The 72,089-nt window shown below is 35.3% G+C and overlaps 4 protein-coding genes across 11 annotated transcripts in view; 2 read left to right on the forward strand and 2 right to left on the reverse strand.

The window, feature by feature from the left end:
• Positions 1-313: 313 nt before the first annotated feature.
• On the reverse strand, positions 314-17,159 carry LOC107224109. Its single transcript, XM_046731346.1, has 3 exons — positions 16,742-17,159; positions 6,361-6,448; positions 314-1,339 (listed from the first exon to the last, which is right to left on the reverse strand). Exons 1-3 carry the CDS (start codon positions 16,835-16,837, stop codon positions 717-719), a joined length of 807 nt encoding a protein of 268 aa, XP_046587302.1. The 5' UTR covers positions 16,838-17,159; the 3' UTR covers positions 314-716.
• Positions 17,160-24,242: 7,083 nt separating this feature from the next.
• On the forward strand, positions 24,243-27,385 carry LOC107224103 (prothoracicotropic hormone-like). Its single transcript, XM_015664032.2, has 3 exons — positions 24,243-24,322; positions 24,441-24,716; positions 25,146-27,385. Exons 1-3 carry the CDS (start codon positions 24,302-24,304, stop codon positions 25,311-25,313), a joined length of 465 nt encoding a protein of 154 aa, XP_015519518.1. The 5' UTR covers positions 24,243-24,301; the 3' UTR covers positions 25,314-27,385.
• A 12,182-nt stretch (positions 27,386-39,567) lies between these two features.
• Positions 39,568-72,089, forward strand: part of LOC107226619 (DNA ligase 3) — a 79,509-nt gene continuing 46,987 nt past the window's right edge. For all 3 annotated transcript variants that reach the window (XM_046732476.1, XM_046732477.1, XM_046732475.1), the window contains exons 1-2: positions 39,568-39,718; positions 71,846-72,089. The exon at positions 71,846-72,089 is cut by the window's right edge and continues 114 nt beyond it. In XM_046732476.1, the coding sequence (XP_046588432.1) occupies positions 71,885-72,089 (205 nt within the window). In that variant the 5' untranslated portion in view covers positions 39,568-39,718; positions 71,846-71,884. The remainder of the gene's footprint in view (positions 39,719-71,845) is intronic.
• LOC107224107 overlaps positions 41,027-72,089 on the reverse strand; it is a 36,332-nt gene continuing 5,269 nt past the window's right edge. The window contains exons 2-6 of one of the 6 annotated variants that reach the window (XM_046732487.1): positions 69,305-69,403; positions 52,920-53,086; positions 50,184-50,424; positions 45,787-45,838; positions 41,027-44,126 (exon numbers count right to left, since the gene is read on the reverse strand). In XM_046732487.1, the coding sequence (XP_046588443.1) occupies positions 44,027-44,126; positions 45,787-45,838; positions 50,184-50,424; positions 52,920-53,086; positions 69,305-69,395 (651 nt within the window). In that variant the 5' untranslated portion in view covers positions 69,396-69,403 and the 3' untranslated portion in view covers positions 41,027-44,026. Of the gene's footprint in view, positions 44,127-45,786; positions 45,839-50,183; positions 50,425-52,919; positions 53,087-55,628; positions 55,789-55,850; positions 56,017-63,669; positions 64,189-69,304; positions 69,407-72,089 lie in introns of those variants that run through there. The other 5 variants (XM_046732486.1, XM_046732489.1, XM_046732491.1 and 2 more) reach the window with 5 other exon arrangements.

A 72,089-nucleotide genomic window follows, 5' to 3' on the forward strand; every position in this document is an offset into this window, starting at 1 on the left:
TCGTTTCCAAGGATCATCGTTGCAGGTATCGAAAAGGACTTTTACGGCGTTTAATTATGTAAATGCAGATACAAGGGAGTCCCGAATCGAGGATCGCGAATAACATTCTCTTTGTATTCATGGGAGCCTTTTTCCTCCAATTCACGGAATCCCTCGTCACGTCTTCGACTCACCTTAGGGAATCGAACCTCTTGTTCTCACCGAACGTTGCACCGGATAGAGAGTCCAGGCCTCGTCGAGTTTGGCGAAGAAGATGTCCGCCGCCGATTCCGTCCAGGTTACGAGGTCCCGTTCCTGATCCTGCGGCAAAAGGTCAAGTTAAACGGGAAAGTTTCAGTCCGGTAAATAATTATCCAAGGTATAAACGTGTCTCGTGGTCGTCTTGAAACATCCCGTCAATCCTGGTTCCTCGTTCCAACGTCGATACAAACCATACCCCGTACGAATGTATGCAGTTTTATGAACCCCATTGAGCAACTGGAAGAGTATCAGTGAGAAAGAATTGTTTCGGGAGTCTGGAAGAATGGATTGGATTCTCTGGGTATTTTCGTCTTTCAATCTTTACCAATTTTCATTGCTATCTTGTTGTATTTTATGATTCTTTATACGCTTAAATTTAACATATATACGTTCTTACCGATACCTGCTACACAGTCGTCTATACGTTTAACCGATTTCAAAACTAATAAGCATTATAGTTAATACGTCCAACCGATCTATTTTCGAACTAGATTGCCACCCCCGATGCTGTCCAAGTTTCTCAAAAGATTAGCTCCTCCGATGCTGTCCAAGTTCCTCAAAAGATTAGCTCCTCCGATGCTGTCCAAGTTCCTCAAAAGATTAGCTCCTCCAATGCTGTCCAAGTTCCTCAAAAGATTGGCTCCTCCAATGCTGTCCAAGTTCCTCAAAAGATTGGCTCCTCCAATGCTGTCCAAGTTCCTCAAAAGATTAGCTCCTCCAATACTGTCCAAGTTCCTCAAAAGGTTGGCTCCTCCAATGCTGTCCAAGTTTCTCAAAAGATTAGCTCCTCCAATGCTGTCCAAGTTCCTCAAAAGATTGGCTCCTCCAATGCTGTCCAAGTTCCTCAAAAGATTAGCTCCTCCAATGCTGTCCAAGTTTCGCAAAAGATTGGCTCCTCCAATACTGTCCAAGTTCCTCAAAAGATTGGCTCCTCCAATGCTGTCCAAGTTCCTCAAAAGGTTGGCTCCTCCAATGCTGTCCAAGTTTCTCAAAAGATTCGCACCTCCGATACTGTCCAAATTGCGAAGCTGCTGATAAAGGCTTTTTGATTTCTGTTGGTTGCCATTTTCTTGAGGATTTTCATGTTTTTCGTTCCATTCTGAAAGAATGAAAATGCGTTGTTTTACACGCTTTAGTAGGACGCTGTATTCGAAGCACCGATGAACAATCGTACTGCAATATTGTACATAAATTCTCGGTTTATCGGTGTTTCGAAACTGTTGGTAGTTATATCGATAAAAAAGTTTTACCATGCAAGTGCGATCACGAAAGCAGCGTTAGGCGTAGCTACATATTATATGCAGTATAAAATTTGAAATTGCAAAAGCTAGGATTGGCGATGCGAAAAGTCTAAATTAAAATCGCGGACGTTTCAAGCGTTGAGATTATTTCTGATATTGGTTTGGATTTGTGATGGAAAAAAAAAAAAAAAAAATTTGAAATTAGAAAAAAAAAAATCTCCGAGCGAATTTGACGAAAAATTGGCAAATTTTTCCTGCTTACCTGCAGATGCGGATGAATGATAAAAATGTTGTGTATATCTTCGTTCATTTAAGCATAGGTATAATAGGTATATGGAACGTGTTACGACGCCACAACCGCTCGAACTATGTAATACAGAATCAGTATTTACAAAGGTTGATGTATACACAAAAAAGCGGTTAACAGTACACACAGGCAACGTACGCGTTTTATGTACAGACCTCCGACGATCATGACGGATTTATCGGAATCCTACGGCCCATTATATTTGAAGAACTGCAAATCTGTATCGTACGTGGAAATAAATTTAACCCGGGGATAACGAATAATCCCGTTACGTTACGTTACGTATTATGTCCTGACGTAAATTTTACGTCCATAAACCGTAAAGTGTTACGGTATTAACAAGAATGATAACGATAACACCGAGTATAGGTAGTATAAGAAAAATTCTGCGATGATTCGGCGATGCGGTTAACAAGAGAAGTAAAAAATGTATAAGTAAAAAATAAGAAAGAAAGGAGAAAACGGATAAATTTTATACGGCCAATAATCGCGCTTCAACGACCTTACAGATTTTAACTAGTTTCACCGGATCTTTAACCTCTCTTGACTTTACAATCTTGTTGTAAAAATCGTTTAATCTTGTTTCTGCACACTCGTCTCGGATTTTCTCATACTCGTAATAATTAATATCTTATTTACGCCTTGTGTATTTTATACGTTGTAGACATATTTCGAGATTGGATATATGAATATAAAATAAATGTATGACTATTAAAGTTTACGCAGAGACGTATAATAATTTAAGCTCGACATGATTGTACGGTTCCATATCTAGATCGAAAAATTCTTTCACCGTCAAACTTTTCACGAACGATGAATTTAACAGAAATCCCGATGCCTATCCGCAGGGTTCAATTATCTCTATAAATTTGTAAAAGGCTTTTGCGGTAACTTTACGCTTGCATTTAATGTTGAAGTTAGCACGGATCGACCTTGCCTCATTATTCCAAAGGCGCTAATGCGTCGTTGATAATTTATCCGCTTCCTCACTTTTCCATTCCATCAATGTTTCATCCGAGTTTTATCAATTCTCTCTCATCGAGGCAGAGATTCATTCTTCGTATATATTTCAGAATACGGTCGTCATTGCATATCTTAAATTGCTTTTAATGCTACACTTACTTTCTGCAAGTTTAATTCTAGCGCCAACTTTATTCGGAGTAGATTGAATTTCGCTACGTAATGATAAAAAGCTTCCGTTCTGACGATTCGTTATTTTAATTATCATTTATATTTCACGATAATTTTCTAATCTGTTTTACTCCTCCTTCGTTTTATGCTTTACCGCCAGTTGTGTGCAGGAGGGACGAAAGAGAAACGTGTCGACCGGTTTCAAGGTACCTGCAAAAGCCAAGGTTCGAGCCAACGGGACTTGAACAAATATAGAAGTCAATTTTGAGAAGGTATTTTGAAAGGGACGGGGGGGGGGGGGGGGGGGTTCATTTGCATTTCAAATGTGTTATTATAGACGTCTGATATGAGAGGGGTAGGTAATCATCTCTGCGGATAGTCGGGGCTTCTAAGCGAGTATGACTTTAACACTTTGTGTGTGTGGACACAGCAAGAAAACTTAATTATCCTCATCAATAACCCTCGTTAATTAATATGTATGTACATAGTACTGCAGACGACGCGCGATAAGGGAAGTAAATAAAAATATATATAATTTTTTACGCGATAGGCTTGTCGATGGATTATTATTACGTCATAGTTCTTGCGAGACCGAAACGACGTATTCAATTTGTTTCGTCGTGAACGGTAATTCGTATGTTTTACAATATAATTTTATATGACAAGTCAATGATTTCTGGAGATGAAATATTCATTTTGCATTTTTTTTTTTCGAAATTCAGGTCACATGTGCTTGAGAATTTTAACCTTTTTAGTCACACATTATTGTACCGAGTCAACTTTTATAACGAGATAGTAGATTTTCAAAAGTTTAACATGGCGAATCTAATACGGTGATCGAAAATTTTAAATTTGATCAAATACGGTCAAAAAACTCAATGCCGGGGTTTTTAGGGTCGCTGATGATAGATTCGCTGTGCCGAATATTTAAAATCTAATTTCGCATTCGTAATCAGCGACCCCAAAAATCTCTGGACAGAATTTTTTCTACGGATTTGATCGAATTTGAAATTTTCGTTTCGAATTTGAAAAAGAATACTTACCACTATGACTCGAAGGGTTAAGATAGCTCGTAATAAAATTTTCGATACTTTTGGTACAAATGATTGATAGCTTTTGAAAAATATCCACTAATAACCAGAAAATAATTGATACATACATGAAACAACAGTTTATCCATTCTTTGCACGCAACGATTTCCTTGAAACGCTGCTGACATATTTTTATCTTACACGCTGTTCGACCACTCGGCGACTTTTATCACTGCCGTGTTCCATCGACGAGTAGTTTCGTCGCTAACGGGTCAGCCGCTAGTGAAAGCCGCAAGTAGCGAACATCCACTCGTGATTTCGCCGGCCGTTGGGCTAACGAATGTCACTTGGTGTATGGAATTAATTAATTGCGATAATTGAACACCTCCAGAGGAGAAGCTCCGCTTAACAATATCCCGGATATTCGGTCAGGCAGCCGCGTAAATATATAACCCAGTTTGCGAAAGAAAATTAATAATATATGTGAAGAAATTTTTGCCCCGATTCAAATTGTTCGAGATTTTCGATTTACGAGCAAAACAAAAAAAAAAAGAAAAAATAAAAAACAATAATCAAACGAAACGGAACGTATCCTTCGAAACTTTCGATACTTTTTTTTTTTTCGTCGATATATATTTTCGACGTTTCGCATCTAAGGTTTTGAAATGTTTTTTACTTTCTTTCTTCTTCTTCTTCTTTTTTTTTTTCCTCTCTACGGCGAATCGCAGTTCTCCTGGGAGAAAATGACGCGGACGAGTAGAAACAAGGTGACTAGTGAAATTTACCTGCTGATATTCAATTCACTTCAGGTTTATAAATATTCGGTTCACAATCCGGATTTCGAAACGAAAGAATCCCGTTGGGATTTTATCTCTGCACGTTAATTTTAATTATTCACCTGTTATGTCGAGTATTTTTTTTTTTTTTTTTTTATCGACGAAACCTAGATTATTTATTTTATTTATTTAATCATTGCACTTCACTTCCTGCAAATGCATTGAAATATCGTTATATATACATATACATACACACACACGCACACGCATATGCATATACAAATTTTGTTAGTATGCGTGTGTGGAAGTTTGTTACATATTTATAGGTGGTGAGGGAAACGAGCTTACTTTGGGGAAAAAAGTGTGTAGGTGCTACGAAAAAGAAAACGAGAGGGAGAAAGAGAGAGAGAGAGAATTGACGTGAGAACGGATGGGGAAAAACTCGCAGTTGTACTTTTTCTTTTAGTAGTCAGGTAAATATTAATATTAATATTGCGGCGGTCTCGAACGGCAAACTTGAGACGAAATCTGCCGGCTGTATAATACAGTATACCTGTAATCAGTTGACTATAATAATTTAACGAATGAATTGCTTTTTAATAATAAATGTCTGAATAAATTTATCGTTAATATTATTCGTAAAATCTACGCCTGTATAAATTGCGAATCGAAAAAATGCCCAACACATATATGTTTGACGTTCAGAACGTTTATCACAATGGAAAATAATCAACGTACGTTTATTCGATCACATTTACGATCAAGTTATTAACTTCGGTAATTGGCACATCGTTTTATACGTATTTAGGTTTCAATCTCGGACCAGCTATTCCGTCACTCTTGTCGATAAATTAAGCCACTCTTGTTTCGCGGTGAAACAGATTTAGTTTTTTTTTTTTCGTTTTTCTTTTTTTGTACCTTTTTTTCAGTTAAAAGTCCTCCAATATTCGTCAGCAATTTTACAATCTATCGTATACAACGATTTTGTGTCAAAACTTTTCTTCGTTACCGTTTGGTAGGAAAAACTTTCTCACTCGTATGTAATAATCATATTTTCAACAATAATTGCAATATTTGTGTTAGAACTTTAATACGGATTTAATTTTTTATCCTCAAATTCTCTGCCGTTCGTTTTAATTAATTCAACGTTACTGTGTCGAATGGAAATTCGCTTATATTCGACAAACTGCCGCACGCGTAGGTTCGATGCTAATAATTTTATTTGTATTTAATCATCGATGATAATAATTATATCACCCTCAAACACAATTACGGCAATTTCACACTGCACACGTCGTTTTCAAATCAATCATCGAAGAAAATTGCTGATGTTTAATATCAGACAGTAAAAATTTTCGAACAAATCTTGATCAGCTGTGTGCAGTGAAATAATTATACATTTATATGTATATATATTTATATATGTATATAAAACACAAATAAATAAGTAAACATGAGGGAAAAAAAACTAAACTTTCTTTTATATGTATGCATACAAAAATAAAGAAAAATATGTTTCATCGCATATTTACACAGCATTGATTGTGAAACTGTTTATGTGTGAGGACAGGCTTTTTTTTGTACATATGTACAGTTTTATTAAACGTTTGTCACATTTCATCCAAGAAACTTACCGAGGGCCTCGTAATGCCTTGCAAGAGCTTCCGCCAGTTCCGGTTGAGCGTAAATGCGAGGGTCGGCTTCTATGACATCGTTCTGGAGCTGAAAACGACGATTTAGCCAATTTGATAAAGATTCGAAAATCGAACGAACATCGATTTCGTTATATCACCTGTCGTTCGTTAATTAGATTTCAAACGTGCTTGCAATTTTTCACACACAAAATCTAATTTCAACATCGAACGATCTCTATTATTACAAAAATTGAAAAAAAAAAAGAAAAAAAAATGAAACGAAAATCAAGCCGCGGTAAAGAGGACGAAGTATCAAAGAACACTGTCTCAAAATTTCAAGCTGATCGGTTGAGCCGTGTTTTCAGAAATAATTGACATTATTGTCAATAACAATGCTTCATGATTGACTTTGAAATAATTCAAGTTACGATCAATCTGTGAAATTTCGAATAAAAGAAACTCAAATCGAATTGAATAATCGTTTTGTCGGGGTATAAATTTGATAAATTAACCCTTCGATTATCAGTGTATCCCCTTTAAATCGCTTCTGGTTTTTGCTAATGTTTAAAGGTATAAGTAATAAAGGAAAAGCGGAGGATCGCAAGCTGTATAGAATTACGAGCCGCTGTTCAAACTTCCTGATACGTGCAGAGGGTTGGTCGCTTTATTTGCTCGCTGATTTCGGCGAACCTCTGACTTTATCTATGAGAAAAATCGCCTCGGGGTTGCATCGTTCTAAAAATGTATCGCGTTATGAGTTCCAGACGTTACCTCTGCGGCTCATGTCTTAACCGAGTTTTCATCCTTGAAGCGTCTACGAAACGAAGATGTTATATTTATTAATTTACGTCGTTCCCTCGGGATGTTTGTGATTGGGGCGCGTTCGGCGATTGTGTTTTTATACATATCAGGTTAGTTCTTATTTTTGTTGCGTCGGAATTTAATTTTGCGATCGTCGTCAGCCTCTCGAAAGGAGTCAACGTGTATGGAAAAAAAAATTTTGTCTAATCCCCGAATTTTTTCGATAATCTTAACACGGAAAAATGCATGCATTTGAAATGTTTTTGAAGAAAATTGGCGATTACTTTAAAACTGGACGTTGTAAAAAAAAAATTCATCCGGGTGTTGAGTAGGAAATTTAATGCTCTGTGAAAAATATAATATTTATCACGTTATCAGCGAAAGAATTGAGAAAATTCTTTGCTGGATGGAAATAATGGTAAATTGCGTTCAGAAATCATTGCAATCAATAAATATTAATAAATAAATTCAAGGCTGAAATTATAACGGGCGTCTTATTTCTTATTCCTACAATTATTAAATACGTGACATTGAAACACTCTAATAAACAGTCGATTAATTTTTTATCACTTCATTGTAAATTTTATAAATTCACCTCAATTGGCAAAGTTTTTCATATTCTGGCGAGATTCACCCGAATATTATCGCCGTTTAAATTACCGCAAGGAAAACAGAGAAATTTAATTTTTCACCAGCGGGGGTGAAATTATAATTATAATAATAAGACGAACGAATACATTTTCCCATTATTATTCTCGCATCGATCGATTGTTTGTTATTCGTTTTTAATTCAACTCCTAAACGCGAAATGAAAGTTGACACGAAGTAAGAAGCAATAAAAAAAAAAAAATTATTTATCCGCACCAAAGAGAATTGCGTTTTTTGACTTGTTTAATTATTTGCTGACGCGAATAATAAATTCTTTGAAGTCGTCCAACGTATTGCAGTAGCTGGGATATAAACTTGTCCGATAGTCGCCGGATATCCGGTCCGGAAATTAACCCTTTTACAGGATAGACGCTAATGATTAAAGAGTCGTCGATACCCGGTGTGCGGAATAAATTTCGGGTAGTAAATTTTCACGTTACACTGCAGAAATTATTGTTATTGTTATTAAGTGGCTGAGCCGAATGCTTGTAAAAAAAATTTACCGACAATTACTAATGAGATAAACGAAATTTTATTCTTCTATTAACCTAATGCACAGTTCCAGAGTCTTTGGAACTTTGGAGTTGGCTTAGCTTTTATCCCTTCGGCATTATTGGGAGAAAGGAGATTAGGAAGTCGAAGGTACGGAGGGAAAAGGTAAAAATAAAGAAATAAATAAATGTAAACAAATCCCAGACACGAGAGTGTTTTCCCGCTATTCAAATTCGTGGCTTGGAAGAGTTTTTTTTTTTTTTTTCCAAGCCTTTTACGACTCATCCCTTATTTGTCACACGGATTTAACAAGACTTTCTCGCTATACTTTTATTTTCCTCACTCGTTGCTCGTTTTTACCGCCTTCTTTATTTTACTTTTACCCCAAGCTTTTCAGACACCGCATTATTAACGTCTGTAGTCACAAGAATTATCGATCTAACACGTGTATTATATTTACAAAAAGAAACGTTTTACGGACAGGTTGTATCGATTGAATAAAATTTAAAAACTAATTCGATAATTTTCGTTTCAATTCAAGTCGTCGATCGGCGTGAATTTTTTTTCACTTTCTGTTTCGTTTTTTTTTTTTTTTTTCTCCCCCCACGCTTGTGCCGAAACGCAATTTTTATTCTGAAAATCGATCGAGTATTTTTATTTCACAAAATGATTAAACGATACAAACGTGAAAGTTTTTCGTCCCTCAAATATGCTGCGCTCAAAATACGGATGTTGAACGAGAAAACTGGTTTAAATTTTGGTAAAAAAAAAAAAAAAAGAACGGAGTGGGGAATAAATATCGTACGACATTTACGAAGGACCGATTTTGCGCGTTAGATAGATTTAAAATCGTACCTGCGAAAATTTTCAAATACAGATCATAGAGGGGGAATTGCTCGGTAGGGTGCGAAAATATTCGCGATCTTCTTCTGCGAGTGACGCGCGAGTTTTTTTTTTTTTTTTGATCCTTCTCGATATAAACTTTTCCTACATTTCTATGCAGGCAATGCCTATATTTTACACGTGCGTGTTACGTATATACGTAAATATATAGGTGTGTGTGTGTGTGTGTGTGTGCGTGTGTATATATATATATATATATCACATATAGAATATGTGCGTCACATACGACGGTTGATTGAACCATTGTGCTGCAGTCGAAGGAGCGTAATATTTCCAGAAGTTTATCTCGATCTCAAATTCGTCGAAACACGCTCGGCGAGTTTCCTTGATTTCGTTAGCGGGATTTTTCGATTGAACGAAAACGGAGCTTTTGAAAAAGAAAAGTTGTCCGTTCGAATTGCAGATTTTTTTTCGAAAAAATTTTCGTCGAACGAAACATTAAGCAGCCGTGGAAGATATGCGCGTCGGATTTTTTTTTTTTTTTTTTCTCTTCATCGCTTGTAATATTCGGTTAAAAAAACGATTTATCGATCAATTTTCGTGCATAATGAGGGGGGGGGGGGGGGGGGGATATGCACGATCTTAAACCGTATAGGTATGCAAATTTAACCCAAGAAAAAAAAAAAAAAAAAAATGATTCCGATGGCGAAAAAGAAAAAAGAAAAAAAAAAAAAACACGTTTACAGGTAAATCGTCGTCAGAGAAATTATATTTACCGTATCTGCGTCGTGTTGAATAATTTTATAAAAAAAAAAAAGAAAAAAAAAAGGCGAAATTCTCTTCAGTCTTATGAAGCTATTTACTCGAAATTATGGTAGAAGTATCTACATGCGATGAGGTGAATTTCTTTTACAATCAAATAAATCGTATTTATTTCGCTGCGAAATGTCGATATATCTATATTTGTTTGTTTATTTTGTTTTTTTTTTTTTTTTTTCTTGTGCTAAACTTGCTCAGTCAAGAAATCATTATCCGAACAACAAAATTGTCGGGTTTTGGTTAATTGGGACGAAAATTTACAGCCTGAAGTTTAATTTTTGAATTCGTTTGTTGATATATAACGAAATTGACAATAACAATAATAACAACAATAACAATAATAATAATAAGAATAAAGAAAAAAAAAAAATAATCGTTGGTCGCTTTCCGTCTTCGAGTTTTGGAAAAAAATTAATAACATATTTAATAAACCGTGGCCATCTGTTCATTTCCGCGATAGATATTACCTCACTCCTCCCCTCCCCCCCGTTACTCTCTGCCCTTTCATTTTTTCTTACCCCTTTGTTCTCTCCGCTTTCCCGACTATCCGCGAAATTTCGCCGATTTCAAGTATCATTCCGCAGACAAACAGGGCGCCGCCGAGATAAACCGACATCTAGGCGCCACACGTTTCCCTTTTTTTTTTTTTTTCCCCCTTTTTAATACCACGACTGTTTCTGGACCATTTCCAACCCTCTACGAGCCGGTCGCGGCGGTATTTTTTTTTTTGGCACAGGGGGAAATTCCTTCGATGAATTGTTTGAAAAAAACATTCCACTTTCCTTTTTTCGCTCGTGTTCTTTATTTTTCTTTCCTTTTATTTCTCTCTACTTTTTTTTCCCTTCCCTTCTCTCTTTTTCCACCGCGGTGACGAGTGAATTTTTCGGACACGGGGAGGTTAAAAAAGATGTCTGCTTTGTCTCGCGTTTCCTTCGGCCAACCGGAGAATTAATGAACGTTCATCATTGACGCAACTTTTTGTACGCTGAGAAAGGTTTTCATTATTTACGCGATCCATGGACCCTGTGTTTTTTCTTTTTTTTCTTTTTTTTTTTCTCTCTTCCTTTCGCTTTTCCGCAACCTATACCCCGTATGTGTATATATATGTATATGTACATATAACGTAGGCACCTCGCGTATCGAAACCACGCCTACATTTAATTCTCACCGATTATCAACACCGGTAGGTACATTTTACTCGAGTATCATCGCCCCAATTTGAATAATGGATTTCGTGTTGCCGGTCGGATTATTACAGACAGCATCCCGACGTGGAGTCGCTTCTCTTTACATCGGGGCATTCCGTGTGAAATCGAGCAGGTTTTTCATCCGAAAACTTTTAAAACTTGGTCGGAATATTTCGTCGCCACTCAATAGCTGGTCAACTTGTTTTCAAATCCTTTACGACTTGACACGCAACCAGTTTTCCGGTACGAATATCCCGACGAATGTACTTTCATAGTCATAACTTTTTCTAAATTTGATTTAAAAGAAAAAAGAATTTAATATTTTTTTCAGAAACATTTCAAGATTAACACGGAGTCGTTTAATTTTCAGTTCCTTCATCACTTGGATACTTCGGCTTTACAAAAGTCTGTGTTTGAAAATTTTCAAACATGTTAGAAATTGTGTTGAAATATTTTCGATTCTGTGTAACAAGCAAGTTGTAATGTTGATTGTAAGATTCGATTTCACCCGATGCTAGATCATTTTCACGCGTTATCGATTCTAAATTATTTCAAAACCGTTGAAATTTTTTTTTTTTCTTCAAATGTCGGCAAAGATTGGTATAAAAAGAATGGAAAAAACAAAAAAAAAAAATAACGATTCCACCCAATGCACCGAAAAATTGACACCGCACGAGATAACGAAACACCTAGGATATTTGTAATTTAAAAACTATTGTGTCAAACGACAAGGAGATTGGGATTTCCGGAAAGTTTGAATCGATCACACGACAAACTTTCGTAGGAATAGAAAAGTCGGACGTCGACAAGTTGTCACGGAATGCTCCCTGGATATGATTTCGTTACGATATCGCGACGCCGCGACGCGTCCTCGTCTCTAACGGGAAAACAGGATTAGAAGTTTGGAATTTAATTCACCGTGCAGGCAACGCCTGCTTATTAATTCACACGCGACATCCGTCAGCCGCACTTTCCAACGTTATACGTCCTGCCTTCTCCTCTCGACGGTTATATCGTGTGTGGATTTTCGTTTCCCCGCATACGTATATTTATGTATACGCACACACACACACACACATGTACGGCTACACTCGAGTTTTCCCCCCAAACGATTAAACTCAATGCCATTCATCTCTATAACTATCGTTAACTGTTCGAAACTTTGTTCGAGCTGAAAATTTCACCGCGTCATTAACGACCGTTACCGACGTTGCGCATTTTTTTCAAAAGTTTTATTACTTCGTCCACCGATGGGATTTTTTTCAATTTTTAATTTTTTTTTTTCTATTTTTCCTCTCACGCATTACCCGATATTACAAACGGGCTATTTTACGGACCTGGCATCGAAATTTATATGAAAATTACCCACTTGAAACTTCAAACGCGTTTTCTACACTCTCTCAACGAAAGAGTTTTCAAACCGTGCCTCTCAAATTTGGACACAAAGTTCTTCACGCCATTCCGCTTCGTGTTATGGAAGAAGCTTTTCTATTTTTTTTTTTTCTTTTTGAAATCTTTGTATCCTTTATTTATTTATTTTTTTTTTCTCAAACAGTCGTCGTGTCGATTGTCAATTATGTGTTGAGAGAAATGAAAAAAAAAAAATCACACCTCCGCAGCAAGATATCAGCTTTCTTCCCGATTAATAATAATCTTTTTCACAAATTTCTTTTCAAATAGTATTCACGGTCAGAACCATCCGCGCCGCGAGCGCTCCTTTTTTTCGAAGAAATTTTCGAAGGTGAAAAAAAAAAAAAAAAATTAACAAAAAAAAAAAAAAAATGAGACCGATCGGCGTCGTTTGAAGAACGATGAAACAACGTCGAAAATCAGCTTTTTTACGAGCCCTCGTTACACGAGGATGATCGGTTAATTCACGAAAGTCGGTTAAAGCGCACTTAAGCCCGTCAAGTCGAGCCCTGGGTGCAACAAGTTGTGCCTTAAGGACTCGGCGAGGGGTTTTCCTGCCCCGAGTTTTGCCCCGCGGGATAGCGACGCCGCGTCCCGCGGGGAGGAACACGGAAAAGTCAGAGTGGATGGTGGGCTTTGAGGGGGGGGGGGGGCGAGGGATTGCTGGATTTCCGAGAGTCTCGCGAAACGAACGACGAGAAAAATAGGATGTCGCTGAATTTCATCGCGCCAACTATCGCGTAAAATTGACAAATCGAATGGTACGTAATCGTCGCTGAAATTCACCGTCGACGGATACGATCATTGATCTAAATCCCCCTCCCCCCACGCGTGGCTTAATAGACGGAGAGTTTATGAAAGGGGTTGGAATTATTTTTTTAGGAACCGGTTAGATCCTCTCGAGAGAAGCCAATCCAACGAACGCGTCGACGAGATGATAAAGAGAAATTGCTGGATCCTGTTGTTTGGTTAGACCTTTTCTTCTTCTTCTTCTTCTTCTTCTTATTCGTCACATTATACAGATGAAGAAACAAGGGTTGGGGGGGGGGGTAACAAACGGTCATTTTCAAATTACAGTCTGGCGGCAAAAATTAAAGGTTTAACAAAAATCCATCGTGTCCGATTCTTTTGAACTGATGTAATTGATTTTTCTTTTTTTTTCTCATAAGAATGGTGCGTTTTACTGAATTACGAACGAAAAATAAATTTGAAATTCCGTCGCAGGAACTCTGTTGATTTTGTTGTTTTTTTTTTTTTTTTTTTTCATTTTTTGCGAGGAAACGAATTGTAAAATATATCAAGCTTTTTTTATATTCCCCCCCCCCCCCCCCCCACCCTCTTCAAATTCAAGCGGAGAAATCTTGGTGGCGATAAATTTCGTTTTTTTTTTTTTTTTTTTATTCTCATTCTTCTGACTCGGCGCTTTTTGACTTGACTATACTTTGCACTTTTCATTGAAGGTGATTCGGGTTTATAAGGCAGGGAATTTTGTACTTGAGAATTCCATCTCCAAATTAAATACCTCGCTGCAGGGATATCAAGTTCCGGAACACAGATCGACGTTGTAACCCAGAATTAGTTTACGCAGATAAATGAGAATACTTGGCATGAAGGGGAGGGGGGGGGGGGGGGGGGGAAATGAAAACTATAGTAGTTCACAAGTCTAGGAGTGTGATTAACGAGAAAAAAAAAGAGCGGAGCCTGTAATTTAGTAAACTTTTAATTGTTTAATCTATTACACGAGTGTTTTTTTTTTTTTTTTCGTCACTTGGTGTAAATTTATCGAGCAACGTGCGACAAATTGGAAAAAGAAACTTATTGTTAGTCGATTGAGCCTTGCGGGATGAAGTAGTAGAAAAGTATAAAAAGAGGATTAAAAAATGAAGAAACATACGGAGAATAATAATAATAATAATAATAATAATAATAACAACAATAATAATAATGCAATCTTTGCGTAAAGTCAATTTCTCGAAGGATATTTTCATTAATAATCTGCAAAATTTGGATTTTTTTACGAATTCGGTAAAAAAAAAAAAAAAAAATTGTTAATCAGTTTTCAAGAAATTACGGAAAATTTGTAAATACTTATGACAATTTTATTTTTAATTATTTTTTCACTGTCGTTGCGCAGCTTGTGTGCACTTTGAAAGATTTGATCAATAGTTTGTGAAAACTTGTCGCAATTGGCGAGCACAAAGTTTCACAATAATAATTACCAGAATTTACATCAGTTTTCTTGATGTTAACAAACTTTTAACAAAAGTCTGTTAAAACTGTTATAAACATTAATTACTTGATCGAAGCTCTGCAGAAGATATGAAAAACATTGTAATAAATCTCTCGTGAAAATTCATGGAAATATTCGAATAGTCGATGATGTGGGTAAATTTTTACGAAACGAATAACGCAGTTCGGTTTTGTGCAATTCTTCTTGCGACGTCTTATCGGATTATTTTTGAAATGTAAGTGTAATAAATATTTGCGAACAAAACGAACCTGTGAATTCGTTACACGCAACGTTTAGTGACGATTGCTCGATCCGTACGCTCGTTTCTTGGTATAAAAAATCAATAACGATCATTATGCGAATAGAATAAACCGTCAGGCTTCGCCGAGGGTCGAGTCTCGTTAATTATTAATTTCCCTCGATCGTTCTAAGGGAAATTTTTACTCCGCGGTTTTCAAAGGAGAAAAGTTTTATCACACGGATATTTTATAATTTGTTATATTCAACATTCTCTTCGGTATCATTCAAGGTTTAACAATTTTCTATAACAATATTAAAGGAACACCTAATCTCGGATTTTATTTTACAACAAGAGATTATTAACAATTAATCGTCAGGTGCTTATCAGCTGGATTACGAAATATGCTTTTGTGCATAGCTGTGAATTACCTGTCTTAAATTTTTTAATCTCTACCGTTCAAATATCATTACGCAAGTTTCTTCAAAATCTCGTCAAAGTCGAATATCAGCTTTGTAATGTTCTTTTAAAGTTAGGCCGAGTCAAACACCGACAAGTTAATGAAAGGGGCTGGAATTAAAAACCTGTTCAAACAATATCTCGCGTGTGTAATTTAAGCCTGTTTGCAAAAGAATCAAGGTCGAAATAACAACGTTACAACAATTTCGATTATTCGCAGTATAAGATTGTTTAGAATGAATTCGATTGTCGGCGGCACGCAGAATCGAGCCAAAGCCGTACGAACATATTTTTGTAATATACATATTCGAAGATCGAAAGTACAGTTGAGGGTGAATATTTAACTACCTGTACGATAATGCCTCTGGGTAAAGTTTACAGGAATTTACGAGAGCCGCGGGGTTTTGTGAAAAATAACACGGGTCAAAGAAAAATTGTTATTTTTGCTTTGCGAGTTTTTATTTGAATAAATAAATTTTGATTACATGCATCGAATAATTAATGATCAAAATCTTCACTTCGTCATTGGTCATAAACATCAACCGAAAACTTCAAGACTCGTTTATCAACGTAAAAAAGACAAAAGCAAACTTTACACGCGAATAAATCAACATTTCGCTTATAATTCGATGTATAGAATCGAAATTTATTTATTTAAATATAAACTCGAGCAGAAAAAATGAAAAAAAAAAAAAAAAAAATTCAACGTTGACCTGTGAGATTGATTATTATTTTTGAATAATAGTGCGAAACTAAAGCTCGTTCGATTGTTATTCACAAGAATCGTTTGAGATGAATATGTAATTGTTTCTTAAAATCCGAAACATCGTTCCGTTTCGTACAAAAGCAAACTTTATCCCGATAAAAATATTACATCTGAAACGCAGTTAAAAAAAAATCGCGTTTACCGGTATAATTAATCAAACATTTCCGTATTGAAAATAAAGACCCTTCTCACCCCTCTTCGAAATTGGACGCGCATAAAACGCTGGCTGATTGATCGGTATAATTTTATCGGCATTATATTATTCCCCCCTCCCTGAGAGCCATTAATTTCCAATTTTGGATCAATGGCGGTAATTGATAACTGTTTATTGCTAAATTACGTTGAGGCAAATAAAGGGGATGCAGCGTGTGCGTGTGTCTGCGCGTTTTGTGCGTGAATTTTCGTTTACGGTAAAATTATTGTTGCAGCGGTGTATTTTTTTTTTTCGTTTTTTTTTTTTTTTTTATACATCTTGTTCTCATTCTTACCTGAGTTGGCGCCGCGACGACGAACGAAGCGACGGTTGCCGAGACGATTGCGATGCCGATGAAAACTTCGGCGATGTTGAAAAACCGTCGCGACATTTTCTTGTTTTTTTTTTTTTTTTTTTTTCTCTCTCTCTTGCCTTCCTTTTCGGGGACGATTAATCAGAGACGGATGTCTCGTGTTTGTACTCTTCGACGGACGTTAAAAATTCCTTTTACCCCAGACGTTGCGCCGATGGTGACGAATATATATATAGAGAGAGAGAGAGAGAGAGAGAGAAGCGGATCGAGCGTGATGTTTCGCGTTGTTTTTTCTTTCTTTTCTTTTTTTATGTTTTTTGTTGTTTTTTTTTTGTTTGTTTCTTCTCTCTTCCCTTCCTGTCACTTGCTCGCGAACGTGTCCCCTGCGTTGTGTCGGAGAGACGCGTGTCGTACCCGAATATATATAGAGTGACGGTGAAGAGAGAACCCCATGCGGCGGCGGTGGGTGATGGAAGAGGGTGTCGATTGCGCGCGCATCGTATCCCCCCCCCCTTTTTATTATCCGCCGTACATGTATGTACGTGTGTGTAAGCGATATCGTTTCGACTAGCCGTAGGACGGACACGCACTCGAAACTACCGCCGATCCTTTTAACTCTCAAGTATCGGTGTAAAAGGAGTAATAAAATATATATATTGCCGTTTAGGTAACCTGGACACCGGTTTCCTTTTTTTTTTTTCTTTCTTTCTTTCTTTCTTTTTTTCTTTGGTTTTTTTTTTGTTCCTCTCTTTGACGCACGGTTTTCACACCGTCGAGGTGAAAAATTAGAATCACCGACTGGCTCGACGGAACGGAGATTTCGCATTTTTTTTAAACAAGCGACGGTCTTGTTAAATTTAATGAACAAAATCTGGACAGACCGTGTTACATGGAAGATTATGAATGTAGAAAGAAGCGACGGTCACTAAGCTTGAAATAATCGATGCATCGTTTAATCGAGTTCAATAAAATGATCGAATACGACTCGATTTAGCTGGGAAAAATTAACCGATTAATCCATTATTTCGTAGTTTTTTTTTTTCTTTTTTTTTTTTTTGTCGAGGCGGCTGTTTTGAGTTCACTAGCTTTTATCCGCTTCACCGTCGAATATTACAGTTCGTTGTACACGTACTTTGACCGTGTAGGATTTGTATCTACGTTTTTTATCACCTCATTTTTCCAACCGCTAGTTAATACTGTTTACCTTTCAGAAAAAGAAGAAAAAAAAAAAAAAAAAACTAATCTCCATAACTTGGGTATACGAATGACGGTGATTTTTCTACGAAAATATGAAAAGTGATGCAGATTTTTTATTTTTTTTTTTTCTCTCTCTTAATTTTATCGCGCGTTGAAATTCGAAAGGATTGTTCAACGATACTTTATTATCATTGTACATGCATTTTCGAACGAACGTCGCGATTTTATTTCTGAAACACGAATAGATTAGGTCGACGGTTTTGTGTATTTATAGTTTTTCCAAAGCTGATCGATTTTATACGTTGGACAAAGTGCGGATATTCTAGCAAACTGCGAAAGAAGAGAAAAAGAAGAAAAAAAAAAAAAAAAAATTGAAAGACGAATTTCAATTCGAATCAAGTTCTCGACGTCTTTCAAATCAATGAACAAATATAAATGAATGTAAAAGTGATTTGTTCTGTTTGAAAAACGGTATAAAAAATGATGATTTTATGATACAAGAATTTTGAATTCTTGTACAAAAATTTATACTCAGATTCAGGCCAAAGATATGAAAAAAATGTGAATCGAGGTTTTTTTACCTTATACCGCGCTTTCTTTCCTTTCACACTGAAGTTTCCACGAAGTTGTATAAGATCGGTATCTTTTTTTAATTAATTAAAATCACGCCCGTCAAGTTTTACATCGAGTACTCAAGACTCTGATTTAATTCTACAAGCGACGAGGTGTTATTTCTTACGGATGAAAAACATCTCTCGCAGTTGCATACGATGCGAAAGAAAGTGCATAAATCTCATCTGAAATAATACACTGGAATATCATCATTCGATTCAAGTTCGACGATTCCCAGAGAAATATGCAAGAAAATGAAAAGAAATAAAAATTAAGCAAAAAACTTCGTATTCCTCTCCGTATATATATACATATATATATATGTATTGAATAAAAAAGAAAAATTCTCTTCACACGTGCCACTGATTAGCGAAGTAATAATATATTTCAACGCACGAATAATTTCAGATCCCACCTTGTGTTTGTAATCGGGGTTACAATGTTTCGTGTAACCGAGATTTCGTTCATTTGATATTACGGTTTGTACGGTACGTAATATTTTACACGTATAAGTATGTTTTCCTAATGTAGAAATTACCGGCTTATAATAAAGACGACGTTGAACGATTACACGTTACCACGTTTACTTATCGTTGTTAAGGACGAGGGTGTAAAGTTGAAAGGAAACAAGGTACGAAGATCATTTCTTCCCTTCTTCCTTCGCCCGATTCACACGATCAAAGCTGAATCACGAACTCGAGCAGCAAATTATTTTACGGTATTCATCGATACGGCGTATTCACGGATACTGGAAAAAATCTCACCTGTAAAGCGAATAATTTGCCCGAGTTTCGCGATTGCGATTTCTCGTCAGATTTTTATTTATTTTTTTTTTTATGAATTTAAAAAAAATTTATTCGATTTTTTTTTTTTTCTCTATTGCTTCTTTTACTCGCGTACGGTGGAAAGTGTTCTTTGTATTCAAACGCAAATCACGGTATTTTGTTGTATATTTTTTTAATTTATTCACCTATTCACCGATAAAGATTTACACAATAACGATTATTGAGCAATAATTTTTACTCCAAAGCCCTGCGTAGTTATACGTAGTTACCTCTGTTCGTAGGATTGAAGATGAAATTTCATACTAATACACCGAGACAAATTTCATTTGTTACAGTAACTAGAAAAATTGAGTAAAACAGGTATCGTTGAAAAAAACTGTTACTAGGTATTGATACAGAAATAAATAAAAGAAAGAATTTTCTTATTCGTGCCTCTTAACGATAAATTGCGAATTATTATTATTATTATTATTATTATTATTGTTATTATTATTTATTATTTATTCGAAACTAGCGCCTAAGAATACGCGAATAATTTCAATTATTAAAAAATAACGACAACAATGTCGGTAGTAATAACAATAAATGATAATTTTTTTTTTCTCTTCGGAGGCAGGAAACGACGTGTAGCAAAATTGTCGCCACGTGGATGTTATATCTTTGTAAATTATTTGCAAATTAGACCGAGAGAAGCGAAGTACCTTATACTGCAGAGAAATTACCTTGGGAACGAGACGCGCACGTGTCGTGACGGGGGATACACACCTTGGCTGCGGTGGATTCTAAAAATGTACGACAACGTCGAGAACCTGGGGTGGGAATGTAAAGAAAATAAATAAAAACGACAACAACAACGACAACAACAACAACAACAACAACAACAATAATGATAATCATCTTTCATATCGGTGTACGCGTAGATGATAAAATCGAGAACGTGCGGTAAAAAGGTGCGTATATGTATAACGGGAGTGTATATATGTAATAAGTATATAATAAATGTATGTATATGTATATATGTGTGTGTGTGTGTGCGTTTATACGCGCGTGCATAAATAGTACACAATGGGTAATTCAAGCTCCGGCATGTAGGTCGAGCGAATGAAGAGCCGTGCAGAAGCGTAGCGTTCATACGTAACGTACGTGCACGCATACATACATGCATATGTATCCTATAATGTACGTAGATGAGGGAGGGGATCAAACCCGGAGCTGATAGGTGACGGACTGCGAAAAAAGATCCGACGCATCTCGGGTGTGCGAATCGATTTTTTTGAAATTTTATTGAAATTATTTCATTTTACAACGTACAGCGCGAATTAATTGATGGATTGTTCGTTAAATCTTGCAAAGAAGAGAAAATATTCGATGTTATTTCGAGTAATTGGCGGTGAGAAATATTGAAACAATATTTAAGAATTTTGTATTTTTATAGTTGGATACTCGTGATCGTATGTATTTAGTATTGCAGGTGATGCGTTCGGAAGTTTTTTTTTATTGATTGAATCAATGAAATAAAATGTAATATAAATTTTGTATGTATGTATTATCGTGTAATATAATTGGGGGGGGGGGGGGGGGGGGATAAATTGTGGTGATAAACTTTTTGGAACATACGTCGTAGACGAAGGGATCAAAGATTCAATCAAATTTATCGAATATGACGAAAGAAATGTGCGTTGTTGGATTGAAAGTAAAAGGGGCAAAGACAAATTGTTGTTTTGATGAGTCAAAGGAACGGTTTTTTATGTAACGCTGTGTTTGATTTGTCGAGAGGAGAAATCCTTTCTCGAATCTACGAGTTTGCGATGTAATCTAATTCACTTGCCTTTTAAATATACATACGTAAAATTATTGTTGGTACGTACGCGAGGGTGGATCTTAATGGGGTTGTTTTTGAATTTTTAGGCTCTCAGGGGCTTGAACGCTTTCAAATCGATTAAAAAAAAATTTACCTGAAAATTCAAGCTCTCCGTATCAACTCTTAAAACAGTTCGATTCGCGATCGGAGTATCTTGTGGAGATAACACGGGAACAAACCTGTTCGCTCTTTGAAATTTTGTAAGTCGTTGACGAACGTACCGACAATAATGGAAAATACGTTGTAATATATTTTACGATACAGTCGTTCATTTCGTATCTATACTTGGCGGGATGATAATTTTATAAAAATTAAACTTTGAACGTTGTTTAACACACGAACGATTTCGTTTGCGAATTTTATGCGTCCGAGCTTTTTTGCTCTAGCGTTCGATTCGCTACAAAAATATCGACTCGCCATTATTGTCGGTATATTCGTCAACGACTTGTAAAATTTCAAATAGGGCAAAGTCTTTTCCTAAGATACTTCGATCACTAGGCATTGTAGGTATAAAAAATGTCCTCCGCCAATGCACGAATGGTCTTAATTTTTTAATATCGGCGTATCGAGTGGGTGTTCAGCTTTGCGTTAAATCCTCGACGTATCGGCCGAAGATTTATACCCTTTGAATCCTGTCTTTTTATCTACGGAAACGCGGTGATTAATACGCGATGTGTCACGCATGACGGATTTAATAAGCCGGTCAGCTATTTTTTGTTTTTCCCCCGAAAATTAAGGTTCAACTATACTTTGGGTGGGGAGATAGAAAGGAAAAACAAAATTATCGTTGCTTGTTGTTTCCGACAGATTTTACCTTTCATCACTTCTGGTGATATGAGAGAAGTATCGGTTTTGGTCGAAAATAAATTTGTCTAATTTAAACGAATCTCTACGCTTTCAAACCTCTTGAATCCGACAAACAGGTTTTTGAATAAAATTTCGGTTCGAATATCTGTTCGACAAAATCTCGCGATGATCTCGGAATACGGCCCGATAAAAATATTTTAAACTAACAGGATTTTACAAAGAAACGACGAGCATGAAAAATTGCCATGCCACGTTCAATTTGAACTTTCGATTCTACCGGAAGTAAATCTATTTTCAATGTTCTACCGACAAACGCATTTTCCTCTCCTTGTTACTTTTTTTTGAATAAACGATCATGATTTCCTAGTTTACGTTAATGTTTTTTTTTTTTTAATTCTAACATGCCGTTTTTTAGAAATTTGTGAAAACAAGTATGACGAACAAAGTGTTTTTGTTTTTGGCACGTTTTGCATTACGTTGTATATGACGTGGGTACGGGTTCGTTGTTTTTTCCTTTTTTTTTTCTCTTCTTTCTTTTTTTGTACAATCAAACCCGTGTAAATTTTACAGGAGAAAAGGCTAATTATTATATCCTTTGCAAGATTTTCTAAACGACGCGAATACTCGTTTGTCTTTGATATCGGAATTAATTTACTCTGAAAAGCGAAGCTCAGTCCCGATTGTTTACTGCTTTATTGTTAGGGATTTGATCGTGATTTTAATCAACGGTATAATTTGTGTATAAGAAAATCCGTCACCGAAATTGGGATGTGATAATAAATAGTTCAGGTTGTTGGGACAACGGCTTCGAAAGACGGATCGACAAGTAGATTGGTTTATATTTTACAGCTTAAATTTTCCATTCGAAATTGCCTCGATTTTAACTTTGCGCAGCACCGCACGAACGTCGAAGTCGCTTTTGCACCCGGGTACTTCCAATTCGTCTTCTTCTTATCTATTTGGCAGTTTTATAGAACAACATTTGTGGCATAGATAATAGAATCACGGGAATTTGTTTTATAAGAAACGGCTTTATAATCAGAAATTTCAGGGGCGATTTCGTGTTTGATGTTTTTTTCACACGGTGCCGATGTGTTTGGGAGTTGTCAGTGAAAAATCTATTTACGAACAACTTTTTTGTTACGATTTTTATCAGGATTTCGATGGAGATTCTCTGCGATGGTTTAAAACAAGTTGAACATATCAGAATTGAATAGAAAAATATCAGAGTTGCGTCGTCTTGAATACTCGAATTGTATAACCTTTTTTTCAAATCGTTGATATCTCGGTTAGCGGTGTTCTAATTTTTTTCATTCCTATTTATCATCGAAATGGTGAGGAAGAAGAAGGGGCGTGATTGAAATTCTGATTTTTTTGCTGGCGAAACTTGGAAGTTAAGAAATCAAACTTTTTCTCGAAACGTCAAAGTTTCGAACGGTCCGAAACCGGACGCTCAAAGTTTCAAAAGGACAAAATGCCAAAAAGGCGTAACTCCGACGAGTTAAAGCTTCGAAAGTTCGAGAAAGAGGAAATTTTTTAATCTGAAACGTCGAAATTCCGAATGATCGAAGATTTTCAGTTCCGTGGATTTCTGGCTCGGTGATATTTCACCGGTTTGATTTTTCTTTATTTTCGATTTACGATATTTTTACGTTCGGAATCCTGGTTATTCTGAATTTGGATTTTTTTTGATTTCTTACACCCACTCATTGAGTAAACTACGCCGTCTAAGTATATTTTAATTTCTGGAATTTTACACTATCGAAACTTTACTTTTCGAAACGTTGTCGTTTCTTAAAAGTTTGATTTCCTTGCATCAAGTTTCGCCAACCAAATAAATCGGTATCGGGCACTTTCGGACATTTTGAAATACGTAACTTCAAACCCCGCTCGAAGAAGAAGAAGAATGAGACGGATGGCGGATCATCGAAACCGTCGACGCGTTGCCCATAATCCATTGTTCGGCTAGTTTGGAAACCTGATGAAGCATTGTTACGAAAATAGAGGCATAAAGAGAAAAGTGGCATTCTCGTATAGCTCGGAAGACTTTGATATGCAATATCGAGTATCAATGGATTCTTTGTACCACCGTTACTTGCGTCTCAGCCATCGATGACGTATTTCTGATTCCATTTTTTTTTTTGTTTTTTTTTTTTGGGGTTTTTTTTTCTCACCACCCGCAACCCACGTTTCATTCGGTTTATTGCGTATAAAAGAAGCCGCCCGGCACATGCCTGTTCACTTTGTCTCCCGACAACTCAGCCAAGGAGCATCATCAGGATGGCGATGAACATTTTTTCGGTAAGTTCGCCACTCTTCGCTAATTCGCACAACGACGTACTTACCCGTATACGTAACCGGAAACCGGTGATCCGGATCTTCGTCTCACATCCGAAATCTCAAACCGAAATCACATCAGGTTCCCGCCCTGCTTGTTCTCGCTATGGGAGTGGCCACCTTTGACCCTTTGGTCAACATGGCGAGCATGCCGGATGACGAGTTGGAGGAAATGCGGGAGGCGAGCTTGTTTCCGGCTCGTCGTATTCGGGTCCCTTCTTGCAAGTGCGAGTCCGACCCCGACTACATGAACCTTGGAGAACACAGCCATCCCCGTATTCTCGTTAACAACACTTGCCGAAGAAAATTGTGCGCCGATCGGTTCAACCAGTGCGAGGAGCTCTACTACACCATCAATGTTAGTCGGAATACGGTTTGGAAAGGATTCGTTTGATTTGCCGTCTTACGTGGTCGGAGAAGTGTTGTACATTTTTAACAATTTTTTTTTTCTTCTTTTAAATAAGATTTTAACCTTTTTTTTTTATATGGATCGAGGGAAAAAATTCATCGATTTCAATTCGTGAGACGTGAGATTTGTAGGCGCGTGATTTGTCGAAGAGATTTTCACGGACTTCGTGTGTTTTCTGTGTGTTACCGATTTTATGGTTTTTGCGATTTGTCCGGGGAATCGATTATCGAAGTACTATTTAAATATCGATGAGTTTTTTTTTTTTTTTTTTTGTTTTGTTTCTTTCTTCTCTTGTCCGTACATCGATCGAACGATGAACAATTTTTTCTTTCGCAGTATTTATTGAGAAAAAATTGTCTTTGAACTCGGTATTCGCAGGTTACGGTGTTCAGAGATATCGAGGATCTCCCGGGCCAGAATTCACGCTCAAAATCTATTCGATGCCCGAAGGTGTGGCACCACGAAGAAATGAAATTGTCCGCCGCCTGCGTACCTGTTCAAGTATGGACGCAATCTAAGGATAAACGGATTATCGAACGATATTAAATGTACACTATTTAATTTATGAAAATTGGAACTTGACCCGTTAACAAATGTAGGCAACTACTCTGTGTGCTTGAAAATTTTTTCCACTCCACTCCTTTTATTTTTAACGGGCTTCAAGCGATTCTTGTCGAATCTTCGTCGTGAAAGCGTAAAATCGATATATTGTTGTTGTTATCATTATTTTATACCGTACATTGCCGTATCTGTACAACTATCAGGATCGGAGTCGAGTATTTTCACGGTTAGAATATCAGTAATATATTTTTGCCTTGAAAAGAAATTTTCTTTTTTGCTATCGCATCCGCGCAACACGTTTGTATTAGAAATTTGAATAATATTGTAGCAAAAAAAGAAATAAAAATAAAAAATAAAAAATATCCCAAAGTTATCCAATGTCAGCCGGAAAAATGTCCGCGCGGTTTTGAAAGGAAGAGACGGGACGTATCCTTAATTCGATCGCGGGAGTAAACTAATAATATTCAAGTATCTGGAACTTGATATTTCTAGAGATTTATTTTCCCTAGAAAGTTTTTCGCCGTCGCGACTCGCCTTGACTTGATTGAGGCTTAGATAAGTTTTCGCCTGTGGTAACCTTTTCCCTTTCCTTTTCTTTTTCTTATTTTTTTCTTCTCTTGCCCCCCCCCCCCCCCCCCCCGCCACCCTTCCCATCTTTCCCATCTCACCTCGTCACTGCGCCGAATCGGATTACAGGATCAACCGCGATTTTAGCTCCTCTCTCTGTATCGTTTCGTCACTCTGCAACTGCCAATTTGTAACGTATTGGAAAGAAGGACCAAGTTGCTGTATTTTTTTCATTTATTTATTAATTTTTTTTCTTTATACGTTATCGTATACAGGTGATGTAGTTGAAAGCACGCCCAGATTTAAGATATATTATACGCCGAACGACAATTTATTTAATTTGCAACCACGTTTAAAAAAAGAAGAAAAAAAAAAAAGATCGCGATGGTTTTCAATTTCTGCACTGCGAGTATATTTTCTTGATTCAACGAGATTCCGGGATATGGTGAAAATTACTTGATGCACGAGTATGTTGAAAGATGGTGGATTATTTTTAGATGAACTCCACCTGCGTCGAGTTTTTCTTCATTGCTGCGAAGACTTTTCTTCCCGGCAAAACCAATCGCAATATTTTTTTTCTGTTTCTTGTGTACATTCGTTGCGATTTCGGAGACATCGGAAATAAGGGGAAATTTTTTTCCTCTCTTGCAAAATTGTGTACCTACAGGGTCGGTCCCATTTTAACTCAAAGTTGTTGGGTATCGACGGGATGACCCAACTATGATCTTTAATTTGACATTGATCTTAGTTTTTAAGGTTATCCGTAGAAAAACTTGTGTTTTTCAAATGAAAACCACTATTTTTAACCTCGGGTTAATTTGAAGGTCAGGTTCGCAATTTTTTTTTTTAGTCACTCAGCTGCGTAAGTTAAAATTTGACACCCTGTACGATAAGCTGTGAGAAATTCTTGGCAAATACTGTAATAAACATTAATTCAATCCAGAAGCTAGATTTTTTTCTATAGTTTAATTAACCGGTTTCCCATATTTCAAGTCCACTTGCTGTTTCAGTGAGAATTTCCACTTCGAAAGGTTAAATTCTTGTTTTGCCTATTTTAATACTAAAATTTGTTGGTTTTTTGGCTTCGCGATTAGCGGTGTTGATTTAAGGGTGAAAGAAAAAACGCGAACCAGCTGTCTCTGTATTATATTTATTATATATATATATATAACGGAGAATCAATGACGAAATTTGGAATAAGGTTCGGATGAAATATGATACACGTTAAGTTGGAGGTGAAAAGAAAAGAGAGCGTAACAATTTTATAACGGTAAGAAATAATCTTGTTGTTGTTAGCCTTTGGCACCCGAAACTCGTTAATTTCTGCTACGTAAAACGATTGAATTGAATCGTCCAATTTGCTCGATCAAGGGAAAAGAAAAGCTTCTTCTCTTATCCTCTTGAAGACGAAAAAATATTTGAAAAATATCAAAAAATTTTAACGCCGTTGCAAATTTTTTATGTAAAAGCCTTTGTGTATAAAAGTACGTATATATTAGACTATATTAAAAAAATCGTCTATTTATTTGAAAATTCAAGTTGAAAATATTGTTCGAAGTGACGTAAAGAAGATGCTGTCCAAGTTTCAGCTGTTAATATCAATTAGTTATTCAAGGTCCTTTGGTTGTCCTTTGATCTTGAATAACTTTTGAAAGAGTAGATTTATCGTAAAACGATAAGAGACATATTTTTTTTTTTTTTGTAGAGCTTTCGATTCCTAGCGAAAACACGTTTTGTTGTCGTCGTTACGCCGATGCGTCGACGAGTTGAAAAATTTCAAATTGTGGGAAAAGAAAAATTTACCCATGTTGTTCGTATAAGTGGGAAATAGAAAATCTCCGCGCTTATAAAATATACAGACTTCTTTTCATCGATCAAGTTTTATTGCTAAGTTGCAAGTGGGCACAAGACGCAGGGCTCAACTTCTCAATAAAGACTTTCCGAGCCTGAGTGCATTTGTAATTGATTTTTACCGTCTCCCGTATATATAACCTACCTTCCATTTCATTTCCAGCTTTCCTCGCAACTGATCCTTAATCAGAGATGTTTTACGATGTTGAATTCTTTCTCTTTATGGGATTTTCTACCTGGTTAACACTAATTGCGAATTGTCCTCCTGTTCTATCTCGACAACTTTCAAATTACAAGCTATGTACGCATATAGTATATACAGTATATATATATCAGGGTGTATGTATATGTATAGGTATAATAGTACACGTATATACGATGTAATGACATATCTGTGTTACGGTTTGATAGGTTTTTCCGTTCTTTATTCTTTAATCAACAAAACAAAACTGGAAATTTATTGAATCTTGAAAGAAGAGGAAAAAGATAGCTTTTTATGGTAAATAAAATCATTCGTATCCTCATCCGATGTGACGGACATGTTATACAAAGAATTGGAATTCAGGAAAAACCGATGAAATTCACATATACAATAAATATATTATACACAGTACTGATGTAATAAAAATACGATTTAATTCCCAATTTTTGATAAGAAGGAAATTCTATGGAAGAATTGTTGATTTTTTTTTTTTGTCTTATTTCTTTCGGTGAATTATATCACAGTTTTATTGCTGTAGTAATTTTTCGGTTCTTCGTGCTTCGGGGTTCGTCTAAAAAATGAAGAAACACGTTGCCAGGCTGCCAAAATTTTGTTTAAACCGAAATGATGAGTCTTTTTCACTGATACGTTACCGGAATTTGACTCACGCAAAGAATTTCAATACGAGACTATAAGAATCGAATGCAAGCATCTTTTTATCACGGTTTTAAATCGGCTATAAACGCAGACTTGATCACCAATAGTTTGGAATTTCAAAATTGATGGATCGAAATTGATACTGATTGTAGTGACATTTTTAATTTTACAATCTTTCGGATGGATTTTTAATCAGCGATCCCAAAAAGTTCACGAAATGAGATCAAGAATAGAATCACCATTTCGAATGTATGAATCTTGGACTCAGATTCGTAATAAGAAGAAAGCACCGAATTTGCAGAGCTTTTTGCACATGTTTTCAATTGAAATTGCGCATGTAAAAAAAAATTTTTGCAACATCCCAATATTTCCATTTGGAAATCACGTTTACGACGATGAAATCTCGTATTTGTTTGGTTTTTTGCTTCGTCTATTTTTTTTTTTTTTTTTTTTATTTTCCAAACGAAAAAACCGAAATTTCTAACAACTTTTCTGAATTTCGATTAATTTCCCGACGAGCCGAAATTTTTGAATTTCGAAATTGCGCCGAAAAAATTGGAGCAAATTTGAAAAAAATCATTTCTCGGATCTTTTGGATATCGAATTTTGGGCAAATGTGGTGACCCGGGTTCGAAAACGTGAAACCGGTTGACTCGAAACCGCGTGGCGAGTCTCAAGAGTTGATTTCGAATAGCGCAAAGACCGCAAACGAGGAATCCTGTCGCCTGGGACGTGTCGAGAACGGGGGTTTACGGTAGGTTTGCAAACTTGCGTACCTCTGCCTACTACCTTAATGGATTCCCCTGTCCGGAGTTGGCCGAGACTCGACACGTCCTTGTTATTATCGATGGAAAACGATATAGACGCGTAATACACATCCAATGACCGCGTCGTGTACCATACGCGTGGTTACGGGGTGTCGATTTAAGGATGAACTCGCCACCCCCGTACCGTCTCGATCAAAACTTACAACGAGATGCTTGCTGTATTTTCTTGCAACCGTTGCGAAAATTTAACGCTCGTGCAAGGATAAAACGACGTTGAAGCCTTGTTTAAATAAAAAAGTAAGCTGAACCGAAGAAACCGATTTTGCGTTGCAATTATCAAAAAAGGATCGACGACAGCGCAAAATGGTTGAGCGTACCTCGTTTTTTCCAATTCCAACAATATTCGAACAGTTTTTTTTTCAACGATACCTGTTTTACTCAATTTTTCTAGTTACTGTAAGAAATGAAATTTTTCTCAGTGTAGAAATGGAGAAAAATAAAATAGATCTAAATAAGTCTCAGCAATTTTATTCGCGCCAATGATCACGCGGTGAACACCAATTTAGCTATTTTCTACCAGGCGTGTAGGCAGGGGGATAGAAATGTTGACAACGTTTTAACGAAAGTTTTGGTAATTGACACAGCTCGATCATTTTTCAAAAAAGATGTGTAATTTAATTTTTTTTTTTTGCTGACAAAGCATCCTTGCGCCGTGGCCAATGTTTCGTAAAGAAACGAATGATTGAAAAACAAATGTCACTTGCGAGCTTTTCTCACATTTCACTTCAAATTTTCAGCGATGTTGTCCACGCCAATGACAATGAACGCAAATAAGATACGAACAATTAGAGAAAAGTTACTTCAATCGTAGATCGGTCAAAAAAAGAAGTGCTCATTTTTTTCAACAACTTTTCTTTCTCACCTCCGGACGTTACGTATATGCGCGAAGGCAAAAGTTATCGATGAGGTAAAATAAGAAAAAAATGGTACCTGGTTACCTTTTTTTTTTTTAATCAAACTGGTTTCCCTGGTTTCCTAACTTTTGATCAAGACGATACCACCGCCCATTTATCCTCAAGTCTCTGGTTAATCGCGCAAGCATCTTACACTCACTTCGGCCGATCGTGCGTTACACATCCCCCGGAACGCGGTTGCGGCACGGGATCAAGTTTGATCTAGACTTCGTGTACCGACCAACGCCTTGAGTGCTTTCAAAAATACGGCCACGATTTTCATCGAATATTATCACCTATGATCTCAAAATCTCACCCTAACGATGATTGATTGTTCCCGTGGAAATCGATGAGGTGTGAAAGAAAAAAAAAAAAAAAAACAAGAAACGTTTCTCGAACTCACTTAAAGCTGCGTCAAGTTGATTCAAGGGTAGGCTTTAATTGCAAAGTTTTAGGAAAGAATTCAGAAAATCGTAGAGTGAAAGAAAAATTTCATTGTTTTCGATGATCTTCACAGACAGATCAATAATTTCTTGGGTTCAAATCGGTCCGAAAGAATTGATCCAACAAATTCGTACCAACAATGAGAAGATCATTGCGCAATAATCGATTTGTTAAATATTTTATATTCGTATTTATTAGTTAGAAAAAGTAATCAGTATAGACGAATACGTTGGATAACTAATGACCCGAAAATATTCATTGAAAAAAATGTTATCCTTTTCTTTATACATTTTACCGTACACTTTTTTTTTATCCTCCCCAAAGAATGTTGAAAATCGATTTAAAAACTTTGAGAAAATATAATCACGCATACTTGTAAGGTTTACTATCGAACCGTTATCATCACGATGAAAAGTTTCGGAAAATTGATGGATGGCCGCTAGAAAAATATGTATTTATACACTGTGAAACTTGAGCGCAATTACGAATTTTATCCTTTTTTTTTTTTTGTTTCTTACAGTTTTAAAAGATATTACTCAGGGGAGAAAAAAATAACAGAGTGAAATTCAACGTCGTTTGAAGTGTTTGTCGATTCGTAAAGTTACTCGAATCAACTTCCCGCAACTTTAACCGATCCGAGATGTCTAACACGGTTTATAATTCACGCTCACCCCAAATTTTGATATTCATCTTAAAATTCGACGGGGATTCAAGGGGAAAACTCGACGAGCTCGAGACTGCTGGCTAATAGAATACGAACCGCGAAATTTCAGACACGCGATCAATCGACTGTGACAAACGAGATCGGAGAAGATTGCTCGATTCTTCAATTTCTGCGTAATCTGCCACAGCCAATAATATTACACCTAACGTGAAAAATGAAAGATCGGAATTTATGTGGCGATGATTGTTCGGCGCGTAGCTAAGAAAAATTTAACATCTTAAACGATTCAACCCCTTTGAGACGCAACTTTCGTAACGAGATAGTGTTTAAATTTCAATAATCGAAGATGGCGAAGCCGATATGCCGGAGGAGATTTTAAAATTTTTTATCAAACACGGTGAAAAAACTGTATGCAGGGATTTTTGGGGTCGCTGATTGGTTTCGCCGTACCGGATTTTCAAAATCTGATCTCAGATTCGTAATCAGCGATTCCAAAAATACCTGGACAGAGTTTTACTCTCCGGATTCGTTCGAATTTGACATTTTTTTCAAACCGTACAGGATCCGCCGTGTCGAATTATTGAAACGAAAATGAAAATGTATACTGAATGGGTGGTAAGAATTTTTACCACTACGACTGAAAGGGTTAATTCGCCGGAGCGAAATTCAGCCGCGATGAATAAAACCGCGAAAATACTTAGTCGGCACGTTCATCTACTCAGCTTTTTCGCTGAAAGTCGATCTTGCACACACACATACGTACAGTTTGGCATTAGCGAGTGCCGGGATATCACTCGATTTGACCGAGTCATTTTAACGGCACGGCATTAGCGATGAAAGGTGATCGTGAGTCTGGGTTATATCTTTGAGGTCTCTGGGTAATGACCGACGATTCCCTCGGTGAATCTTGTTCGTTAGTCTCTTCTGACGTCAGTTTTTACGCTTTTTCTTTTTCTTTTCTCTTTTTTCACATTAATTTTTCTTACCTACACGCATGTATATACGTAGTCTACACATGTCGCCGTACAATTCGAAGCCTCGGACCCAATTGAGGTTGGGCAGGCGGGTCCTTCGGGAAAGAAAAAATAAATAAATAAAAAATCAAAAAAATGAAAAAACCAAAAATTTGAAACAAAACACTGGGTATCATTTAGTCACCGCTGTGATGGAATAACCTGTACAACCTCATTTACGATTTTTTATTTTTCACCGAAAAAAGGATAAATTTTAGCGAATACTCGAGAATATGGATTTTTTTTTTTTTTTTTTTTCCACCATCTGAAACTGATTTGACATTTTCGACCGTGAATTGTTTTTTTTTTTTTCAAACCCCGTACGAGGACCACCCTTAACGTACGTCGTACGCACGGTGTCTGAATGCAGAGGAAAAATATAGGTCGAAAACGGTCGTGCGGAATGTGGGATTCGTATGCAGCTGTGTAACGGAATACTCTTGAATCATACATACATATCTTGGAAACATATCCCGTGACGTGTTTGTTTTTTTTATTTTTATGCAACGCCTCGCTTTATAACGGAGCTTATGGAAAAAAAAAATATTGAGTTACCGACGGGCGAAATATTTTCAAGATGAAAAGAAACCGATACAACTTTCCGCTTACGCGATTATTATTATTATTATTATTGTTGTTGTTGTCGGTGCTTTTCTTTCTTTTTTTTTTCTTTTTTTTTTCTTTTTTGTCACGCGCACGGTTGTAACGCCGATTTTTGATAAACAGCTAAGCGGACTCGGAAAGTTTATAAACCGTCACACGACGACGACTCTTGTGACAATAATTTATAAATACTCAATCGAGTGGATGGCCTGTAATGATCGCATATCATTGCCTGCCAGTCGTTTCGCGTGTGTTATGATTATTATTTTTATGTCGGTGTAAAGCGATTTTCTCGCAATCGACTTAACACACGCGCTGCGATGCATCTAATCGTCGTGTAAACTGACGACTCGAGTTGAAAAACGAGGTGCAAGTGGAGCCGGATTGTATAATACGGATGCACGGTATTGTTAATATTCTGTTTATTTGCCAAGGTCGCAGTGATGCGAATTTATGAAGGAAAATCACACGGGATTCGAGCAATCTACAGCTGATGCGTAATTATGTTATACGATACTTTACGATGCGGATTTTTGAAGTGAGTTTTCGAATTCGGTTTTTTACGTAACACTGGGTCGATGACACGTTGTAACAAGGAAGGTGATTGATAATTTCTAAATACCCATTTACCGTAATTGTAAAATCATGCTTGTTTTTATTCGATCGCTTGTTTTTCCGAATTCAGGGTGTTTTTTTTTTTTTTATTTGCTATAAATAACAGTCAATCGGTTACAATTAATAACAAAACATCTGGAATCAAAAAAGGTAGGTCAAAACGACGAATATTCAATTTTACTCATAGTAGCTGTAATAGAAGAATTATACCCGATCGAATCAAAATAAATATGATTCTATAATTAGGACAGATTGGTATTTCGAAATTGGCAAGGACTTTTCTTGTCACAAAATTTTGCTGACCGATCTACTGTAATATTATACCTAACCTCGTGTTTTTGTTACTGAAAACTGTGCTTTTTGGGAAAAACTAAAAAAAAAAAAAAAAAAAACAATCGTATCAGAATAAAACTATTCTTATGTAAAATATTCTAATATCAATGCTGTTGTACTAAACTTTGTTTATAACGCAATCGGTTGAAAGTTTTCATGCTACGCACAAAAAGTGACTGTTTCTTGATGCGGAAAAAATACACCAATTAACGCTAAAGCACAAATATTTTTTTAATAACAATATCGATTTGTAGTTTAGTGAAAAATATTTATAAAATTAAGATCGAAGACGTTTAGTAGAGCTGTGAATTTTATTTCTGTAATACAGTTATCGCGGATTATCACGCGCACGAAGAAAATTGAAACTCGTGCAACAAATTCGAAAAAGGAATAAAATAATTAGCTACGTTTTATCGATGCTCAACAGTCGGAAGAGATTTCAAGTTTTTATTGTCCGTAGAAAAATTACCAAAAATATTTTGTTACTAAGCTCTCATTTTGTCCGGCAGTATATGTATAAGTAGATTCTCTATAAATGAAACGTGTAATATAATTTTTCTATAAAGTTAATATTTTCCTTAATCAAGCATGAGTTTATTTTGTGTAATTAAAATATAGCGGTTTTGTATTTCACCTGCGTTTAACGGTGAACTAACCAGTTGAGGAAAAAAATTAAATCCCTTGGGCGATTTGATCTATGAGGTTGAATTTCGTATCGTTAATGAATAACGATGGATTTTTAGTGGAAAAAAAAAAAACAAAAACATCAAGTATTCCACAACTTTGGAATTACGTTAAAGTCGGTAAATCGTAATAAAGTGAAAGATGTTCGCACTTTCAAAATTCATTTCCGTCCAAATCATTCCAAAGTTGAGAAACAGTGATTTGTGTTCAATTTTTCGTTATATTGACGTCAGAATTCCCGAAGAATTGTAAATTCGATTATTTCAAGGGTTAACATCACTGTAAAAACTTTCTTGAGAGTTGTTTTTTTTTTTTTTTTTTATTTTTCTGGACGGAAGAAAAGGTAACGAGATAATAATATTTTAAGGAAATTATTGGGCATGTATTTAAATATAATACAAAAAATTACTCACAACAAATATTCAATAATTCAAGGGGATTTTCGACAAATCAATTTAAAAATTATTTATTATCCAACGATTGCCATTTTTTTCTGTTAAAAATTTAACCTCTTTTATTGAGATACTCACCAGTCACACAAAAATCAATATCTTTAAAGTTCCCTACGTGTTTCTCTATGGCTATAAACATTTAGATTGAATGATTTTTTTTTTCTTCCACATTCAAACTTACATCAGTCAAACTACGTGAAATTTGAACGAAGAGTTTGAAAGAAAAAGAAAGAACTTTGTTCGTTCATTCGGTGAACAATAAATAAATAAATCTAACCTCAGGTACGAAAATATGCGTTCGCGTCTGAGATTTTTAATATCGAGTCCAATGTCCAAATTGAAAATGGCGGATGCCATGATCATAATCGTCAAGACGCTAGGAACAGGTGTTATTTGCGGCGTTTGTAATCCATTTGCTTGCCCTGAATTTAGCCGGATAATAGATCGTACATCCGGTTTTGATAGGACTTATCTCTCCCGGCCAATTGATTGCCCTCGCCAAAAAGCTTTACAGGCACTATCTGACCGCGTATAAGCACTTCTCGTATGTTTACCAAACCCCTTCGCTTTAATCCCGCGGTTGAAAAGCACTTGTCGATGGTTAATACCGAGTCTTGCGTCAATTGATTGCTCGGCCCTCTCCCAGCTGTGCGCATGAAAACCTGGAAAATCGGAAAAACTTGGGGAATTTCGAAAATGAGATTGAAATTCTCAGTCTGTCGAAGAAATGAATTCGTTCTTAAAAAAAAGTACCGTCGATATTAGGAGAAGAAAAAAAAAAAATGAGGAAGAAGAAAGAAAGAGAAAAAAAAAAGTAAGATTGCACTCAAAATTTTGTTTCTTCGCACCACTTCATACATTCCATGTATGTCACTTTTTTTCTTTTTCTTTTTTTTTACTTTAATGATAATCGCAGGCTATTGTTTGCAAATAAAAGGTTACTGAAAAAATCAGGGAACTTCAGATTCCAAAAAGCGTAGGAACCGTGTTAAATATGGCGCTCAGTTTTTTCTCTTTTTCCCCGGTTTTATCGTCGATACATAATTGCGGTCACGTGGCGGGTGTAATTATCAGAGTAACGATTTAACTGAATTTTATTGTTGGTTGAACTTGGCTCTGTTTTTCTCATAAATTCTATATAATCGATTTTCGATACGTTGTATAAAGAAAAATTAAATTTTTCTCTTCATACGTTTAGTGCGGCTGTGCTCGAAATTCCTCTTATATTACTGATTTTATCTGATCGTTGATGCTGAACGTTGTTTGAAACGGGAAAAAAAAACCGATGCGCAGGAAAAAAAAAAGAACAAACATCATTGATAATCGATGAAAAATTCTATTCATATTATTCGCGCATTTCAAACGAAGAATACTTTCATTTTGCTTTGTGCTTTTCAAAACTCTTGCAAACTTTTTGTTCATTTTTAGGGTCGTTGTTTGACCGTGTGAACAATTAAAGAGAAGGAAGAAATACCAACTGAGAATAAATAAATCGGATACAAGTGTGCTTAGAATAAAAAAATTTAAAAATACAAAAATAATCTCACAATTATCAATTTTTGTTTTCGTATGAAAGTACTTACACGACGAATCACGCAATCGCAATTTTTATCGCAATTTTTCGACCCAGCTTATCTGAAGTACGATTTAAAGACTTGGAAAAAAAAAGCTGTAAAAATTTAGAAAAGACTTGTAAAATATAAGAAAATTTTTGAAACCCATTAGAAGAGCTTTTATGTTTATTCTTGTTTCAAAAATGAAGTCCGAGAATAATAATTTTTTTTTTTTTTTCTTCAAATCTTTCTTATTTATCTTTTGAAGTTGTGACATTTCCATCTTCTAATACGTGTTAAAAACTTTGTTACATTTTATAAGAGTGTTTAAATTATGGCTCGGATACGCTGGGTCGAAATATTGAGTAAAAAAATTGCGATAGCGTTTTTCGTCGCGTACTTTGATAGAAAAAAATATTATAAAGCCAATTCGAAACATCGACTCAGAATCTTGATTGACGCGTCATGGAATGCCTCGTGTATTATATATATACACGTAAATTTGTGTGTTTACAAGTAAAATAAGGTAAAACCAAGGAGAAAAAAATGACAGAAACATCATTGATCGACTATAATCCGATCGGTAGCTTTTGTACAGGGAAATAAAATGTGAGGAATAAGAAGGAAAAAAAGAAACGGGAAAAAAAAAATGTTCCATTTTAACGGCAGGCCAACTCGACTGCCTCTCGTCCTCGTTCTCAATCAGCCGTCTCATCATCGTCCGTCTTCTCAAAAGACGGAGCAACACGTCGAACGCCTGACGGAAAAGGGTCTGCTGCGGGTTGCAGCCCAACCCGATAATCGATATCCTTCCTTTCACAAATAATATTGTGGGAAAAGTCGGCCTCCTAATTCCAATTCAATTCATACCTCTGTCGACTTTCATCCTTGTCACTTTTCTCTTAACGCAAATTTTATTGTACACTTTAAAAAAAATTTAAACATCCATTTAAAGTAAAATTTACGCTTCACAAAAAAAAAAAAAAAAAAAAAGACTCATGCACATTTTTTTTTATGAGACCGGTAGCTACGCTGTAATATTCAAAAAAGGTCAAATTATAGGTAACTCAACTTTTGACAGGCTGTAACTTTGACACAGTTAGTTTTGCGAAATTTTGACAAGAGACCTTTTCTTGTAGAGCATTCAATTTCCTGCAAAATTTTTTTTTACGACGCTTCGTTAGCTAGTTATAAAAAACTAGAAGAAGCAAACAACATTTATCCTACGTTATTCTTATGGAAAATCGAAAAGTGTGATATTAAGCTTTTCTCGCTCCTGAAATTTTTCCCACCGTAAATTTAGTTGGCAGCACTGTCAGACTCCATGCAAAATTCGATGCTGCGCTTCGAAATTCATGAAAGCTTCGTTTTTCGGGGTGTTATATTATTGTTATTCTTACATACAGTGGTGAGGTGGTAAAACATGACCATTCAGGAGAAAAAGCTTCGAACGGAGATTTGAATCAATGGAAAGAGTTGGTAAATATTAGCATAAACGCAAGTTTGTCGTTATCTTCGGGGCAGAGAAATCGATCCTTTGATATTACAACCGTACGTTGAAGTTTTCCTTCAAGTCGTACGAGCAAAAACATTTCACAGAGTGGCGGAATTCTTAAATTATTCACAGGGGTGAAATTTTTATCGAAGAATAATTTCTTTCTTCTGCGTTTTCTTTTTTTTGTTTTCAACAGTCGCGTAGATAAATAAAAGCACAACGGTAGTTTTACTCTCTGCGAACGCGGTAGTAAACGAGATCGAGAGAAGCCTAAGCGAGGGCAGTAAATGGACTAGCGGTGCACTCAGCTTCCGTTAACGAAATCAACCCGTACCAAAGCTCGACGAAAAGCTCAAGCTTGCAGAGCCTCGGCGTTGTTCGTGGACGGTGCATGGCTTTACTTTTTCAGTCATACTTATTTTACAGCTATTTTTTTTCTTTTTTTTTTCGTACGTTCAGAGAACTTTTCAACATTTTTCTTTGTGGATTTTTGCTATTTTTTTATTGCTTACTAAAATAGGTTTTCAATGTTCGAGAGTTATCGTTGCGATTCAATGTGAATTATTATTGTTAGAAACAAGTTGATCGAAAAAAAATCGTGAAAATCGAAGGAATAATTCATTTCCGAGAAAGTTGCTCCTCTGCACGTAAACTTGTTGTACATAAATTACAAGTTTTTGGAGTCGCTGATTACGGATCTGAAATTCGATTTTGACTTGAAATTTTGACGCAATCTTTAAAACTACTTTATCGTTTCGATATTGCGGCTACATTTTTTGAATTTAGATATCAAAATTTGTTTATACATTTTTTTTTTCAACAATTTTTTGTTCACAATCGTATAGTATTAATAAGAAAAAGAAAACGTTACACATTTGGGTTACAAACTCGTACCCGAAACGGTGTTTTTAATAAATTAAAAAAAGTAAAATAATTTTTTATCCGTCACAAGTTGGACAAGACAAGAGTTTCAGAGTCGTTCGGTACTTATATCCGCGATGCCGCCATTTTGTTTTTAATTTCAATGAAAAAAAAATTCTAAAACATTGTTGAAACTATAAATAATAAAGTCGATAAACTAAAATTGCTTTCAGAGTTTTCCTTTCAATAAAAGTAAAAATCCTGACAATAGGTATGAATTTAGACCCTTCAATCCGTATCCCCCCCCCGATCGTGGCGCGACTCACCAACGGGGTGTTAACATTTTCGCCAAACGACTCGCAGCAGGCATACATTATCGATCGAGCGCAGCTCGAGTTCCGAGTTAATCGACGGAGCCAGCGGCACGTTACGAGGTAAGCTCACCGACTGAAAGCACGTCGTGTCGCAGCCAGTAAGACTGTTTCCTGATTCATCCGGTCGGTAAGGTAGCGTCTGTAACAATAACAAAAGCCGAGAGTGCGATCGCGTGTAATGTGACATCTCGTCAGAACGTTTTGTGAATTCAGTGAACTGGCCGGATGCGGATTATAGTTTACGACGTCGTTAAAGTTGACGAAAGACGGGCGGAAGAATCGAGGTGAGATAACGGCGGAGGGTGAGTCGCAAGCTTCGTATTTATGCGTTGTTTCGCGGCGCTTGAGGTTAGGTTTACATTTTCAGAGTTTGTTTCGAGTTTTCGTTAGCTGCGTAGACTCGGCGTTGTTTGTGACGCAGAATTAACCCGATCTTACTACACTTGCTTCTTTATCACTGCTGCGGTTGTTTGAATCCTTATCTCGTTACTGATTGCGTGTCATGCCGCAATCACACCGGATGAAAGGTCTTTCCGTCTCACTGTTTTCGAACGTAGCCACGCAACGTTTGACGAACGGTCCGTAATTTATGGATGGTTTTTTTTTTTTTTTTTTTGCCGCTGCACTCGTGCCGCGCGATTGATGGTTAGTCGTTTGCTGCATTACCGATATTCTTGTTGTTTGTAAGACGGTGAAACGAAAACAATTGCATTATCAATAGGTACTAGTTGCATCGTTATTGACACATCTCTGTAATTTTTTTTTAAATTTATTTATTTTTTATGCGTCTGTCAGTTTACTTTAAACATTAAACTTGACAACGTTCCGCCAATCAAATTTTCTTTTTTTTTTTTTTATAGAAAACTGATACCGATATTTGCATTGAAGTTTACTATCTTACCGTCACTCGATATCATCACCCATCAACTCACCTTGTTTTATTGAAAGAATTACCGCATCGAGGCAAGTTTTTAAGCCTGAGCTTGTCGAGAGTTGTTTCAAAGCTTCTACGACAGATGATATTAACTAACAATAAATCGTGGAAAAATTGATGAACAGAAAGAACGAGGAGTCAGCGGTATATTCTTGTTACATAATTTATTGTTGCTTTCATATAGAATTACATTTATACATGCTATATAGATGATTCTGTTTCAGTTACACTAAAATATCTAATATTTGGTATATATTTTTATACATGTATATATATATATTCATATATTTATATATATATTTATACTAATATTGTGTTATATAGTCACTGTATATGTAGTTACTTAAAACTTTTATCTCTTGAATTCTCTTTTGTTTGTTTGTTTTTTTTTTTTTTTTTTTGTTTTTCCTCTACCTGAAACGCATTTAAGGGCGATTACAGACGAACGTGTTTAACATCGGATCGAAGTGTCAGAGTGTACTTTATACAGCGTTAATTAACTAATCGATGCGTGTGGATACACAGACAAAGATAATCAATAATTTTTAAACAGGTACGGTATTCGTATATAAGTTAAAGCTTTGCTCGAAGTGAGAAAACCAAAAATACATTACACGTTAAGTATAATTTTCTCGATTGTTATACCCGTGTGTAATTAGGTATTGGTTACCTTATGTAATAATTTGTTTTGTTTTTTTTTTTTTTTTCTTTTTCTTTTGTTGATTAAAAAAATATACAATATATATGTATAGGAAATATTTTTAAACCAAAGTAGTATAATTTAACGGTAAATGTAAAAAAAAAAAAATATTCAAACAATCTACGCGTTGGTTAAATTAAGTGAAATGAATACGAAGTAACAAACGAACGATATTAAAGTTAAATAAATAAAGATTTTAATAAGGTAAAAACAATGAATAACAACTTATGTGTCGATAAATAACAGTAATCGAATGCGAAGGGTGCAGACGGTCACTCATACTGAACGCGATTACAAAGTATAAATTTTATTTATCTCATTTTCTACGTAACAGAAATTGTGAATAAATGTGTTACATTCGTTTCTTGAATGAACGATTCAATCTCGCGTCGCCTTTTGCATTTTGTTTATAATTTTGCGGATCACTTCTATAGACGTGCGGAAAGTGTAAGAAACGTCGCGGCATTCAATTTTTATTTTTTTTTTTTTGTATGATCGGACGATACGTGCTGAAGCCACACTGTCTTTACAGTACCGGAAGTTTCGTCCTTCGTTTTTCGAATTCTCAGTTCTTTCGTAGGTTTTTTTTTTTTTTTTCCCTCCTCTTCTTTTCTATTTTTGTGTCAAATAATCACAACACAAAGATTGAATTCGCATGCAAGTTTATTACAATATTACTAATCCAGTTCTACATAAGTTATTTATTTCTTTTTTCTTCATTATTATTAACCCCCTTTTATTTTTATGTTTTACTTATTGTTTTTTCAATTTTCCTCTCTCCAAGCGCCCATATATTTATACATATTTATGCGGCGAAACTAAGTTTTAATATTATCCATGTTTAAAAATCATTTCAATTTACTTTTTTTTTTTTTCTTCTATTTTGTTTTCTCTTTCCTTTGAAATCCATACGATTGTGTGATAATGTAATTTTGTTAAACGTAATAATTTCCCGGCGACCTCTGCACCCTTCGAGCACGCACATGCAAACACACGTTACAATATTTTTTATACGTATTACAATAGTCTAAAGAATAAATATGATTTGAGGATAATTTCACGTTTTCAATAATATAATAATATAAATTTATATTATTTAGTATAACAACGATTAGTTCAAAGACATTGCAGTCGTCGTTTTCAGAGAATCGTTTGTTTTTTTTGTTTTCCTTTTTTCTAAATCGTGTTTTCAAATTCCACCTTCAGTAATTTTCCGTTTAAACAACATTTTGAAGATACGTGTTTTCCATATTTTTTTTCTCCTTCTACTCGAGGAAGCCGAATATTGTTGAAAAATTACAAACTAAATCTAATGGTTGTCATATTGTTACAGATAATTGTTATTCGAACTCTCTTGAATAACAATTTTTATAAATTACAAAAATTACAAATGCAACGTCCTTGCTTGTATGCAGCGGTAATATAATTTAGAGATATATATATATGTATATATATAGAGGCTATTGTGTTACGGTACATAGATTAGGTATATTATAGAATACTCGAGGTCAGCTAACAAGCGATATTCTGCAGGGTTTGTATTCGATTTTAATGATTTCATTGTTTTTTTTTTTTATTTTTTTTGCAAATATTTTTTAACACAGTTTACCGACCCGGAACGGTCGTTATATAATAAATAAGGAACGACGGTTATCAATCGCTTGATATTTCGTTACAGATTGTTAGTATGATGATAAATATAAAAAAAGAAAAGAAAAGAGAACAGAACAAATCTATCATCCGTACAAAATCATTAATATTACATTTATTAAATATAATATTCGTCATAACGGGGGGGGGGGGAATGATAAAAATGATTAAAAATAACTTAATAAGCGTAAATTTCTCATTGAGATTCGACAAAATCATTTCGCAGGTATGGTCAGGTATGCATGGAAAATATATGTATGTATATATGCATACGCGATATGCGTGTATAATTTTGCACACGCACCCGTATGAGTAGATTTCCTTTTTATCGATTTACGTGATTTCAAATTTTCAACGCGCGGTCTCGTATATATATCTGTGTATGGTGTTTTTTTTTTTTTTTCTCCTCATTAAAATTTCAATCATTAATCACGTACAACACAAATATACTATATGTATATTAAATGCGAATGAATATATATAGTTGGTTTTTTTTTTCTTTTGTTTTTTGTTTTTTGTTTTTACAGTAATTAATTGATGCTGTTGTTGTTGTTGTTGTGTGCGTGTGAATGCGTGTTGTCTCGTTATTTTTTCCACATTTCATACGTACGTCAGAATCGGTATAATTTTTCACAAGAGACACGGAACAAGCAATCACGTACGTAAGATTTACGCGTTTTACAGGTAGGTTGATCGATACTGCATTATGCTTCAAATGTACTTTCAATTTTTGTTTTTTTGTCTCTTATTTTATATCTAAAAAATTCTTCATCCAACAAATTTCAAGACCCGGGATTAATGTTTCGGTTATGTTTTATACATGTATATAATATATTTTTTTTATATCCTAGTTTTCTTCGCAAGACCCTCAGGTACTTATTTTAGACATGTGTATGTATTAAAAATTTTTATTTCGAAAGTCGAAGAAATTCAGTGAGATGATTTTTAATCAAAGTTAGCAGAGAATCGAAAAAATGAAAGGCTGGAACCAAGTTTTGTTGGAAAATGAAGTATGAAGTAAAAAATTTTTTCAAAACATCAAATCGTTTGCATTGTGTATTTGTTTTACATTTGCACAACATGCACTGTATATGTGTGTAAGCGCGTGTGTATATATCGGTATTGTTATGTAATCTTCACGTTCTTTGGTAACGAGTTGAATATATAATTCTTGAAATCTCTCCAACTGTTATTGTTATCATTGTTATCATTGTTATCATTGTTATCATAATTTGCTAATCACTATTGTATCATAATATTGTGTGTATGTGTGTGTGTGTATGTATATATATATATATATATATATATATTTGTATGTATATAAATCTAGGAGATAGGCCGGTGTGCAGGTAAAGTGCTGATGGTTCTTGGACCAAGAGAGATCCACGATCTGAGTGATCGGATTTTCGGACGTATCTGCGACAGCCTGCGCATCAAAATTCAATACAAGACGGTCTTATTACGGTTTTTTTTTTGAATTTTTTTTTTTTTTTTTCGTTTTAAAAATATTCGTGTAGATGGTATATTATAATTTCATTATATATATTTCTATAATGATGTGTGCGTTTTACGAATCGTGCAGTATACGTATGATGATAATAATAATAATAATAATAATAATAATAATAATAATTTTAACAACAACAACAATAATAATATTATTAATAATTGCGATGAAAATCCATATTTTTATTTTTTTTGTCTCGTACGATCTTCGTTTTCGAGTTCGCAAATTTGTTTTGTGAAATTTTAGCGAAATTCGTGCTACAAATAAATATTCTAGGATGATGAAATAGTGAAGTAGAAAAAAAAAAATATATATATATATATTAACCACGGTAATGGCGCGATATGAGAAATGCGCATCAAAATTAATCCAGCGATTGAAATTGGCATGCCATTCACGTTCACTGTAACAATATTATTGTTTAACGTCGCGAAATAACGAACAAATCGATCTTTGGTTTTTTTTTCTTTTTTTTTTTTTTTGTTCTTCCGCTCCCGTTAATTCCAAACGATTTTATGCTCTCAATCAAGTTACGACTCACGTCACTTCAAATATGCACAATTAAACTTTACGCATATGATTATGCTACCGTGCGATAAAACTTATATATGTATAATATACTTACGAGCACACGAAATATATATATATGTATATATATATATACACATATAATATACACGTACATGTAGTGTGTATGGATATTGTATATAGTTTACGGGGGTTGGCTTCTTAAGCTTTTATTTCGTGCGTTTGTCGGAAATTTTTGATATCAGACAATTAGGTAAAAAAAAACGTGAGAAAAACGTAAGAAAAACGAAAAAAACGAGGTATGAGAAAAAATTTGAACGTCGGTATTTTTCCCGTGGTTTCGACGTGATTTCCACAAATTTTGACGGTATTACTTGCGTACACTGCTAATGTTAGGTTATACATACATATATATGTATGTGTGCGTGTGTGTTTGTGTGTGTGTGAATGTGTATATTGGTATTTGTTATAATAAATCAATGTGGAAGGTATCTAGGTGTGATAGGTGGGTATATTATGCATATAATCGAGGCTTTAAATTGTTTATCGTTATACATGCGTATGGTTTTATATGTATAATACCATTACGCATGTAAAAGCGATAGGTTTTTTTTTATTCCAAAATTTGTCTTGCTGTCGTTTTAACGTGCGTGCACAATTAATGCGAAATTTTGTAAATGCGGTTGGTGAATGAGAAATAGCGAACGGGGTAATAGAAATAGAAATAGAAATAGAAATAGAAAGAGAGACATTCCTTCTTTTCGAGGTGTCGGAAGATTGTTCATTTTGAGATTGCAAGAGAGCCGCAGGGTTCTTTTTAAAGACAAGTTGTTCATTTTTTTTTCCAAGCTTTTTTCCCCTTTCTTTGTATTTTTCCGGGATATTTTATTTTCGCATCTTTTCTACCATTCGTTTTTGTTTTTTGTTATTTTTTAGTTTTTTTTTTATTTTTTTTTATTTTTAAAAATTTCTCTATTTATTCTGTACTTTTTTTTGGTTTGTTTTTGACTCTCAAAAACGCGTACAACGGCACAAGACCTGGTGCACTTACGATTGCCGTTTGCGACCCATGTTGCAAATCTTGAAATGACACAGCGCCATATCTGAAACAAACAGCAGAGATATTTGTCTTAATATTAACGCGAATATAGGAAGAGTTAAAAACAAAAACGCAACGAATTCGATTCAATTTTTTTTTTTCGTCTTTCTTTTCTTCTCACCCTCCCGAACTGTAGAGATACGAGATATGTATCCATATAATTTATTATTACACGTGTAACTTGAAAAGAAAATTATATGAAATACGTGATTGAAATTACAGAAAAAAGATAAATGAATAAATAATAATTTCAAAAGAAATTTAGGTATATGTAGAATATTTTGACTCAGAATAACGTTCGTAAGAAACGAGAGTATATTTATCGTTATGACGAAATCGAATTTATTTTAGGTATCAGTCTCGGGAAAATTGTAAAGATGGTAATACTTCGTTGAACGCTGTTTGTCGTGTTGCGTTTTATTTATATTTATATCTGTATTTTTCCCCTCTCATTTTTCAATTCTTTTCTTCGTACGAAAAGTCTGATTAATCAAACGGCGCGTGCTAAGTAAGAGCTGTCTCGAATGGTGGATCCGTGTCTCGTTCGTATTACGTTAATTAACCATCCTTCTCTCAGGAAAACCAGAAAGCTTCAGGGTGAAAAATACTGGTGTGGATAATACTTCGTGTATATTTACACGATGTACATTTCATGTATCCAGTTTTCGCGTCGTAACTTCACGAAGTGCAATTCTTATTAAAGCGATCCGCGTGCATTACGACTTTACGAGTATGGTTTGATAATACAATGACAAAAGCGCGTGTAATCAGTGTTGCCACTCCGGTAGGTGATCGAGAACGTAGCAGCTCTGTGAAAAAAAAAAAAAAAAAAAGAAGGAATGGACAGGTTGTGGAATGTATCGAGTGGAATTCAACTATTTTGAGGTTATGTTCTTTCCCGCCGGATGGTGTTTTCATTGTTTTCGGTCTTGTCGGTAAGGCAGACCAATGAAAGGTCTCTTTTGGCAGGCTTATACGCATGCGTAGGCCACGCAAAAGTGTACGAAATTTTTCAAGTTTAAATTTTAACGCAAGAAATGTAAAAAATGACCGGATAAATATGCGGTATTGCATTGGTACGTAAACGGCATGTTACATCGATGGGGTTTAGTTTGAATAAGAGGCAATGTTGCCTGGAAAAACCGCGTTTCAAAAATTTTTATTAAATATCATGAAAAGAGTTTGTGCTAAAATATTTCTAAATGTACTAAAAAATGATAAAGTTTATTAGCGTACTAGAAAAGTAGAATTTTACTAAAAACGGCAACACTGCGATGTAATAAACGCGAATGCGTCAAATTTATCGTCTGCTATGCAGGCTTACCAATTCCTTGTGCAATAATCGGAAAAATACTTTGACGGTTTCTTTTATTACACAATTAATATTATACAGGATTACTAACGAATACATTCAATTTTATAATCAGACTGATGGAAATATTTTCTCTATTGTTTATTTTTCTTTTCTTTACTTCTTTTCCGACATTTTCCAAACACGCAAATCGCGTGTATGAATATATCGTTTGATTTTGACGTTTTCATTGAATTTGATGACCCGATTGGCTTATCCGCCACAACATTTTGACCCTTGTTTCATCACTTTGAGCTTTGTTTTCTTCTTTTAAAAAACGCTTGAAAAAGTTTGAAAAAAAAAAAAAAAAAATGACAACTTAGCCCCGATCCGCAACAATTGTGTTCTGGCCATAATAATGTGCGCGTATTTTCCTATCGTTAGTCGCGGGATTTATTTAATTATTACAAGGGTGCAACAGGAGTCAAATTGATGTTCGATAGTGACGTCACGATTCGCGGGTCAAGTGTTAAACAAGTCTAATTGGTCAGACATCGCGATGCGCGATCGATTGGGTACAATAAATAAAATGCACAATAATCACGCCGCATGTTGCAATTTGTCGAAACAACTTTGCAATATCTGCAGTATCTACACGGTGTAACAAGCGAAAGTTTATTCGATTTCAACCGTACACTGAGAGAAATTTTTAATTCCGGTTACCGCTCAGTCCTTGACTATTTTCATTTTTTTACAACAATCGAAAGATATGGTTCCAGGTAGAAAGTGAAAATTAGTTTTCTAGTTTGTATAAATTTTCTACGTTTATAGTTACACGATTGCCTTTTTTTCCTCGCTATCTTCTAATTCTTCTTTGTTCAATTGTTGGTTTTTTATTACTTCCCATCTATTATTTTAAACAATTTTCATAAATCATCCATCGCACAAGTATTGTGCGACGACGCGGGCATAGATTTTCAAACTTATTTCAAGCTTTACGAGTAATCAAATGTCAGCGTTTAACTCTGTGTTTATTGTAAATGAATATCTCGTTTCAACTTTAGTCTCGTTACACTTAATCAATAATAAAATATTTTTAGTCACTGGCTCGTAACTCGTCGAATATTGACTTTCATTAATTTTCACATCTTCGGACACCGAGAATTCTACAGTTTGATTTTCAAACTTGCAACAAACGCGATCACCCCGTACAACAATAACACACTGTACGTATAATAATTTCACGATTCGAAGTCAAGGTTCCCCTTGATCCCCCGCGAGGAATTCGCCAATAGAGACAATCGGATTGCGCGCATCGTTCAAATATACATATTACATACAGTATTTATCCATACATACATATATATATATATATATATATATATATATATATATATATATATATATATATATTTATATATATATCCATATGCATAAGTATATTACACGTATGTATTCGATGACGTACGAGGTGGCGGTGGTGGGACAATGCGGATGGGCACGGGATAACGCTTCTTCTCTTTATAACGTATCTATGCACGTTTTTCTTCGCGTGTCAGGTTGTTTATTGAGTTATTAACCTTTTAACCGGTATGTATACCGCGTCGCATGCGAAGACGAACGTGTTGAAAATCAGATTTCAAAAAAAGGAAATCGTGAAAAAAAAAATATGCAGGTAATGAAACTGTTTTCCACGCGGTTGTTTGTTTTTTTGTTTTGTTTTTTTTTTTTTTTTTTTTGTTTTTCCACCATCCCTGAACTGCAAATTCTCCTACGTTCCGTTACTACGTGTATATATCGTACGTATCTATTCACCTGTATCTATATGTATACGCAATTTATGTCGTCTATGATATGCCGCGTATATCAATTTTCAATTTCCGGTTATGCCGAGTCGTCATCGGCTGATTATTCTTCCTTCCGTTGTGTGTATTTATACGCGTCCCGCGCGTTCTGGAAGATTACGGACAATAATCCGGTCTTACACGGATAAGAATGACGATGGTGATTTTTATCGTTACGTATAATCGTGTGATTGGATCATCGAATGATGTTTGAAAACGAAATTTACTCGTTTTTAGCGAGGAAAATAAGTTTATTTACCGTTGTGAACCTATATTTGGATATAATATGTATTTGGAAGTAAATATTTCTTTACTATTATCAAATTTTAATTTAAACAAATACGATTAGTCAAGTGTTAAGAAATTTTTATCGAACATTATTTTTGGCACAGTTAAAATTTGATAATAACAACGAAACATTTATTTCAAAATAAATATTGAAAACATACGTTTGTCAACGATAAATAAACTCTTTTCTCAGTCTTCTCAACGCAATTGACGGCTCGGGGAAAATCTTGTGTAAAAATTGGAATTTATTAATGATAATGAAAAGAGCTTCGTTCCTTGAATCGATGTATAGGAATAAGAAAACGAAAACAACAAAACGTTTAAATTAAACACCAATAATGTTTTCATTCTGAGAAAAGATTTTTTTTATACCTAAAAATATTCAAAGTGCTTGAACTCTGGTATTTTCTACTCAATCCCAATGTCTAAATCGTTCTTCACAGATCTTATGAGACCTGTTATTTTGCGCCATAACTAAAATGCACTGTAATAATAATTGAAAATTTTAATACCGATTATATAACAAAAAATAATCGACAATAGCGCAAAACGGTTACGCGTACCTCGTTTTTCCTAATTCCAACAATATTCAAACAGTTTTTTTTTTTTAACGGTACCTGATTTACTGAATTTTTCTAGTTACTGTAACAAATGAAATTTTGCTCAGCGTGACGTTAAATAAAAAAAAAAAAAAATCCCAGAAGCGTTAAGAATCGTATGCGAATCAAACATAGTACAACAATTATTTATATCTTTTTATCGAACGAAACGGATAGAATCCGAGGGATTTTCTCGACAAATGGAAAAGCTTGTTTTGTTTTTTTTTTTTGTTTTTTTCTTTTTCTTTCTCCCGATCCTCCGCATCTTCCGTCACACGATCGATGCGTTTGTTTGACCGAGCAAGATGTGAAAAATATGCTACTCACAACTTCCACGTTTTTCCCAACGCGGCGGAATAGGGCGTATTATGGCACTCGGTACCGGAAGTGGTTCCCCGACTTCTTCTTCGGGCAATATGTCCCTCGGGAATGCCGCCGGAGGAATTATCATTCCGGCTTTTGCTTCGAGTATTCCTTCGATGGCGATTTCCTCCTCGGTTATCTCACGAGCTCGTTCGTCGATTTCTCTCCCGCGTTGGGTAAGCTGTCGCAGCATTTGCACCAGGCGCTGTGAAATTGAAGAGAAAAAGAAAAAAATTTATCATTTTTTACCCTCGTTTCGTGATCTTCTTCTTTATTTATTTTTTTTTTTTTTCCAACTTTTCGTCGCCTTTGAAAATCACTTTTTTCGAATTTCAACGAATCTTCACATTTTCGAACGTCTGGAATCCGAAACATTGGTTTCTTTTAGAAAAACTTCGTTACGGATGTCTGTCCGACAAACTATCGCGACGATCTCCGTTAAACGGTTCGACGAAAATATTGAAAACTTACAGGATCTTGCAACGAAACGATGGTCACGAAAAATTTTCATGGCTCAATGTTTTTACCGATGATTATATATAATTTATTATCCCTCGTTACTTTTTGTTTTCTAAATAAACGATCATGTTTTTCCCCAGTTCATACACATGTATATCTTCTTTCATTTATCCACAAATGTCCTTTTTTTTTTTTTCAACTTTTCTTCAAGAACTTTCTTCATTCGCCTGCCAAGTGCTGTCGGTTTCAGATTTTTCGTTCGACCGTTTTCGAGATCATCGCGACGGACCGGCGGACAAGGAATATTATCGCGAAAAAACGTGTTTTTCTCCTTGGGATTACAATTTTCACGTTATAAATCACAATGGATTTCGGATCTAAATAAACATTGAAATTGCCATCATAATACCAACTCATGGTTTTACGATATTCTTTTTTGTTATGTATGATTTTATACGAATATTCTCCTCCTCCCAAGTTCTATGTTTGTTCTATGGTTTTTGGAAAGCCCAAATATTCTTGCGGGCGGGTCCGGCGTTTCATGCTCTCTTGGAGGTTTCTTCTTTCTTCTTTTTTTATTATAAGGAAAGTGAGCGAAAGAGATAAAAAAGAAAAAAAAAATAAAAATAAAAATAAAACAAGAAGAGAAACATTCAGGGGATGACATTTACTCAGGGATCAATGGCACTCAGATTCTTCACCTTCTCGCAATCTGATTCGCGATTTTCACCCTCATAATTTTCAACCACAAGTACCTCACTCTGTAAAACGACGAAGCGGTTGTACGTGATCGGGATTTATTTTTTCTCTATTAAACATGTCTCACGCATGTAACAAGGGTTGAAAATGTAAAACGACATTTCGAATAATCGATTACGTTTTGCGGGCAGAGGTTTAATCGAGGGTGAAATTCAAGACGATGAAAAGTATGTTATCGGGCTCACCTGGAAACTTGAGGGAATTTTTATTTTTTCGTAATGGAAAAAAACTAGTTTATTTTTTATCGCGACGTTAACGGGAGTAAAAAGTATAACATAAGTAAAACTAACGTTAGTTTGAAAGATAATCGATTGGCCTCGATTAATTGGGAAAGAATAATCGATCCGATCGAAAATTGATGATTCTTTTTATCATTCTTAGCATACTGGACGAGGTTTGCGCAAACACCGAGGGTCGTAAGCGATTCCGCAGCGCTCCTTTAACTCTCCGTATCATTCCCATCCACCGCTAATTGAGATGGGCGAAGCACCCCGCGTTACTTGCGGCCTCCATCGATACCCGATAATTAATCAATTAGACCACGGTGCAATGGATCGGGGTATATTCTCATTTGTTTTGTAGGCACCTTCGTCGCGTGTCAACCTTCCAACTATAGCCATGCGGAAATTTCACACATATATGGAACGTAAATTTTTCGTCGCGTTCGTTCGGTTTCAGGTTTTTCTTTATTTTTTGATTTTTTCAATCCTTTTTTTTTATAATCTCTGCATTTAGATATATTCAAATACTTTCCGAAGTAATGCTAAATTAATTCTTCAAAATCCAAGGTTTTGCAAAAAAGCGGAACGCATTGACTTTGAAAATTATCGGTAGCTCTCTACGTATAAATACGAGCTTATTTGTGGCGTCTGTATAAGCACATTGTTTATTACCTCGGTAACATCATTAACTGGGAAATACCCGGTATATTCGCTGGGTTCGCCGACGAAACCGCGCGGAAATTCATATAATATGATATCCACGTCATATAGTTACTATATACGTGGAGTTTCGCTTAATTATTTTAGCTGCGAGTCCTGCCGAAGGGAAAATCGACGAAATTTCATCAACGCACGATACAATGCACGAGGGAGTTTAAATGCAAGCTAAAAGATTAAGTCAGGTTACCGTATTAGTTTTAAGCCGACCATCTTGTTTACTTTTGCCAATGAGAAATCGGGGTTGATAATTTTTTACTCACAATATTTTTTTTTCGCAGATGACATTCTTTGAAAGTACACCGATTTTCAACACCTTTTCGTTAAGAATAAACAAAGCATTGAAATCGTACGAAGGTTCGAGAAAACTTTGCGTTCCTGCTGATGGGAAAAAAACTTTACAAGCAGGTCGTTGTTGCGTATGATTTTTGCTTTGTTTACGCATATATTTTTATATGTTTTTTTTTTTTGTTTCTTTTCCTACCATTTATTGAATATACGATTTCGGATTATAAGTAAGCAAACGCAAGCTGCACAAACTCACCAAGTTTTCCGGATCGTTGGACAAACTGTTGGGGTAAAAAGCTCCCGGATCCCCGTCAGCCTGGACGTTGTTACTGCTCAGGATGCAGGCGAGCAGAAAAGCCAGAGTCCAAAACACGGTCCTAATGTTGAAAATTCCGAAAGCGTCTCCCCTGATTGAAGTCATTGCTAAAACAGACGTTACGAATTTCCGATGAATTATTATCGAGTTGTATATAAATTGGCCGGCCGGAAATTAAACGAATATTATTTATACAGGTGTGTCATATTTTTTGGCATTGTTTTGTACGTACAGCAATTTATTCTTTTAAATGCTCGGAGAAATATTTTGGGAATCGCTTTTTTTTTTCGTTACTTCGTTGATTTTTTTGACTCGTGAAACAAAAAAAAAAAAAAAAATCGGGCGCAGAGAAAATAGAAACAGTTTTGTCCGTCGCGGAAATAATCAACAGGGTGTTCAACAACCGGGAACTTGAAATTGCTCTTGAAAATACGGGAATTTTATGAGAATTTTCCACAGACACCGAGAATTTGAGATGAAATTTCCGTTTACACGTTCACCGAGTGACGAACGAATTTTTAGATGTAAATTGTCCGCAATGTCGAATTTTCAAGAACGTTAAAATCGGTTTCACAGAGTTTTTTTTAAATACGTAGAAAATTGAAACGTAGCAGAGTTAAATTTTCGAAAGGTTTGAGTATAGAGAGCTGTAATATAAAATTGTCACAACGAATCGGAATACAATAACATTGTGACAGTTTTATGTTGTGACTTTATACACGTTACTTTTTGTTTTCACTTTTCTGTACTTCGGTTTTCTATATTTTGAAATTCTATGAAATACACTTTCGCGTGTTTGAAAATTCGGTATTGTGACCCTTTCATTTTCTCATTTTTCTACATTTTTTTACTTCATCCAAAATCATCGAATACGACGGTGTTCAATGTTGATTATATCGTGATAATTCACAAACAGCGTAAAAATCATTATATACGAATATTCGAGAGTTTTGAAAAAAATTAACGGAAATATGCGGGAATTTTGAATTCCGATCTCGCTGGAGACCCTGATCAATCAAAGATTCACAGTTACGACACGCGTGTATACAATTTGTATTTAACATAACAATTTTTTCCACCTTTTAAACGAGTCTTTATTCACGCTTACTTTAAGACTGAAAAAGATGGAGAATATTTTCAAATAATCATTTTGGGGCATATATTCGTACGAGGGATTGAATCGTAAACAACTTAGGTAAACGTGGATCCAACCGATTCCTAATCGAGACCGCTATCCGCGTGCATAAGCCCGGAAAATCATGTCGAATCAATCGCTGCGTGATTAAATTCAACGAATTCGAAGTACGGTAATAGAATTCTCATCAAGTATCGAGTACGAAGTATTATCCAAGCCTCGAGATGCGCGTTCCCGATTTTTCCGCTTCTTAATATATTCTATAATATTAAAGGCAAAACGATTTGTCGAAATTTTGTTGTCCAACAAATATTTGAGATCCTCGATACTCCCAAATGAAAAATAACGAGGCGTTGTTATTTCCGATATGTAGCGAAATTGTTAGACGTTAGAGGGTGTGAGACGTCCGCTTATCCGCGAACACTCTCGACGATCGGTTGCCATTTTTACCACGTGACGAATTCGCGACGATACACTTTCGGGGTGATCGAACCGCGCGACTAACGATGGGCGATAAAGTTGGAGGAAGGGAATAAAATCCGCATCTCTAGGCGAGGTTTTCGAATGCGGGGGTGGGAGGGGGTTGGATATTCCCGGACATATTACATCGGTAGAACGGGCGAGCAACAAGTAGGTAGAAACCGAAGCCCCGTTTAAGCGGGGATGAGAAACGTGGCGAGGTCTCCGTGCGATTGGCGCATCGGCTATTGTCACGTTGGCCGAGTTTATTTCGCGGTTCGGGATAGGCGAAGGAAATATTTCCCTACCTTCGTAAACATGGGAAGAAAATTGAGGGGGAGACGCGTGGGAATAACGAACGTGTCGGAATATAGAGGGAGAGGAGCGGGTGTCGAGTATACAGGATACGCAATTTCATTCAATAATATCAGCCAGCCGAGGATTGTAAACGACGAAAGGAGATTCCACGACCATTAGTATTCAACGCGACGTTTGTCGACGACTCCGTTGTTAGATACATGCGTACTTCTTTATCGTACACGTCGTTCTCGGGTATATCGATTATCTTGAAAGATAAATCGACGATTGACGCCGACGAGGAATCTTCCCCTCTGTGCATCTATAAGCGTCACTTTGACCTTTATTGAACGTCGCGATTTTTTTATGATTTTGCACAGGTTTCTCTTACACCGATGAGAATTGGGGGTGAAAGTGGGATTTTTACACAAATTTTCATACCGTTGTTGGAAAGGATTTTGAAAAGCTTTTGGCCGTTTTACCAGTTTCATGTTATTCAGATTTTTTACAATTTACCGATCTCGTTTTGTCCGGCTAACGATTTTATTTCGTCCAATTTACCGATTTAATTTTGTCCAATTTTTGTCCAATTTACCGGTTTCGTTTTGTCCAATTTACCGATCTCGTTTTGTCAAATTTTCACCCAATTTACCGATTTCATTTCGTCCAATTTTTGTCCAATTTACCGATCTCGTTTTGTCAAATTTTCACCCAATTTACCGATTTCATTTCGTCCAATCTTTGTCCAATTTACCGACCTCGTTTTGTCCATTTTTGTCCAACCATCGACTTCATTTCGTCCAGTTTTTGTTTAATTCACCAATCTTGTTTTACCCCCAGGAGTTGTTTCGAAATTTCAGCCTCGGTTGGAAGAGTGAAGAAATTCGTTTGGACGAATCGGAAACCGGCTTTGGGGGATTTTAGTTTTTCTCACGGAGGATTAATTTATAAAATGTCCGGCCGGCTCTTGTCCAATTTACCGATATCGCTTTGTCCAGCGTTTATCGGTTAACCGATCTCGTTTTCTCCGGTTATCAAACGAATCCGCGTCACTGCTCTCGAGTCGCACGATGCAAATTGGAACTTTGTCGCCGTTGAGCGTTTATTGACAAGATATAGCTGCAAAGCGTTGTTCGTCGTTGTGCGTTACTTGGTAAATTGAGTGGACCGTGAGTCGGCGGGTGCAATTGTGTTTTATAAATTGCACGCAGCGTCGTACGAACATTTTTCTCTCCCCTTCTCCCTTTTCTAGTTTTTATCATCTGCAGATATACGGCCGAGCAAAGCTCAACTACTTTCAATGGAAATTCATCATTGACTGTATCGTAAATAATTGCTTTGTACCGTTGTTCATTCGTTGTTATTGCTTGAGAATTCGACCGACTATCGCAGCTGATCGCGTTGCGAAAATTTTGCGAAAGATTTCACAGGCGTTGTACGGTAGGGTGAAACTAATCTCTAAACGAAAACATCACGAATTAAACATTGAGGAATCGAAATTGTGGTTAATAAAATTGAATTGGATTAAAACAATTTCCGCATTGTACAAAATACCAAGAAAATGAAAAAAAAAGAAAAAGGCAACAATTTTCATTCAAAAAGCTCAACTATCGACAATTTTTTTGAGACATTGTATCGTTATTCCGATATTAACAAATCTGAAAATCCTTCAATCTTGAATTTATATTCGACTCCTCCATTGATTGTGAAAACAAATTTTTTTTAGAATGAATGTGGATTTCATATGATGAATTAATGTTTAATCGCTTAAAAATATATTCGTATCGCGATTAATTCGTGAGTTTGGATGATTCGTATAAAATTGATACGGAAATAAATTGAGCTATTATTTATCGAATGTAGATTATTCGCTAATGAACTATTTCGATAAAAAAAAATTCACGAGTTTTCCGATAAATTTCAACACGACCTAATTCCACAGTTATACGGCAAAATAACGAAATTTCTCGTATTATTAAGCGAGCGAACAAAGTCGGACAAGTTGCGCTGTGTAACGGAACGAAACTGAAACACAAGCCGTATTACAGGCTTGCGATCAAATTCCGCGGTGTTCTCAATTGTGAGACAAACATGTACGAACTTACAAGAAGGGCGGGATAATTTTGTTTCGAAAAGTTGGAATTGTTCGCTAGCTCAAATTGCGGTTTGTCCGGCGTTTGTTTTATTCCGTGCCTTATACGCACCTACGTATACATATCTATACTTAGATTACAACAAAGTATCAATTTCGAATCATCGTCAATCATCATCATCGTCCCGTTTGTATAGCTCCGAGTTCCTTAAGGCTACTTGTATCATAAATTACTTACATGTACGGGGTGTTCCAAATGAACGTGAAGAAGGTTTTTGACCCCGATTTCCACCGAATTCATCGCCGATTTATTTCCTACTTCTGCTACACTAAGTATACATTTTGTAATTTTTTTCAAATTTTTTTTGCTACCCGGCGTTTAGGAGAAGGTTGGTATTTTAGATCTCATCTTCTTCCATAAATCGAAAACTGTGCATTTGGGAAAAAATTGTGTTTTTTTATTTTCTGAATTGTTCGAAAATAATTCTTTTGGAATTTTCTAGAAATCGTAAATCGCAGTTCTCAACGAAATATGCACAAATATTGGTTTTTCTCAAATACGACGTTCTTGAGAAATTTGAAACATTTTTTTGAATTTTCTATGATTGAAAAGAACGCTTTTTTACATTCGACGCGAAATTGACCCGGTCGTTGTTTGGGAGCTACGCTTCTTTTTGCACATCAATGTGCATTTTAGCCGATGAAAAATGAATTGAAAAAACATTGGACTACCTCGTATATATACATCAGAGTGATCCCTAATTGGGTCCTTGTTTTTGAATTTTTACTCTCCCAGGGACTTAAACGCTATCAAATTGACTAAAGAGAAATAATTCCCTGAAAATTTGAGCCCTCTATATTAACTCTAAGACAATCCGCCTTGTGATCGAAGTATCTTACGGAAATACATGGGAAAGACTTTTTTTCGCTATTTGAAATTTTACAACTCGTTGACGAATATACCGACAATAATGGTGAGTCGATATTTTTGTAGTGAATCGAACGCTAGAGCAAAAAAGCTCTGACGCGTAAAATTCGCAAACGAAATCGTTCGTGTGTTAAACAACGTTCAAAGTTTAATTTTTATAAAATTATCATCCCGCCAAGTATAGATACGAAATGAACGACTGTATCGTAAAATATATTACAACGTATTTTCCATTATTGTCGGTACGTTCGTCAACGACTTACAAAATTTCAAAGAGCGAACAGGTTTGTTCCCGCGTTATTTCCACAAGATACTCCGATCGCGAATCGAACTGTTTTAAGAGTTGATACGGAGAGCTTGAATTTTCAGGTAAATTTTTTTTTAATCGATTTGAAAGCGTTCGAGCCCCTGAGAGCCTAAAAATTTAAAAACAACCCCATCAAGGACCACCCTAATGTACGTAAAAAAATATTATCTTGAACAAAAGTTTGACTTGTAGTTGAACTTTGGTGTGACGTAATTAACGCGTATATGTAGCCTGTTCGGCTGGTTACAGCTCCTTAAATTTAAGATACGGCTTAACTTCTCGACATTAAGTGCGACGTGCGAAGTAACGTGTCTCCTCAGTTAGTTGCAAAGAAAACCGCGACGATGCGAAACCCGAGTTTTCACTGCGAAAAACTTTCCATACCGACAACAAGTTTGACCCTTTATATTCGAGTAAGTGTATAAAAGCTTAATTACTACAGTCCTAAGGATTGTTTTTCATACATCGCGAATAGCGAAAGGGTTAATCGATGTAAGAAAATATTCGTATCTTTGATATCTTGTTAGAACGAAGAAAAAGCTGTATTATAATTGATATTCAATTGTTGCGAATGCAAACACGTGTAAGAAGAAAAAAATGGAGTTAAAATAAACTTGGAAATAGAATAAAAATAATGAAAGATAACCGTTGTCGTAGGAGTTGGAAAATTTTGCAATTAGACTTGGATGAGAATCGAATAACTTTACTCGTTTTGTTAATTAAGATTCATATGCTGAATACTCTTATCCATGCTTTTGCAATTATCTTATCCTGAAATTTTTGCATATACGACCGTTGAACAAGGAACAAGACGTGTAATTAATGTCTCGCAAAAATGCAAAATATCTATGTACATTGTACATATATATATTATATATATTTATATATATATATATAAATATATATAAAACCGTTCGTATCCCAGAATTAACTGTCAAGAAAACTTTCTAACGGATAGTGAAGTTCTGAGCTCAAATAATCCCTAAAGAACTTTCCCTATTGGAGTAAAATATCTCGGGTGGATCACGACTATGACGACGATGAAGAAAATTATTATCAGGGAAAGGTTTTGTTAATTGCTCTATAAGACTCGGCCGACGTTTCGATATTAATCCAGTATTCGACGTATCTGTCAAGAAATTATTTATTGCCGTGAAATTGGCTGTGTAGGTTTATTTTCAATAAATGTCTTTGCACGTATTGAGATGGATTTTTGATAGTTGTTAATTATGTTTTGTCGTAATTCGAAAATGCAGTTTTGGGTAAAAAATGAATATCGATATCCCAAACGTAACCAGAAAATCTAATACACAGCATGTTGCTGTATTGTTTTCGATTGTTGTTACTAGAATTTTCGAGTCATTGTAAGAAATGTTTTTTTTTTTTTCTCTTGCTTTCGGTACAAGGTCAAATTTACCGTGTAATACCAACCGAATAGTGATGAATAAATTTCTAAAACGTGCGTTAATATAATTGATCGTAAATGTGTTTTTTTTTTTTTTGTTTTTTTTTTTCTTAATAAAGATTGTAGGTCGAAGTAACGTAATAACGGACATGTACAACAATCGTACGATTTTCTATATGCATACGCAATGACCGGACGACATCGGCCAGTGTGTTTTATGAATTACTTGTATGAAAATTACAAACAAATAAACCCACTTCGGCGATTAATATTTAAACAGAATACACGTACGTATATATGTATATCATATCGGCAGTTATACGCGTGAATAAATGTTGTGCAAAAGCGCGTTTCAATCTGCACGAAACGAATCCAATTATTATACGTATACGTATAACAACGGCATATATAACGAGATTGCAAGTAATTGCATCTCAATCCAATTTTGAGGTATATAGAGTTGAAAAAAAAGGTCAAAGTACGTTCTACGTGATTTAATATAATATAATTACATTGTATGTGTATATATATATGTATACGTTTTGTTTATTTACCGTCAGTGCAATATATTTCTTTTCTAGGATATTCTATCAATTTTTTCCAAAGTGCACGTTTATTCCTTCTCGTTAAGTTCTTTTTCTTTTTTTTTTTTTTTTTCGACAGTACGCCAATTTTTATACGAAAAACTTGTATCGTTCTTGACAAAGTTCGATTGTATATATATATATATATACGTAGGCATATTTATGCATGCATCCGATTACCGGATCGTCGTAAAACGCGTCGCAGTCATTCGTTGAATTGGACAAGGTTTTACCGCAACGATGCCTCGCGAATTCGAACCTTTAGCTCCGATTTCTTATATTCCGAAAGATTGATGTAACAAGCGGGTTTTACGGATAAAAATTACCTACCGAGATTCGTGGTTTTGCTTGAATGTGGAAATCAGTTTCGAAAATGTCGACGTTACATTTTTTGGAGAATATTACGTACAACTACGGACTGACGAGTTTTTTCTTTACACAGTTAGACGGGATAATTTTCATGAGAATATGAATTCAAGCGAGGACGACGTTTCATCAATGCACAAAATTTGCCAACCGCAATTTTTTTTTACAAGACTGCTCGGACAAAGCAAATCGTAATCGTATTTTACAATTTTTTCTCACCTTCGATCATTTGAAAAGTCGAAAATTTCGGAACTTTTGAGGAAAATTATTTACAGTCGAAGCTGAGAAAACGATGCGAAAATGAAAGGAAAAGGAATGAAAACAATAAAAAAAAAAAAAAAAACGGAATCGTCTTCGATTTCCGATTTAACGCAAGACTTTCGTTGAAAAATTATGCATACGCGATAACGAATTTTTATACGTCAGTTTTTTCCGTGGGTTTTTTTCTTTAACGATTCAGCGATGAGCCTGTTGAAAAATCATCCGACGATGAGGAAAGATTTAAATTCTAAAACGCGTAAGCTGCAGCTTGTGTACGGATTTTTTTTAAACCAGCTTCTAGACTAGAAAGCTCCGATCCTAAAAGGCGAAGACAGGGAGGGAGGACCAAAGCGAAGACTGATGAAAAATTGATTATTCTACGCGGATCAAACGCCTTAGAGACTCTAGCTCGAGCATTTGCAGTAGGTAGTATGATATATAGGTATACGGTTTAAGCAGGCTTAAGCTAGAATAAAGATACGAAAGCTTGTTAAATATTCTTTTTCCACCTTGCGTAATACGTGTGTACGTACATTCCGTACCGACTCGGCCGCAATGTCCGATCCTGAATTGAATTGCGTCGTTGCGTCTCAGTTGTGAAAAAAAAAAAACACTTGCAATTTTTTTTTTTTTTTTTAATTTCTTTTGTTTTTTCATCGTTGTAGTTATTTGTGTGTTTTTTTTCCCTCCTATATTCGTTTCTCAAGCGTTGATTAAATTCTTTTCACAATGTCTCGAAACAATGTACTTTCGCAAAAAAAAAAAAAAAAAAAAAACAATCGAACTTCTCAAAAGTCAATTTAGAATCACGTTTACTAATGTTAATTTAATATTGATTTCGATCATTTTTATTAATCGTTGTAAATTCGGTGGACTTGCACGATATTTTTCAATATACGGACGAATGTCGGATGAATAGTGCGATTTTTGAGAGAAATTGGTAGGAAATAATCGAGATTTTAACCAGGATGAAAACGATTTATATCCTTGACGAGAAGAACAAGAAAAAAAAAACCAATATGGAAATGTAAAGTACAATAATTACTCTTCGTAGACTGACTCTCTTGCGAAATTGAAATTGGTTTGACAAGTATGAGAAACAAGACAAAAAAAGAAAACAAAAAAAAAAAAAAAATGTAAAAATGAATGAAAATTCGATTTCGCAAACGGTTGGTAAATTATCGAATTTGTTTAGATGCGTTAAAAAAACATTGAAAAACTGGTGCTTCTCGAGACTTTAAAAGTACCGCGTAAATAAATGACGATCGTAGAGAAAAGAATTGATAATTGCATGTAAAAAGAAGAAGAAGAAGAGAAAAGAAAATGATAATCAAATCGAAGACGTGCAGGGTTAGTAAAAATAAAATGAATGAAAAAGTACAATGTGCATGGCATTTTTACACCTTGCAGATTCTCGGAAATAGATTCTCCATGCGCGAAAAGTATAATAAAACAGGAAAGCGCGTATAAGAAAATTATACACCCGCCGATATGAAATCGAATAACGCAGGAACTCGCGGTGTGGAAAATAATGGATTCTATAGCGTCGAGTATAAATCTGAATACGTATAACGGGTAGCGAGGAAGAGTGATACAGGTGAGAGAATGGAGAAATATTCTATACGCGTATATAAAGGTATGAATCATGTGTGAAAGTTGGTGTAAAAATTTCTTGATACGTAAAAATAAGTTGAACGAGCTACTTTTTCGAAACTCTCGGCAGCTCGGCTGACGGAAATATATTGTCCGACTGTTCGAAAGAAATATTTCTGCTCCAAGTTGATAAATCTTGATTTAACGTTGAAAAAAAGATGAGTAAAAAAATCAGGATCAAGTTTTTTTTTTGTTTTTTTTTTTTATTCAGCTTTGTGTAAATAAATTTTACTCATTTTCAGACGTGGATCCTTTTTGAAATTCGATAACAATTAGAACATATGAAACGGCAGGCAAATAAATCTGGGATTAAAAATAATTTTTACTCGAAACATTTTCAAATTTTCAGGATGGAATATTCAATATGGCGTCGATAAAAAAAATATACAGCCTAGAAATTGATCTATAAATTAATTTTAAGGAGGACAGTCCCAGATTTGTTCGCCTACCGTGTAATTTTTTCTTTTTTTTTTTTCAATTGTTTTAGAATTCAAAAAGACGAAGGTCCGAAGACAAATAAAATCTGTATTTTATAAGAAAACGAAAATTAAAAATAATGAATAAAAATTACCGGCATTCCTTAACAGTGAAACAGAGCGTTGAAACTTTGAGGATTTTCGATTTTCAAGGTTAACTTAAGATTTTTACAACTTGGAGCGTAAACATTTTACCGAACGGCCAGACGTATAATAAAGTATAAATGTTTCTCCGTATTTTCAAACTTAGCAAGGCGCACCTGTGATATAAATAAATGTGCGTTATACGTCTGAAAAAGGGGGAAAAAAAAACCTCGTCGATTTTTGATAAATGTGAAACTTTACAGTCGTCACGATTTTAACAGTGATTAAAGCAACCATTTCATTATTGTAAAAATTGAAATTTGCCGGAACGATTGCGGATAAAAAGGCGAAAGGAAAACCGAGTAAGAAGAATACAACAAAACTTTGACGGACAACCGACTGAAAATCACAGAATCGCTAATTTGACAGTGTCTGGAAATATTGTTTATTGTTTACACCCTGTTTTTTTTTTCTTTTTCTTTTTTTTTCAAACATTTTATTTACTTGGATACTATACGATCTCGTATACTACAATCGTATTCGTCAAAAAAAAATATCGAAAGATTAACGAACTAACGAAATCAAGATTCAACGAACGTGTATGACACAGAAAATCGTTAAGTAAAAATCCTCATGATCCTACCTTTGGAATCTCGTCGTACCTTGTCGATAGTATTTCTTGAAATTTTCGTCTTCCAAAAATCCGATCGATGTACAAAGATATATTTCGTTAAATATATATGTATGCAAATGTAAATATTTGTGTAATTTTTATCGAGATAAAACGAGAGTAATTTATTTATTCCTCGGTAAAAGTAGAAAGGAAGAATCGAAACTCTGAGGTATAAAGTTGCTGGTTTTTGTTTTTTTTTTTTTTTTTTTTGTTTTCGTTTTTCAAATTTTCCTCCCCCTCGTTACTTTCCGAATTCTAACCTCTACCGCCCTCAGATTTTCGTCCGGATCGGTGTTTCGGGAAATCCTTGCTGTTTCAAAACAAATTACTCGTAAAGTCGAACACGCGCACGTTTCTTAAAAATCGTTTATTCCTCTCGGCGACGTCGGCTGCGATCGGTAAGTCGGTCGGTTTTTTGGTACCGGGGTATTACTAACGGGGATATGCAGCAGGTCGATGGATTCGCGTTCTCCGTTCTCCCGATTCTCGAGTGAGCCGTTTCTGTCAGGGCGCTCTCTATTATACGCAAACCTGCCAACCCCGCAACCCCTGCACCCACCCACCCACCACCTGTGGAGCGGAGGTGTAACCAACCCTCTCTCTCTCTCCCTCTCTCTCTCTCCCTCTCTCTCTCTCTCACCATCTTCTCCCTCCCGCCATACGCGACACTCCGACCATCGCACCTTTTAAGAAATGTCTTTTCGATTATATTCGTCAGGCTCGTTAGTTCGAGTGCGGTCTGTCAGAGTGTTAACAACTCGGTAGTTGTTTGGCTGTTCTTTATTTTTTTACCCTCACTTACTGTACCGTTTTATTCCTACATGCCTGTCTCTCTATTTCTATTTTTAGTTCTATTTTTTTTTCTTTCTTTCTTTCTTTTTCTTCTGGTGCTTTTGTTTTCCGTTTCACCGGATCTCAATTTTACTTTCACTTTACTTTTTTAAGCTTACTTCAACTAATTTCTTTCCAATTCTCGTTAACTCACTCCTTACACTGCGTAGGTTCGCCCTGGTCTGACCTGCTGTACATAGATTTAAGCTTTTCTCTCTCTCTCCCTCTCTCTCTCTCTCTCTTTGGTTTGTTCTATTTTTATTTTATTTTATTTTAAGTCACCGTACTTCCTATGTTACTCTTCTCACCCTTTATACCCGTGGGTACATTACTCTAGTATAGTAATGAACTGATGTATCTATTTATCTATCCATCTCATTGGCGAATCGAAATCTTTCAACGACGACGTTACTAGCCGAGTCTTTGGGCCACCGGTAATATTAACGGTGATTTGAATTTTTAACAAACGAATTAATCGTACGGTGACGAAAAATTAGAAGAAAAAAAAAAAGACGATAGTTTGAACGTTTATTTGTAATCTTATACGCAGGTTTTAGTCGAATTTTTAATGTATTCAGAAAATTCCAGATTCCTTGAATAGTTATATAATATCGATTCAATTACACACTGAGGAAAATTTCATTTCTTACGGTAACTAGAAGATTCCGTATATACAGGAATCGTTAAAAAAAACTGTTGGAATATCGTTGGAATTAGGAAAAAAAGGAATTAGAACTATATTTTTTGATTGTGGTAAACAATGAAAATAGTCAAAGACACGTACGATCGTATTTTCAGATATCGAATTTTCGTCGACCACGTTAGGTCCACTGTTTTGAATTTACGGAATCTGATTTCAGATTCGTAATCAGCGACCCCGAAAACTCTCGCATCGAGTTTTCTGACCGAATTTGATCGAATTTCAAATCTCCGTCCGGCATATCGGATCTGCCATCTTCAAATTTTGAAATCCGACATCAGATTCGTCATGAGATTCATAATTTGTTACAAAAGTTGATTGAGAACGATAACGTTTGAATCAAAGGGTTGAACGACGAACAGAAAAACATATACCTACATGTAGAAAAAATTATTGCATAGTCCAAATGGTTATTATCGTAAGAATTTGATGGCGGGGGGGGGGGGGGGTCTCGGAGGTATAACAATCGCCTTATCTAGCTCGTTCGTACCCGCGATCGAGAATTACTATCGAGATAATGCTATTTGCGGACTAGAGGAGTTGATTGCGAATAGATGTACCCGTTAAGTTCCGACCTCCTGCGGTAAAGCCTAGCTAAATAACGGGCTTAAGTTTGTATCAACAATTGAACACCCGGCTTTCCTCATCAGCCATATGACATTCCCCGTGGAAATGTCAGCTTTATAACAAAACTTGTATATATATATATATATGCAATTCGAATCGAATCTCACCGCGGCGTAATCGACGTCCATTATTTTTTATTTATTTATTTTTTTTTTATTTTGCTCTTTTTTTTCACTTCGTCCCCGTTTTCGCGAAAACTCCCTGCACCTTTATCTAATTTACCGAGGTATAGGTGTACGTGCACCCACCTTTAATTTAACACTTGCGCACACACGCTTTGATCAACGTATCTCGCGCTATTTCCTTTAGAATCAACACGAAATAATAGCCAGTCAGGACAAAGTGGGATCTCGATGATCTGTTTACGCGGGCTTAATTGTAAAAGAATATTTTCACTTGTAACAACGTGGCGCGGAGAAACAAAGGTAAATGTTTTAAGGACGTGTTTATTTTTTTTTTCTTTTTTTACTTTGCGTAGAAAAACGTGAAGTTAAAATCGATAATCGTAACCGTCGCATTGATTTTTTTTTTTTAATAAGACTAACGCTGTTCTTTTATTTTGTTTCAATGTTGTACAGATTGATGAAAATTTAAGAGTTGGAAATACGTGTAGTATATTTTTGGATACATTTGTCGAAGTAAAGAATTTTGGAATAATTTTGATGTTTACAGTTTGATTAACTATTGTTTCAGTAAATTAATCATTATAAAATGATTTTAAGAGATCGTTTCTTGCATTTCAGCTAATTTGTGTCTTGAAATCAGTTGGCTACAATTATTGATAAATAAATGATAATATTATTGTTATTTTCAATAATTAATACAAGTAAAGGAGCGCATTTTTGACGAAGTTAAAATAATAAAGTAATTTATTCATATAATATTATTGATAATTTTTATTCAACCTTCTTGACAATTTCGCAAAGGTTGAAGAAATTCGTAATAATCTCCGGCAAAAGAAAATAGAGATATCAAAAGTCATTTAATTTAACTCGAAATTTATCGCAATGAGAAGAAAAAAAAACTTACATCGGCGTCGAAATTATTCCCTAAAAGTGCAATTTTTCTCTTTGAACCGAACGAAATAACACTGTAAAAAAATTTAATCGAATTATTTCGCTGTAAAAAATTTTTAGTTTTGGTGATTTTCGATATCAAATCACCGCACGTCGAGTCTTTTCAGATTTTTAAAAACCTTGTTTTCGGAATTAGTTGTTCAATTTTGTAAAAATTTCATTTGTGGTTAAAGATGAATCTGAAAAAAAAAAGAAGAAAACTCGGAGTCGTTTTTGGGTCAGTCTAGTCGCAACGTTATGCCAAAAAATTTGCCAAGAAATTTGACGTTACGTATGATAAGGAAAGTATTTTCAGGTACCTATATATGTAATTGTAGAAAAATTTTGGTCGTTCTAAAAAAACAAAAAAAAAAAAGCTTTTTTTCCCAGCGTATCGAGCAATCGGGGATTATGACCGTTATTTCCGGGTAAATATAATTGGCCTGGGTTACGTCTAGCTATTTTGTCCATCCGTTCTCCTTATCAAAATATAAAGCTCGCGCATCGCACGCAAAGCCGCGTCGAATGGCTCGAGGCTTCCGCAGATATTAGGAACGAGCAAGTAGTAAGGCCGCGTGTTGGTCCGACGAGCTTACAATACGGTTACGTACGTAAGTTTAAGGGGGTATTCTAGTGTAGAGGCATGTATTTGAGGTGTTTTTTGAAGTGCTATAAACAAAAAACAAAAATATTTTTATCATCCATTTTTTTATCAGGCGTTTATTATTATTTCACGATTACAAAAAAAAAAAAAAAAAACAAGTCAAAAAATACAAAATTGAAAGTGCTATGAGTTGTTGAAGTGGGGGGTACAAAAAAAATGGCGCGCCAATGTTGTCACGATTGCAAGCATTTTCAAAATCAGAAAAAAAAAAAAAAAAGATTATTAATCTACATAAATGCAGCTATCGTACTAACTAAAAAAAAGTCGAAAAAAAATTTTTTTTTGCCAAATTACGGCTGTCCGAAAAAATAATACGTTTTTTTTGACTTTTTTGGACGTTTCTGAATTTTTTAAAAATAGTAAAAATTATTATTTCGTTATAATAATAGTTCGTGCGATAGAGACATGTATTGAGAAGATTCTCACCAAATTTCAAGTAAATCGGTTCAATAGAACTTGAGAAATCATGTCAACCGTTTTGAAAAATGTAGTTTTGAGAAAAATGCGTTTAAAGTTTCGAGTAAAATTCGTTCCAGCCGAGCCAGTATTGAAGACGTGTCACTAAAATAGCTGTATCTCTGAAAATAATTGAAATTTTGACTTGTCCTTTTAAGGACTACATTCTTGAAAGGTTAAGCTTTGAAAATATAAAAAAAAAAAAATCGATTTTTTCAAATTTCTACACTAGAATACCCCCTTAACCGCCGTTGTGCTCGTATTGTTACAGGCCGCGTTTCGACTACCCGTAGATAAATCGGCTAATTAATGGATAAAACTCGGATCAATTTGTTACCTTAAGGTTGGCGTTTGTAAGGCCGAAAACGATCGGTTTCGTTTAACCCTTTGAGTCACGAGTCATTGGACTGATTGCGGGGGCAAATTTTGCAACAAGATGGTATTATGCGATTTACGGGGTCGCTGATTGGATTCGCTATCCTGAGGTTTTGAAATTTTTCGAATTTTATTGAAAAGTTCTCTAAATTTACAAAAAACATTGTATAAAATAGGTGGTCAGAATACTGATCACTATGACTCGATGGTTTAATGTCTGTGTACAGGTATATTTCCGAATGGTTTAGTGACTATTTGTAAAATTCTCAGTCAAAGAAAAAAGCTCTAATTACCATCGTTGATTGTTGAAAACGTTAGTTAAACTTTGCGGGCAGCCATGAAAGATTCAAATTCCACCGTTACGATATAATATAAATAATATCGCCATTTCTGCATTTTTGTATTGTTACGATATTTGTACACAACACGATATTGAACAAGTAACAATTTGTTTATAAATTAAACAAACAACAGCTCTATTAGTCGAACTTTCCACTTTGCACACTCGCTACAATAATTTCAAAAAAATAAAGAAAGTTTCTCGGAGAATTTGAAAATACTTTAAGCTTCGTTTTAGGTTCTCGATTTCGTAATTGCATATAATTGCATATAATTATTTCTTGATACGCGTCTACAGTTCGAGTATCTTGATTTATGTTTATAATGTAATAAATAATACGGAATACGTGTCTTCTGTAAATATTTGTCATCGACATTGTACATTATAATTGATCGTATTTTCTCACTACCTTTTCTTACTTCTTTCCTTCCTTCTTTCTTTCTTCCTTTCTTTCCTGGCGAGCGTGTTTTTAAATATGTAAAACATAGCGGGAGAAAGAAAAAAAAAAAAATCTTTCATCGTGTAATTAATTGCTGAAAATGAAACTTCTTCCTTACCGTAGTTTCGTTTTTCCGCGACTCGAGCTAACCGGGTGTCATTTACTTCTGGAATCCTTGCGGCTTTCGTTGAGGCGACTGTCCGCATCATCTTTTCAACTTCTGAAAGCATGTAATTACGATGCGAATAAATCATACAAACATTTGCTTGAAATCACGCGTTTTTGCACAGTAGTTGCGTTTAATCGTATACATCACGGTATACTTTAAATACTCCCACTCGTTGTCGGGAAAATCTTTTTTAATTTACCCAAAATGTGAACAACGCCCGAGATGCTGTTACGAAATAATGATGCAAAAATAAGTACATCGATTAATCAAGAAATAATCATTTCTCGTTTCGTCTTTCTTCTCTCTCTCTTTCTTTCTTTCTTTCTTTCTTTCTTTCCTCCTTTGCTGCTGTCTCTTCATTTCTCACGATTTAAAAACCCACGCGAAATAAATTATACGCGTTGTTTTTTTTTCTTTTTTGTCTCGTCGAAGCGATTTTCGTATCGCAGAGTGGAAAAAAGGATGAAATAAAAAAAAAAAAAAAAAAAAATCACACACGTATTTGCGATAATGTTCAGGCAATCGTAGTTAATTTCGTTCTCTTGATATTGATTTATGCAATGTTAAAAACAATAATAATAACAAATGAGATTTGGGCAATAAAAAAAAAAAAAAAAAAGAAAAAGATAAAAAAAGTAAAAAAAAACGACACCGAGCTCGTCGAATGCTCTTTTGCGAAATTTTCGTCAGACAATAAAACGCGTTGACGTTAATTAACGCAACGTTTTAGCAATCGTTTAATTGCGCGCCGATTATAAGCCGATCGCTAATATCTACATGCGCACGATGTTTAATATAATGTAAGTGTAAATACATGTCGCGTAAAGTAATAAGTGGATGAGGGGGGGGGGGGGGGGGAGGAGGACGATGAGCGCACGTCTATAATTAGCCGCACCAATTATGTGTGTAATTAATGTATGTATAATCTTTGTTTTTCAATTAACGCGATCGTCCAATCGCGGCGATGCCGAACTGAGGTCAAAGCTTTGATTGGTCGTCGAATCGCACGTACGATAAAATGTCGAGTAGGCGATAACGTTGTTCTTATCTGGTTGAGAAAATTTTTTTTTCAATCCTCATTGCGACAAAATGGTGAATTCTTGACTGTGAGAACGATTGTTTTATTGATTTTTTATTCGATCGTAGACGATGAAACTAACGAAAGTTTGTATTTTACGTTGTATTTTGTAAAAAATTTACGAAAATTTATTTATCATCGATCGTACTCGACGAAATTTTTTTTAGCGTTAATTTACAGACTCGATGGAGGAATAAAGAATGGAAAAATATGTGAAGCGGGGTGTTTATGAGTATGAATGAAATGAACGCGGTTTCTTAAATTGTCGGCTCAAAAATTACGACGGTCGATAAATCTGAAAGGGTGGGAACGGAGTGTATAATTATAATAGCTGTCTATACGTGACCTCGCATTTATACACGATTTATAAAAAAAAAAACAAAAAAGAAAGTAATTCGAAAGGATACTTTTTCCATTTTGTCTTCTTTCTCATTCACGTTGAATTTACAGCACCCCGCTTTTTAAGCGAAACAATAATCACGAATTTTTACATTGTTTACATGTATGATAAAATATTTCGGTACAAATTCAGAGTAAAGGATTGATCTTATACTTATTTGTGTTTCTTAAATATGCCGTAATGATTCTTTACAATAATCGTGATACGTCGTTATTTTTTTTTTCTTTTTCTCACTGTAAGGTTTTGAACATATTATTGAAATTGCGAAAAATATTTTATAGAAGTATCTGACACCGAGTGTGATTATAATACAAGCTGTAACACGTTAAATATTTTAAGATTTTCTGGTTATTAGTTAGAAAATTATCATATTTATTCTGTATCCACAAGTATATTTTTCGGTAATGATTATAACAAAAAAATAAATAAATAAATACATAATAATAAATAAATAAACAACTAGTCACAGGAACTAGCATTTTTCTCCCATTATTTCTTTTTCATCTACGTTTTTACACCGAAATAAAAACATGCGATCTAGTACAAAGATATATGCCAAATCGGAATTTGTTATATACGTTGTTTCGAGATTTATATAGAAATTGTCCGCTAAACTTCCTTTGTACGCACAATAAATTGTATATGCCGGAGAAATACGCAACGCGGAATTTAAACGTGGAAAGTTTCTAGCGTTTCTTTCTATTTTTTTGCCCCCCCCCCCCCCCCCCCCCCCCCGTCTCGAAGAAATGAAAAAACGGCGCGGTCGCAACGACAAAGAATTATTTTCACCAGATTGAAGCTAGTAACGTTAACGTAACGAAATAATCGATATTAGTACGATTGTTTTGAAAATTTCGAACAACTTTAAAGGAGTCTAATTTCCAAAATCGGAAAACAGTTTGCTTTTCAAAGATCATAGATTATTTCTAATTGGGAAGACGCTGAGGTTGCGACGAAAATAAATGAATCTTTACACTAACGCTACAAACTTGATTCCTTTTCATTTTTGCAGGTGCGAAAAAACGAAAGAGGGTTTTACGTTGCAATCGCGATGTCGGACGGCGACGAATCGCCGGAGGAAAAACCGTTTGCGGTCGAACGTGCGAAAACCGGACGAGCTAAATGCAAGAAGTGCAAATGTCCGATCGAGCAGGGTGTCGTCAGGGTCGCGAAATTGATGTCGAACCCGTTCGGCGATGGGAAAATGAAGGCGTGGCATCACTTGACCTGCATCTTTGAAGTTTTCGCCAAGCAGA

Source organism: Neodiprion lecontei, chromosome 2 (genome assembly GCF_021901455.1).
Source record: "Neodiprion lecontei isolate iyNeoLeco1 chromosome 2, iyNeoLeco1.1, whole genome shotgun sequence".
In the NCBI taxonomy this organism is placed as follows: Eukaryota; Metazoa; Arthropoda; class Insecta; order Hymenoptera; family Diprionidae; genus Neodiprion; species Neodiprion lecontei.

What these genes read in the sequence shown, in the direction of transcription:
- LOC107224109 (XM_046731346.1), bottom strand. Translation starts at nt 16,837, where the DNA reads ATGTCGCGACGGTTTTTCAACATCGCCGAAGTTTTCATCGGCATCGCA. An exon ending in TCGTCGCGGCGCCAACTCAG is followed by an intron (nt 6,449 to 16,741) that starts GTAAGAATGAGA and finishes CGTCGTTTTCAG; the next exon opens with CTCCAGAACGATGTCATAGA. An exon ending in AAGGCATTACGAGGCCCTCG is followed by an intron (nt 1,340 to 6,360) that starts GTAAGTTTCTTG and finishes TCATTCTTTCAG; the next exon opens with AATGGAACGAAAAACATGAA.
- LOC107224103 (XM_015664032.2), top strand. Translation starts at nt 24,302, where the DNA reads ATGGCGATGAACATTTTTTCG. An exon ending in TGGCGATGAACATTTTTTCG is followed by an intron (nt 24,323 to 24,440) that starts GTAAGTTCGCCA and finishes AAATCACATCAG; the next exon opens with GTTCCCGCCCTGCTTGTTCT. An exon ending in AGCTCTACTACACCATCAAT is followed by an intron (nt 24,717 to 25,145) that starts GTTAGTCGGAAT and finishes CGGTATTCGCAG; the next exon opens with GTTACGGTGTTCAGAGATAT.